Raw genomic sequence first — 56978 nt, 5'->3', positions numbered from 1 at the left:
ATAGATTAAACTAAATAGTAATAATAGGGAAATAAGAAAGTAATATAATAGAAATATAGATATAGTAATAATATGTGAAGTATTAGAATATAAAAGGAAATAACGAAAATTTTATAATATAAATATATCCTAATTCTTTATTTATTCGGAAATATTCCTATTAATTCAAAAAATAATATAAAAGAAAAGAAATAATATAGGAAATATATAAAAGATAAGATATATAAATATACTAAAGATATTAGGAAAATATAAAGTAAATATTAATAAAAAGAAAGTTAGAATAATAGAATTAAGAAATAACTTAAAATAATATATTACTTTTTCCGAAACTAATTTATATCTCTTCTAAAAGCTAATTATATTTATTTAGTACTTATTAAAATCGACTTTATATAATATAAAACTATTTAGTTAGTTAGGACTTTAAAGTAATATCTATATTTATAAAGGTAATACTAAAGGTATTAGGATATATAAAAAGAAGAACTATAAGATAATATAAATGAGATTTATAATACTATTATTGAGTTTGAAATAGTTAATATTAAAGTTAATATAGAATATAGAAAAATCAGGTATTCCGAATTAGTATTAAAAATATAGGAATTATTTAGATAATATTTAATAGTAAGAAATAGATTAATAGTAAAAATTAGTAAATTATACTAGCTTTTTAAAGAAATAACTAATTTCCGGTAATAAAATAGTATTATAATTAAAGAAAAAGTTCTATATAAGAGAAGTTCTCTATAGAAATAGGAATATATAATATATTAATTAAGCCTTAATATATACTTTTAAAGTAGCTATAATATATATTTTAAATATAGCTATAATTATATTAAAAAAAAGTAGGTTTTCTAGTATAAAATAGGCTTTAAATAAATAGATCTAGTTTATCTAATATCTAAGAAATTCCCAGAATTATATATTATTAAGTATTTTTAGAAATAACCTTTGGGTTTAATAAGGTTTTCTTTTCCTATTATAAGGCTTCTAGTTTAGCTATTTCGTTTATATATAACTTCTAATTAGGAAGTTTATTTAAATATTATAAGGAAACTTATAATAGTAGTTTAAGTTAAAGTCAAGATCTATAGATATTATAGTTAAGCTTTAGACTAGTATAAGCCGCGAGAATAGCTAGTTAAAAAGGCAAGTAAAGTTTTTAAAAGATTTCTAGTTTAATAAAATATATATAAAAGATCTTTTTTCTTCTTCTTTTTTTTCTTTAATTCCAAATATAATTATTATCTATTACTATAATTCGGAATTAAAAGTCTATAAAATAACTTCTCGATTTCCCTATTTATTTTTATACTAAAAAAAATACTTTATATTTAATTCCTAAAATCTAGTAATAGAATTTCATATATTAAAAATACTATTTAGTAATAGTAATTAGATAATAATAAGAAATAAGTAATAGTAAAGTTCATTCGATTTCTAGAATAATAATCTAATAATAATATTCTCTAAAAATTATAAATAATAATTAGAAGAAAAATTTAAAAAATATATAAAGAATTAAAAGTAATAAGCTTTATTTAAGATTAAGAAAAGCTCCTATTATTAAATACTTCCTTCTAGTTCTTTATAAAGAAAATATACTATACTTTTTCTAATTCTAGTAATTCTAGAATATATATAATAATACTAGTAACTTTCTTAATTTCCTAAGTACTATTTTACTTATAATACTTTATAACTACTTTCTTTTCTAGTTCTATATCTGTTTTAAAATATTTATTTATAAATATATACTTATTATTAACTTTATTTTTAGAGAAATACTAGAATTTATTTCTTTTAATAAACTATTTAAGTTAATTTCTAGTATATATTCTTTAAAATATAGTATTATTAAGTTCTTCTAGTATATAATATTCTTTTAGTTAATCTATATACCTTATTCTATATAGGCCAAGCTAGTAGTATAGTAGCTTTATATTTCTTAACTTATCTTAATTTATTAATTTAATATTATATATAAGAACTAGATTCTTTTTAAAAATAAACTTTAAATAAATCTAGTAAATAGTATTAAATTACTTCTTTTTCTCTCGGTATTATCTATTCTTCTTTATTCTAGCTTCTTTAATATCTTTATCTCTTATTTATATTTATTTTATATATATTTCTAGAAGTATTTCTCTATTATAGACTTTATTTTATTTAAGTATTTTCTAGGTTAGAAAGTATATTTCTATAAATAGTACTATTTCTTTATTATAAATTATATAAAAAGAAATAAATCCAGTTAGTTTATATATAGTAACTTAATTAGTAAATAGAATATATAATAGTAAATCTATTTAAGGCTTCTTTCTACTTATTATAAGTACTATAAGTACTTAAATAATTAATTAATATCTTCTTTTAATTATACTATTTCCCTTAAAATTATAGGCCAAAATAATAATTCTATTAATTCCTAACTTATTAAGTTCCTGAATTACTATTTCTTTAAATTCTAATCTATTATTTACTTTAAGCTATTTAAATAAATTATATTTATAAATAATTTCTTCTCAAATAAACTTAGTAATTTTCTTACTAGTTAGGTTCCTTAAAGGCCTAGCTTTAACTTATTCCGAGAAGTTATTTCTAGTAATAACTAATAAGTTATATCCTTTATAGTCTAGTAGTTTAACTATATTAATCCTAAGGTAATAGAAAAGAAATATAGCTTTTATTAAATATAAAACTTCTTCTTATTTTCTTTTATTCTTATATTAATAAATCTTATAAATATTAATATATTTCCGTATATAGTTATAGTAACTTTTCTAGTAATAATAACTAGTTACTAAGTAAAAAGTATTCTCTCTTTTTATATATCTAATCTTATTATATAGTTCTTTAATAATAATTTCCCTTTATTCTTAATTATTAATAATAAGCCAAGGCAGATATATTTTAGATATAACTTTCTATAATAACTAATCTCTTATATTATAATTTAAAGCTTCTCTACTTAACTTTCGAAACTTGGCTCTAGATATTTCTTCTAGTCTAGAAAGTATTATAAGATATTATATAATATTCTAGTATTATTCAAAATAGCTATTATTTAAGAGATCTAGTAAAATAATTAGATTATTAAGTAAAATATAGGAGTTAGTATTATTATTTACTATTTTACTAAAGGTTATATATAAAAGGCTATAGCCTTTATTATATAACTTCCGGATTTTATTATTTTTTAATATTACTAATTTGCTTTTATATATAATAAGGCTCTAATTATTAATTTCTAGTAACTAGATACTATTATTTAAATATCTAATAAAGGTTTTGGGAATCGGATTCCTTAAAATAATATTATATAATTAAACCGGAACTATTTCTTTTAACTAAACTTTCTATCTAATAAGTATTATTCTAATAGTATTAAGCTTTATTACTAACTATTTATTAATATCCTTATTATCCTTAGTATTGCTTTCTTACTATAAATATCTTAATAATCTATTAGTAGTAATATATTTGGTTTCTTTAATATATTTGACTTTAAAATTAAATAATTAAATTTATACTAGCTAGTAAATAACTAAAGCTTTAGGAAAATCTATAGTTACTTTATTTAGCTATATAACAAGTATATTAATATCTAGTTTAAGAATAAAGTAAACTCTATATAGCCAGAATTATATTTTCTATAAATACTTTACTAGTTCTTGGTATTCTCTCTTAATAATATTATATTTTTATTTAGTATTATTTCAGATTTCAGACTTATATTATATAACTCTCTTTTTCTCTTTATTATTATATTAACTAAGTATTCCGCCCCATTTATCTAGGCTAGTATCTATTACTAATATAATTATTCTCTAACTTTCTAATAAATTATAGTATAATTTATAAAGTATTAAAGTAATAATAAGCTTTTTTTAAAGAATTCATATAGCTTGTTTTTATTTATTATCCTAATTTTATATTATATCTTTTCTTATTAAGTAATAAATCGGTTTAGTAATAATTATAAAGCCTTTAATTTAAATATAATAATAAATAATAATTCTAATAAATACCTTGCTTTTAATTATATTATTATAATATTTCTATTTTAAGATCTTAGTAATTCCTGAACTTAAAAAGCTTCTTTTAAGTATTTTATAGACAAATCTAATAATAACTATATTATTATAATAGAACTATAATTTTTCTCTAATACTAGCTTTGGCTTATTTAACTTTATCTAAGATTATATCCAGGTTTTAAAAGTATTTAAATATAAAATACCGAATTCCAGATAAAATAAGCTATTTATTATAGTTTATATAAGATTTCTTAATTCTAATATTATTAATAAATAATATAGTAATTTTAGGAAATAGATTTTCTAGAATAGTTATAATAACCTATATAAACTATATAACGGAATTAGTAGCTTTTTAAAATAGTATAATTATTCTTAATAGCCCTAGAGGTATTATAAATATAGTTAAATCTCTATTATAAGGATCTAGTATAAGTTAATTATATTTAGAAAAGAAATTAATTAGAGAAATATAAATATATCTAGTAAATTTCTCCGAGATTTTATTAATAAATAGGAATAGGTTAATATCTTATAGAATTATTAAATTTATTTTTATAATAGTATTAATTAGTCTATAAGTTCTAGTAACCTTTTTTATAACTAAGAACTATAGATTTTAGTAAGGTCTATTATATTTCTTAAGAACTTTATAATTTAGATATTCTAATAATATTTTTACTATTACTAGTACTAGAGCTTTAGAATATAAGAAATTCTTCTCTTACTAGGCCTTATACTTAATAGTCTTAATTAGAATAAATAAGCTAATATTCTTATAAACTTTTCCTATTTCTTTCTAATTAAATATAATTATATCTTTTTAATTAATTATTAATTCTTGAAATATAATTAGTTTTTTTTCTCAAAGCTAGTTACTAATATCTAATTATTTAAAATATTCTAAAATAAGTTATAAATCTTTTAGAATAGCTAATATCCTTAGTAAAAGATAATTCTTATATTTCCTAATATATTTCTATAAGTATTCTCTAGCTTTAGATTTTTTAAACTAGTTCGGATATTTATTAGAGTCTTTTCTAGTTCTATTATTAGTATTTACTAGTTAAATTTTCTTATTCTTTATTTTATATATTCCTATAACTAGAAATAAGCTATAATTATTATCTTTTTTTTTAATAACTATAACTATTTTCTCTAGTATTTTTTTATCTAATTTCCGAAATTTATAATTAATTTACTTAGCTCCTTTCTAGTTAGGTATAAAAAGCGCCTTTTTATCCGGTATTTTAATATATCTTTTTTAAGCTCTTATATATTCCAGAATTCTTTCTAGTCTTTGGTTCTATATTTCTTAGTCTCGGAAATATATTTCTTTATTATTAGGAAATATTACTTTATTTCTTTTTTAGAAATATTTTTACTTAATATTCTTTTTACTTCTTTTTCTATTAAATCCGGAACTATTCTTAATAATACTCTAATTAGAGCCTTTTCTATTTTAGTTTCTCTAAAAATATTATTAATTTCCTAAACTTCTAAATCCAAAATAAAAAAATCTATAAGAAATTCCGGTATTTTTCTATTTCCCCTAATATTACTACTAATTACAATATTAGGCTCTATTTTTCCTCTTTACTTTTAGTTTCCTATTTTATATTATTTAATTTCTTAATTCTAGAAGCTTAGTATTCTTAAACTATTATTTTCTTTTATTTTCCAGTATTTTTTAAAAATAGAATAATTATAATAGTATAGGTATTCTAGTTATTTTTAGGATTAGTAAATCTTTTATCCTATAAACTATTACTTTTATATATAATTTTTATTTTTATTTTTACTAAGAATAGTTAACTAAATAAAATCTTTAGAATTCCTTTAATTAGGAAAAATATATTTTTATATCCTATTCTATTTATAACCTTAGTTCTAAGCTTTACTATTTCTATAAATCCAAATTCTATTCTAGTAATAATAAATATTTAATAATCTATAATATTATATACTATTTTACTAATATTTCTAGAGATCTTTTTAAAGAAAATATTAACTTTAGCTCTAGTATTAATTATTTCTTTATATTTAATACTTTCTTAAGATTCTTAAAATATAAATTAGAGATATAAAGATTATATAATATATTTATAAGCTAGTAATATCCGAATATTAATACTATTACTTTTAAATTAAATAATTCTATTAGTATTAGATATCTGAGCTAGTATTTCTATTTCCTTAAATATTCTATTTATTACTTAAGCTATAGCTACTAGTTCTATAGATCTTCTAGTATATCTAATTATACTTAATATAATAGTATTTCCTATTTATAAAATAGTAAAATAGAAAGTATTATTCTTAATTTATTAGTTCTAAAGTATAATAACTAGATCCGGTGTTTTTAAAGTATTAATAAGTATTCTCATTTCTTTCTAAGTTCTTGGAAATAGAATAATTACTTTCTTTAATAGTCTTATTAGAATATTATTAATTTCAGGAGTTCTATATTTATTATAATTAAAAGTATACTAGGTTTCTAATTTGTTTTATTTATTCCCGGAAATATTAATATCTATATTCTTAGCTAGGCTATCTCCTTATTTATTACTTTTCGGAGTAATATTTTTCTAGCCTCTTATATAAGATAGCTTTTCTTCTATTCTAGCTTGTTTTCGGAAAATCTTTTTAGCTATTTCTATCTCTTTCTTTTTTTTCTTAATAAGAAACCTATTATAATATTAATAGAAATATTATTTATAGTCAAATCTTAATATTATTTATTAATTCCAGAACCTGAAATATTAGTAATTCTAATATAATTTCCTCTAAAATAAAGTAGCTATTTAGATTCTTTAGATATAACTTACTTATTTCTATATATAGATCCCGATTAGCTAGTTCCCTTTTCTTTTTCTTGTCTAATAAACTAGATATCTTCTATTAATCTCTAGATATTTTTAGGTTAAGTATTTAAGTTATAGTTAAATTCTTTTCCTTAGATTTAGGAAATAATTTAATTAAACCCCTGGTATTTACTAGTAAGAAAAAAGGAAATACTTTCTTATTTAGGCTTAAATAGCCCTTTATATTCTCTTCTATTAAATTAGTAAGTATATTTATAATTTATAAATTCTTTTATTAGTAAGTAATAAAACCAAGAAATATAGATATATTCTGGATTAATATTATTATTCTTATTCCTACTATAATATCTATAGTAAATTCGTTCTTTTAGTTCTAGATCCATACTATAGGTTATATTAACTTAAATAATATTTTCTAATTATACTTAAAACTAGCTTTCTCTAGAATATAATTATTTAGATTCTTTACCTAGTCTAGTTTAATTATTATAGCTACTATAATATTCTTTATATTCTTTATTATAACTTCTAGTATATTTTTCCTAAAAACCCGAATTATACTTATTAGGCTATTAATACTATTATACTTACTATAATTAGCTAGGCTATATAAGTAGGCTATAAATATTTTCTCGAATTATAATAATAGCTATATTAAGTTATTTCTATAGGTTCTCTTAAGTTATAGTAATAATAAATAGTTTTTCTAGACTTTTTACTAGCTAGTTAATATTATTTCTTTTAGGTTTACTACTTTTAGTAAGTTTTATATAATTAGCTATAGGCTAGATTCTCTTTTTACTTATATTTATAGTAGTTTCAGGAAGTATAATAAAAGGAACTAGTAAAGAATAATTATTTTCTGGCTTAGGAACTATATTATAAACTATTATATCTAAGTATTCTTATCTAAGTCTAAATATATCTAGATTATTAATAATATTAAAATAGTATTTTTTCTCTTTATATTAATAGGATATTATTGCCTTTTTATATATCTTACTATATTTATAAATAGAAATATCTATAGGCTCGAAGTTTATATTCTTAAAAATATAATCTCTTATTAGAATAAATAATTCCCTTATAAATTCTTAATACTAAATAATTTCATTTATCTCTTTCTTTTTTAGTAATTCTTTTAATACTTTATTAAATATATTAATATAAAACTTGGAAGAGATTTCTTTATTCTAGGCTTATATAATAATCTAATTAAAAAAGTTATAGCTAATTTTAAGTATTTCCTAGTTATATTCTTGGAATTCTTTTAGTAAGGCCTTAAAGAACTTAGTTTCCTAGTAATTTCTTAGATTATTAATATAATACTCTAGTATAGCCTTAATCTAATTCTTATAAATAAGAAGGATATAATAGATAATTCTCTTTCTTTTAGTATTATTAGAAATATAATAGTTCTTATATATATCTATATACTATTTCAAGAATATAGAGATATTATTTCCCTAAAATTATAATACTTTAGAAGCTCTTATAAATAATAGATTTAAATCCGGTACTAGTATATACTTATTCTTAGTTATATTAATCTTAATAATTTCTTCTATAATTAATTATAGAGTTTTTATACCTGAGACTTTTACTAATAAGGTTTCTAAAAAACTAATTTCTTATTTAAATATATTTTTTGATTTAGGAACCAGAATTAGAAAGAAACTTATTAATAATAATAAATATAATTAAGATTTAAGTTTTAGTATTAGTAATAATAAGATAATAGCTTTTCTAGTCTTATTTCTATTATTTATATTTTCTTTCTTATTTCTTTAGCTTAATACTTATAGTATTTTTCCTTAATTTTACTAAACTAGATATATTTATTAATATTATTAAAAATAATAATAAAAATAATAAATATAATTTTACTAATTTTTCTGACTTTTCTAAATTCTCTTTTATTTTTTTATTTAATATTTATTTCTTTTTCTAAAAGCTTCTCTAGTTTATTTATATAATTTCTTATTTCTAATTTCTTTTTAATTCTTATTTCTAATTTCTATTTATTATTTTACTTAAAATTAAGAATATTTTTTCTTTTAAATATTTTTTCCGGATTTAAAAGTAAGCTTTTTTACTAAAACTAATATTATCTCTATTCCGGTCTTTAATATAACTAAAAATAATATATAAATTAATAATATAACTTTATTTCCGAGTACTAAAATCTAATTCTAACTAAGATCTAACTTATATTATCTTAGTATAATTTTTCTTATTTTATTTCCTTTACTTTTTTTCTTTTTATAATTAGTTTCTATTTCTATTACTCTTATATACTATACTAGTAACTATATCTTATAGCTAACTTATATTCAAGTTACTAGATATATTAGAAATTAATATAAGATACTAAAATTAATATTTATATATTCTTAATATTTTGGCCTTAGGTATAAGATATTATAATAGCTTTTTTCTCTCCTAACTTACTAAGCTAATAATTCGCTTTATAAATATTTCTTAGAACTTTATAAAAATATTACCTTAATTATAAAGTTTTTATTCTTCTTATATTACTTATTATAAAATATATAAAAGGAAAATTATAATAAGACAAAAACCTATATAAAATATACTAAAATATAAAACATAACTTAATAATAAAATAATAAATTAAAAGTATAAATAGTAAAGTATAAATAATATATAATATATAAAAGTTTAATTAATTAAATACTTATAAAGAATTATTCTCTAAGTCTATAGAAAAACTAGCTTTCTTATATAATTTCCATATATTATATATAAAAGATTATAGCCTTTACTATATAACCTAAATCTTAAAACTACTAAAATAATATGATTTTTAATAAGTATAGCCTGCTATATTATAAAAGCTCTTTTATATAGGAAATATTAAGGTTATTACTAATAGCTCTAAACCTAAATCTATTTCCGAATTCTATAATAAAACTAAAAATAATATAGGTATAATTCTTTCTATTATTCCTGCTATTTTACTAAAGTATAATAGAGGATACTTTTATAAGAACCCGGATTTTATAGTATTTCTATAAGATAATAACCTATATAAGAACTCTTATTAAGTTAAAATTATTAGCTTTCTAGAAAAGAATATATTTGAGATTATTTCTAGATCTTAGGTATTAAAAAAAAAATATCTTTAATTCCCGGTTTATTAATAAGATTAAGAATAAGAATATAAAGAGAGAGTTTAAGAAATTAAGACTAGTTATCTAGGCTTATAATAATAGTAAGAAATATATAATATTAATATAATTATTTACTATTTAATATATTAGCTAAAGAATTATTCTTAATATTACTATTATAATAATAAATATTATAGAATTATATTTATATAATATCTCGTAAGCTTATATCTAATTAATAACCTTATTTAATTATTATTTTTATATTAATTTATTTTATAAGCTTACTAGAAAACTAAATCTAAATAATAATTCGATTCTAAAGATTATAAAACTATTATATAATATACTAGAAGCTAGGAATTACTAGTTTAAGACTTATTATTCCTATTATATTAATAAGCTTTTTATAAAATAATTAACTTATAACTCTTATTTTCTTTATAATAAGTAATCTTTTAAAATTATTAGCCTTTAAACTAATAATATCCTATTTATTAGAACTAATAATTTTATAAAAGCAAAATAACTAAAGCTCTAAGAGGCTAAGTTCTTAGTTAAGAAATATAAATGCCTTATTATTAACTATAATCTCGAGTTTAATAGAAGTATTATTTATATAGATATTACTAGAATTACTTTTATATAAAAATACTAGTATAAAAACCTCTAAATTATTTCTATAAAAAATACTATTATTATAAGTAATAGAAGTATTATTTATTAGAATCTTTTTATTAAGAACTAATATATTACCTAATATACTAAAGAAATATATATTATATTAGTCTATTAACTAGAAGCTTTATATAATCTATTAATTACTATTTAAGCTATTAAACTTTCGGAAACTAATATAAAGATATTTAATAAAGATATTTAATAATAAATTAATAATATTACTAGAAAACTAAGATTTATAAAACTAGTAAAGAAATCCTTATATTTAATTGCTTTTATAAATATTTTATTTATAAATAATAGAGATCTCTTTTTCTAAATTAGATATATTTTAGTTCTAGTAAACGGAACTAGATATATTAATATTATTTACTAGTTCTTTACTAAATATAAGAGAGTTACTAGAAGTATTCTACTTTTAAAACTTTATAATATGGCTTATAGCTTTAATATAGATACTTTAGTTAAATCTATAATTAATAGAATATTAGAAATAGAACTACTACTAGTAGTTTATATAAATTTAAAGTTATTATACGAATGCCTTATTAAAATAGGAACTATTCAAAAAAAGTATTTAATAATTAATATAATATACTTTTATTAAATATATAAATAATAAGAGATTATAGAAGTTAAATAGATTAAGAGAGAATTAAATTCTATTAATTCTATAATAAAATTAAAGCTAATAAATACCCTTAAGTATCTAATTAATATAAATATTATATAATTAGATATAAAGAAATAAGTCAAATATAAATAGAATAAAAAATAAATATATAAAATAAGAGAATATTATAAGAGAAGAAGTTATATATAAAAGGCAATAGCCTTTAGTATATAACTAAAACCTTAGAAGTAATATAGATATATAGAATATTTAGGAAATCTAATACTAGGCCGAATTAGGGAATTTATATATAATTAGCAGAAAATACTATTTTTCGCGTTTTTAGAAAGTTTCTAGTATTAGTATAGCTATTTCTTTAGAAGTTATATATATAGTTATAAGATATAGGATATAATTATATAATCTTATATTCTATAGGTAACTTAACTAGTAAATTAGACTTCTTTAGGCTTAGTAAATTTAGGAATTATATATTAATATTATAATATTATAATTTTTACTTCTAAATAATAATAACTTTACTAATTAATATAACTAGTATTTCTATACCTATATAATAGTACTATATATTATTAGTAAACTAATAATTATAAACTCTAGAAATTAAATAAAAATAATATTAAAGAAAATAGCTATAGCTTTTAAAAAAATAATAATAACTATAGTTTATTTCTAGTTATAAAAGTATATAAAATAAAAAATAAAAAGATTTAACTAGTAAATACTAATAATGGAACTAGAAAAGACTTTAATAAATATCTAAACTAATTTAAAAAATTTAAGGCTAGAAAATATTTATAGAAATATATTAGAAAATATAAGAATTACTTTTACTAAAAATATTAACTATTTTAAGAAATTTATAACTTATTTCGAAATATCTTAAATAATTAGATATTAATAACTAGTTCTAAAAAAAGAAACTAGCTATATTTTAAAAATTAATAATTAATTAAGAAAATATAATTATATTTAATTAAAAAGAAATAAGAAAAATTTATAAGAATATTAGTTTATTTATTCTAATTAAGACTATTAAATATAAGGCCTAATAAGAGAAAAATTTCCTATATTTTAAAGCTCTAATATTAATAATAGTAAAAATACTATTAGAATATCTAGATTATAAAGTTTTTAAAAAATATAATAAACTTTATTAAAATTTATAATTCTTAATTATAAAAAGGTTTATTAGAACTTATAGATTAATTAATACTATTATAAAAATAAATTTAGTAATCCTATAAAATACTAACTTATTTCTATTTACTAATAAGATTTTAAAGAAATTTATTAGATATATTTATATTTTTCTAATTAATTTCTTTTCCGAATATAATTAACTTATACTAAATACTTATAATAGAGATTTAATTATTTTTATAATATTTCTGAAACTATTAAGAATAATTATATTATCTTAAGAAACTACTAATTCTATTATATAATTTATATAAATTATTATAATTATTTTAAAGAATCTATTTCCTAAAATAACTATAATATTTATTAATAATATTAGAGTTAAGAGACCTTATATAAATTATAATAAATAGCTTATTTTATTTAATAATTAGTATTTTATATTTAAATATTTTTAAAACCAAAATATAACCTTAAATAAAATTAAATAAGCTAGGGCTAGTATTAGAGAAAAATTATAGTTCTATTATAATAATATAATTATTATTAGCTTTATTTATAAAGTATTTGGAAGAAGCCCTATAAATTCAGGAATTATTAAAATCTTAAAATAGAAATATTATAATAATATAACTAAAAATAAAGTATTTATTAGAATTATTATTTATTATTATATTTAAATTAAAGACTTTATAATTATTACTAAATCTATTTACTACTTAATAAAAAAATATATAATATAGAAATAAGGTAATAAGTAAATATAAGTTATATAAATTTTTTAAAAAAAGCTTATTATTATTCTAATATTTTATAAATTATACTATAATTTATTAGAAAATTAGAGAATAATTATATTAGTAGTAGATACTAGCCTAGATAAATAGAGTAGAACTTTTAGTTAATATAATAATAAAAGAAAAAAGAAAGTTATATAATATAAATCTAAAATCTGAAATAATATTAAACGGAAATATAATATTACTAAAAGAAAATACCGAAAGCTAGTAAAATATTTATAAAAAATATAATTCTAGCTATATAGAATTTACTTTATTCTTAAACTAGATACTAATATACTCGTTATATAGCTAAATAAAGCGGCTACGGATTTTCCTAAAACTCTAGTTATTTACTAGCTAGTATAAATTTAATTATTTAATTTTAAAATCAAGTATATTAAAAAAACTAAATATATTACTACTAATAAATTATTAAAATATCTATAGTAAAAAGGTAATATTAAAAATAATAAGAATATTAATAAATAGTTAGTAATAAAACTTAATATTATTAGAATAGTATTTATTAAACGGAAAGTTTAATTAAAAAAAGCAGTTCTAGTTTAATTATATAATATTATTTTAAAGAATTAGACTTCTAAAACTTTTATTAGATATTTAAATAGTAGTATTTAATTACTAGAGATTAATAATTAAAGCCTTATTATATCTAAAAGCAAATTAATAGTATTAAAAAATAATAATATTCGGAAATTATATAATAAAGGCTATAGTCTTTTATATATAACCTCTAGTAAAATAGTAAATAATAATACTAACTTCTATACTTTATTTAATAACTTAATATTTTTATTAGATTCCCTAAATAATAGCTATTTTGAATAATATTAAAATATTATATAATATCTTATAATATTTTATAGACTAGAAGAAATATCTAGAATCAAGTTTCGAAAATTAAATAAAAAAGCTTTAAATTATAGTATAAGAAATTAATTATTATAGAGAATTATATCTAAAGTATATCTATCTTAACTTATTATTAATAACTAAAAATAAAGGGAGATTATTATTAAAGGGCTATATAATAAGATTAAATATATTAGAAAGAAAAGTATTTTTTATTTAATAGCTAGCTATTATTACTAGAAAGGTTACTATAACTATATATAGAAATATATTAATACCTATAAAATTTATTAATATAAGAATAAAAGAAGATAAGAAAAAGCTTTATATCTAATAAAAGCTATATTTCTTTTCTATTATTTTGGAATTAATATAATTAAATTACTAGATTATAAAAAATATAACTTACTAGTTATTATTAGAGATAATTTCTTAGAATAAATTAAGGCTAGATTTTTAAAGAAACCTAACTAGTAAGAAGATTACTAAGTTTATTTAAGAAGAAATTATTTATAGATATAATTTATTTAAATAGCTTAAAATAACTAGTAAATCGGAATTTAAAGAAATAGTAATTTAAGAATTTAATAAGCTAGAAATTAATAGAATTATTATTTCGGCCTATAATTCTAAAAGAGATAATATAATTAAAAGAAGATATTAACTAATTATTTAAATATTTATTATATTTATAATAAATAGAAAGAAGCCCTAAATAGATTTATTATTATATATTCTATTTATTAATTAAATTACTATATATAAACCGACTGGATTTATTTTCTTTTATATAGTCTATAATAGGAAAATTATACTATTTATAGAAATATGCTTTCTAATTTAGAGAATACTTAAATAAAATAAAGTCTATAATAAAGAAATACTTCTAAAAATATATATAAAGCAAATATAAATAAGAAATAAAGATATTAAAGAAGCTAGAATAAAGAAGAATAGATAATATTAAGAAAGAAAGAAGTAATTTAATATTATTTACTAGATTTATTTAAAGCCTATTTCCAAAAAGAATCTAGTTTTTATATATAATATTAAACTAATAGATTAAGATAAATTAAGAAATATAAAGCTATTATACTACTAGCTTAGCTTATATAAAGTAAGATATATAAATTAACTAAAAGAATACTATATTCTAAAAAAGCTTAATAATACTATATTCTAAAGAATATATATTAGAAACTAATTTAAATAGTTTATTAAAAGAAATAAATTTTGGTATTTCCCTAAAAATAAAGTTAATAATAAATATATATCTATAAATAAATATTTTAAAATAGATATAGAATTAGAAAAGAAAGTAATTATAAAATACTAAAAGCAAAATAGTATTTAGGAAATCAAGAAAGCTATTAGTATTATTATATATATTTTAGAATTACTAGAATTAGAAAAAGTAAAATATATCTCTTTTATAGAGAACTAAAAGAAAATATCTAATAATAGAAGCTTTTTTTAATTTGAAATAAAGCTTATTACTTTTAATTTCTTATATATCTTTTATTTTTTTTTCTTTTAATTATTATTTATAGCTTTTAGAAAATATTATTATTAGATTACTATTCTAGAAATCGGACGAGCTTTATTATTACTTATTTTTTACTATTATCTAATTATTATTACTAGATAGTATTATTAATATAAGATTTTATTACTAAATCTTGGGAATTAAATATAAAGTATTTCTTTTAGTATAAAAATAAATAGGGAATTAAGGAATTATTTTATGAATTTTTAATTCCGAACTATAGTATTTTCTAGAAAGTTCTTATAATATAAATAATTATTATATATATATAAAAAGAATATTAAAAAAAGAAGATCTTTTATATATTTCTAAAAAAAACAAGAAATACTAAACTAGAAATCTATTAGAAGCTTTATTTACTTTTTTAACTAGCTATTCTCGCGGCTTATACTAGTTTAAAGCTTAATTATAATACTTATAGATCTCAATTTTAACTTGAATTACTATTATAAGTTTATTTATAATATCTAAATAAATATCCTAATTAGAGGTTACATATAAACGAAATAGCTAACTAAAAGCCTTATAAAAGAAAAGAAAGATTTTATTAAATCTAATAGTTATTCTTAAAGATATTTAATAATATATAATTTTGGGAATCTCTTAAATATTAAATAAACTAGATCTATTTATTTAAAGCCTATTTTATATTAAAAAACCTACTTTTCTTTTTATATAATTATAGCTATATTTAAAACTTATATTAAGATTTAGTTAATATATTATATATTTTTACTTTTATATAAAGAGAACTTCTTTTATATAGAACCTATTTCCTAATTATAATACTAATATTTATTACTAGAAACTTACTACTTTTTTAAAAAGCTAGTATAATTTATTAATTCTTATTATTAATTTATTTCTTATTATTAAATATTATCTAAATATTTAAAAAAATACTTTTAATTCTATATTCTTAATATTAATTTAGAATACTTGATTTTTCTATATTCTATATTAATTTTAATATTAACTATTTTAAACTTAATAATAGTATTATAAATTCTATTTCTATTATTTTATAGTTCTTTTTTTTATAATTTCTGAATTATTTAATATTACTTTTTTAAATATAAATATTACTTTAAAATTCCAAATAACTAAATAGTTTTCTATTATATAAAATTAATTTTAATAAATACTAAATAAATATAATTAGCTTTTAGAAGAGATATAGATTAGTTTTAAAAGAAGTAATACTTTATTCTAAATTATTTCTTAATTCTATTATTCTAATTTCTTTTCTAATAATATTTACTTTATATTTTTCTAATATTTTTAATATATTTATATATTTTATCTTTTATATATTTCTTATATTATTTCTCTTCTTTTATATTATTCTTTAAATTAATAAAAATGTTTCTAAATAAATAAAAAATTAAAATATATTTATATTATAATTTTTTTTTTATATACTAATACTTTAAATACTATTATTATATCTATATTTCTATTATATTACTTTCTTATTTCTCTATTATTACTATTTATTTTATTTTATTTTAATTATTTCCTAAATTATATTTCCTTAAATATATATATTTATATTTTTTTCTATAATAGAAATCTAATTCTATATTTTACTTTCTATAATTATTTCTAATTTATAACTATATTACTTTAAATATATCTAATTATTATATTAATTTTTTCTATTATATATACTACTATTTTAGTTTTATTTTCTTATTAAGAAAAAAGAAAAATCTGAATATATATAATACTTTTATATAATTCAAGTCTGTTTTAATTTATTCTTTATTTTAGAAAGTATTTAAAAGAAATTCTTATAAATCTCGAAAACCTTTAATTTTATAACTTATAACTATTATACTAATAATATTTATATAATTCTATTAAGAATAATAAAATAACTAAAGAATAGATTTCTTAAGCTAATAAAGTATAATAGCTAGTTCTTATAAACTATAATATTATTAAAAGCCTATAAATTAATAGTATTAAAATTCAGAATATTAAAAAAGCTTAAATAGTTATAAAAGGCTTATTAATACTAGAAAAGATAACTATAATTACTAAATTTAATATAAATATTCTAGGTAAACTAAATAATATATATAATAAACTCTTAAAATAGAAAACCTTTATTAGAAACAGAACTAGACTAGAATTAACTAAGGAGGAACTAAAGAACTATTAAGCTAATAATAGGGAATTCGAAAATATTATTAAAGGCACTTCTAAAGGCAAATAAAAGAAACTTAATAAGATTAAAACTATAGTAAATAGTCTTAAAACCAAAGATCAGAATAGAATTATATAATATAATAAAGCCTTTAGCTAATATATTAATAATATTTATAATAACCTTAGTAAAAATATTTATAAGAAATTGTATTTCTTTTTTAAAATAAAAGCTTTAATATATAAAGCTATTTAATTAATTAATAAAGCTACTTTAGTATATATTAAAAACAAGAAGTATTAGAATACTAATATATTTACTAAATTAGATATTATTAAAGTATTTAAATATATTAAAACTATTTCGGAATCTAGAGAATTAGATTTTAAATTATTATTAGTTAATAATCTCAAAGCTAGATAATATATTTTTAATACTTCTGGAATTCTAATTAAAGGAATTTATAATAATAAGCCCTTTTCTACTTTCTAAAATAAGCCTAAAAAATAGGCCTCTATTATAATTTTAGCTTTAACTTAATTGGATTTAGCTAATAAGAATAGAACTAATTTAATATAGCCTAGTAATAATTCTACTAATAAAACTAGTAAAACTAATATAATTAGATAAAAAGAACCTAGTAAGAAAGGAAAATAAGCTAAGCCTAAAACTTCTAATAAATAGCGAAAATCCGAATACTAGTCTAAATATAAGGCTAGTAAAATAGAGAAAAACGAAAAAGAGGCAAGTAAGAAGAAATTCTTTATTTTTTAAAAAAAAGATATTATCTAGAAAAATTCCTATATTTATATCTAAAACTAAGAAATAGAAAACTAAAAATATTAAATTCAGGGAAATTAAAAATAATAAATATACTTATAAAATACTAGCTAAATAAAAGTTAATACTTATTTAATAAAACAAATATATTTTTAAAAAGATATATAATAGTATTTTAGAACCTATTTATAAATAAGAATATTATAGAATTACTAATGAATTCCTTAAAGCTTCCTATAAAATATATATTTAATAGCTTACTAATATTCTTTCTATTAATATAAGAAATATTTATATTATTAAAAATACTCTAAAGCTAATTATTAAGATCTATAAAATTATTAAAAGCAAGAAATATATTTCTATTACTTAAATAAATAAGGAAATATAGGATTTCTTTTTAGAAAATTAGGAAATTAAAAAATATAAATATAAGTATTATATTTCTAATTAATTTCATCTAAATCTATAGCTTTAATTTAATACTATAATTTCTATTCTTGAATCTAATACTATTAATCTGGATATAAATAGTTATATTTATAAGAAAGATTACCTAAAATAGATTAAAAAGCTTAATATTCGAAAGTTTTTAATATAGGAAATAAAAATACTATAACTCTATTTTTGAAAAAATAATATAATAAAATATAAAGATCTAAATAATAGCTATTTTATTTTAGCCTCTTAATTCTTAATAGCAGATCTATTAATATAGCTCGGATTTTATAAGGTATTAAATAAATATTCTATTTATCTAGTTATTTACTTTTAGCTAGCTAAATATTATATTTCTAGGAATATTAATTATAATTAATATAAAGGTAATACTAAAGATCTGACTATTATTAAAGCTCTAAATAGCGAATTTTACCTTAATAAAAAATATTAAAATATTAGCTATATTTTTTTTATAAATTATAAAAAGGCTATTACCTTTAATAGAAAGTTCTTTAAGAATATTAATTACTTTTCTATTTCCGATAATTTTAAGCCGGAAATAATAAAAGAAATAGGCAAGTATCTATTAAAAGTAATAGAAGAAAAAACTCTGAATATAGTCTATTTAACTAGATAAATAAATGCTTTTAGCTAGGTAATTTATAAGTCTGGAATTATAGGCAAGTAATAATTCTCAAATAATATAGAAACTAAAAGATAACTTAATAATAATTTACTATTTAATAGGCCTTTTATTATAATTTTAATAATTCTAATTATTATTAAAAATAGAATATATAAAAATGAAGTCTCTTATAAGTTTATTAAAGCTTCTTATCTAGAGCTTTCTCCTTTTATTAAAGATTAATTTAAAAATATTATAAATAATATGAAATTTAAAAAAGTTATTTATTTAAAATATATTAGTATAATTTGTAATATAATTCACTATAATAAGCTGCTTTAATATCTAGTAATAAAGGCAGAAATTAAGTAATAGTTAAAGGCAAATATTAATTAATATAGAGAATTATATCGGATTTAGTATAAGAATATAGCTAAGCGGGTTCGGATTACCTTTAAGAAAGTTCGGAAATACGAAATAAGACTATTTAAAAGTAATAGATCTTATTTTAGGTATATTAAAGAGAAATTAGATTAGCTAATAAAGAAGAATCCTAATTATTTTATTATTTCGGATTTTAAATAGAATTTTTCTATTAGTTCTAGTATTTAGGGAATAAGTATAAATAAATAGGGAGCCGGATATAGTATAGCAAGTTATATTCTTTAAAAATTATATTATTTTGGCAGTTTTAAGGTTTTAGTTATATAGTAAAGGCCACGGCCTTTTATATATAACTTACGGAAATTATATAAGAAAGCTGGTTTTTCTATAGTCCTAGAGAATAATCCCTCCTTAATATTTAATTAATTAAGCTTTTATATACTATATACTATTTATGCTTTACTATTTACGCTTTTAATCTTGTTATTTTGCTATCAAGTCACGTTTTGCGCTCTGGTATATTTTATATGAGTTTTTGTCTTGTTACAGTTTCCCTCCCATAATAAGCAAGGAAGTAATTACTTTTTTCCATATAGGCTCTCTTTAATCAAGTATCTAATTACGAATATGTAATCCAGGCAGGGAAAGATATATACCATCTTTAGTTTATATTACGGGACTAGTAAGGTAATAATCCAGAGGGATATTTTAGTGACCTGGGAGCTTGGACTAAGAGGAGGATAAAGGAGCTTGGTATTAATTCTGGTAATATTACGGATTGTGTATAATAACTAGTAGATACGGGATAAATGAAAGGCAAGGTATTTGTGGCTTGGAAGGCTCTAATATATTTGTTTCTTCTCCTCCCTTCCCCTCCCTTCCAGATCTTCTCGTACTTAATTAGCATTGCGGCGTCGTTATTTGCGAGTTGGTATATATATGGTATTGCGGGCGCGTTTTGGCTACATGATTCTTATTATTTGAGTAGTAAAGGCGTAAGAGCGTGGAAGCGTAGGCCGGTAAGGTGGGTGTTGAGCGTATTGACTTTTGAGGCGGGAGGCTTCATTTGTGTTGCGGGCACTTATGTGATTATTAAGTTGATTATTGCGGCTTATAATAGTGGATGTAAGTTGTTCAAACCCTCCTATTCAAAAGTTGTGCAGTACTAATGAAGTGTTCAGCGGTTCCACCTCCTTTCCAATGTTAATCTAGCGGAGTCCTGAAGCCGACGTCTTACCTCCACACATATCTCTTAGAACATAATTTGAGGCTTGCAGCTCCAATTTGCAGCCACTAATCAATCTCCTCCTAATTGAATCCACTGGGCGTCGCGCCTGAGAATATCGATTCCGCGGGACCTCAAGAAATTCCGAACTGTTAAAGCAAGAAGTTCATATAAGTAACAATCACTCGTCATTGTGCAGTTGATCCGATCATCACTAAAAGCCTTTCTTTTTTTTTGTACGTCATTGAGAGTCCTAAGGTGCCACATTTGTCAAATCTAACATTGAATATCCATAAGAGGGGGCACGAAAAAGGGGACTGAAAGGCTCTCATTTCTGGTGAAAGGCAGGAGTTGGGGCAACCGAGCTGTAAAATATTAGGGCTTGAAAAATCGGATTGCTTTTTAACGAAGCCACTCCAGCCCTCATTTCACAAAAAGGCAGACTCCCATGAAGAAAAATTCGATTAAGAAGGTAATGTTTCCAACCAACTGTCTTGGCATGAGCCACAAGATTAAAAGTCAACGCCGGTGGTAAGAAACTTCTTAAATTGAACTTATCTCCCGCGTGGTGAAAGATTGCATTCTAGTAGTACATCTTCTCGAACTCGGTCCGCGCAAAAGTCTCTCCTGGCTTTCTGGGGAATAATGGCGACAGGCAAGAACCTCAATATAGCGTCTCATCATGAGCAGTACACCTGCCCCCACCCAATGCAACTCCCGCAGACGGATGATTACGCATGCAAAATATCGCGGCTCGTGTCAGTTTCTTCCCCAATACACAGAACGGCGCAACTTCTGCCCTTTATGCTCCCAAATCTAACTTTCCCCAAATCTAGAACCCTCCTCGGAACCTCCTCACAACCAAATTTTGAAACCCGGCCCCTCCTAGACATAAAGCTCAAATTCATCCGCAAGCAAATGCTGCCCAGGTATGTTGCCTCACTCTCTTGCATTGCTCCCCTTTCCTTTCCAGCGTTGTTCCACCCAAGCAAGCAATTAATCCAGCTATGAAAGTGGTCAACTTCCGTTAGCAACCTGCTGCAACTGGAATTTCAAAAATAAAATAAAAAACTCGAGTGGTGATGCATATGCCGACTTAGAGTATACAGTGTGCAAACACGAAGCATGCCCGAACTGCTATTCCAGAACGGTTCCCGGGCCTGGGTATCTGGAGTGGGAGACTAAGCTTAAGAAGATTGGGTACGATGGGAGGCATATCAGGTGTGTACCTACGGTTGCTTGGAATTGTGTTCATGATTGTTAATGTTGAGGACCGAAGTGATCAGATCAGTCACTAGCACCTACCGCCCAGCATGACATAAGATGAGTATCAGACGTTTCGGAATATCTTCAAAGAGTAAATTCCCCTTTCCCGACCCGAATCTCTCCTAACAATGGAACAGTCAGCCAATATGGCGCCGCACCCATGCCCGTTGCTGCAAATGCCGGACATCACACCCGTGGAAGTCCTGTCCCGGATGCAATCATTTTATCTGCGCCATGTGTTTTGACGGTGTAGAGCACGCAAAGTATCCCAGTTATGAAAAATGGTTGAAGATACAAGAGAAGCAAGGCAATGGGTATAGCCGTGATGAGAATGTAGAGGATTGGTTTTGTTGTTGGGAGTGCTAAGAGAGGTGTTAATTATTAAAAGGGATAATAGAAGTCACGTCCTTCCTTTGGGAACCATGTATCGTGCAAGTGTGATGCTGATTTGTAGAGAGATTCTGTTCAAATACATCCATTTAGCACGGGAGGTCTCCATCCAATCTTTTCAAAACGAAACTCAGCCTCGCCAAAAGGTCCGATGACTTTGTCAAGCTCAACCCCAACCTCAAGCTCAACCTTAGCCCTGAATTGCTCAGTTCTCTTTGCCAGGGAACTGGCCGAGGGGCTTTCCGGTAGGCGGGCCCTAGACGAGTTTGGGAGGGGATGGGCGAAGGTTCCGAATATGAGCATTAGTCACAGCTACGGAGCGGAGAGTAATGATATCGTGACTTGGGGCTCTGACATTGACTACGAATAAGGTATATTCTGACATCGCTCCATGACTTGTAGTTTTTATTTTTCGCACAACTTTGTTGGCTTTGGCTTCTCTTCGATGGCTGTGTGACCTTAGTATAACGCGAGGGTGGTTGTGAACTCAGCACTGGTGACGGGGCACGACTTCTTATGCTCGAGTTCTTTCAAAACTTGCCTATGAAGCCTTGTCACCGGGCTTGAACCCTTGCGTGGTGGCGTGGCGTGCAGTAGTGTAAGCTCGTCTACGGACAATCCACCGCATGCGTAGCGGTTTCCTGGAATGTGGCGCCGGAGAGGAATTATCATTCGCTTTAGAGGTTGGAACTTTTGCTAAGCGAGAGGACTGCCAATCATCCGAGACCATGCAGGCGGGGAGGCTTACCCGCACAGCCTTGTATTTTTTTCTTGTGCCAGAATCAAAGTTAGTTAGGATTTTGTAATTGGTTGTAGAAGCAGAACTTTTGTTAAGCGAGAGAGTTGACTTATTGAAGCCGGGATGCAGATACGCCTCGTTGTTAGAGTTCCTTTAAGCCACGTTACAAATTGGTGACAGTGCATGGGCTCCGGAATCTGTTGTATCCAACCTGACCGTCATCTTCCAGGGAGTGAGGAAGTTCCACCAAATTCGCACCTTTCAGGAGAAAAGATAGTGAATATGACCTCTCTGGACACTACCATTTCCATAGTCTTTGGTTTCGCAGGAGTCTTTGTGGCTATACTTAGCACTTGGATAGGGTATTTGAGTTTCAAGGCAATAAAATCTAGTCTGCGTCCAGGTATGAAGTCAACTTTTACCCAAACCATTGCTTTTGCGTATTTTCTGACGACTTGAAGGGGGAAATACTTCAAGGAGAGATTTGAGAGAGGTTAGGGACTTGGAGACGTCAATGCAAATGCCCACAATACCTCCACTGGCCCATCTCTCATGGTCCGCAGATTCTGGAAGAAGAGAACAACTTGGAAATCGATCCTTCACTTGGAGCTGAGGCAACAAAAAAGAATTTCCGAACGAGGTCTAAATAGACGCAATCAAACAGTACACAGCAAACAGGCTCCACCAAATGAGACTTGGGGACAGCATACCAAATAACCAAAACGAGAGGCTAATGCAGATGTACTCTCTATTCAATTCTATGGAGTTGCTCGAATGCGGTCTGATATCGAAAGCACCCAATGGAATCACAAAGGCCTACCTATCTTCACGCGCTCTTCTCTGGCTCCGCTGGCTCCGGCACAGGCGTCTCCAACAACTCAACCAACTCCCCAAACCCCTTCAAAAGACTCTCCTTCCCCTCCTTCCCCCACGCCTCTACCGTATTCGGCCCCAACTTGCCCGTCCCGGTCGCCGCAAACACCTCATCCATGCCGGGCCCCGCATACGTCAACTGCGGCCTCGTCTCCACAACCCTGAGCTTCATACCACCCAACGTCTTCTTCAGCTACTCACTACTGCTACTGCCCCCCTGAATCCCATACGTCACCACCATTACCGGTTTCCCAATCCACTCATAATACAGATAATTAATCGCATTCTTCACTCCCCCGGGCAGTCCATAATTATATCGGGCGAGACGAAGATGTAGCCATCGTAAGCGGCGATTGCTGATAACCGTTTCTTGGAATGCTCGTACTCGAACTGCCCATATGCAGGGATCATAGCGGGCATAGTCTTCTCGTTGAAGACGGACAGGTTGAAGGACGCGATATCGAGATCGAGATTTCTGGTGCGGGGGTGGTGGGGGAGGCGAGGAGGATTTTGTGCACGAAGTTGACGACTTCGGGACCGGCGCGAATGGGGCGTATACTGCCGATAATGAGGGCGATTTTCTTGGGAACAATACTTGCTAATATTGCCATTGTGAAGTTTTGGTTAGTGGTAGGGTTTCTGTGTATTGTTGAGGAGAAATGGGCAGTTTGAAGGATGGAATACTTCGTGCAAGAGATTTGATGACGAGAGATTGGAAATGTGAATGCAATTCTTGATAGTGAATGTGAAGGGAGAGATATCGACTTTTATATCTATAGCTCGGCGTATATCAATAATCAAAAAAGGTATCTGCAAGGTCCCGTTCCTGCTTAGTAACATGCAGAAATATGGATCTATGATGAGGCTTCCTATTGTAAATTAATGGGCGTGGATATGCAAAGTATCCCACGCTGCAGTATTCGGCACGGGGGTCGTTGATATTGAGGCTGCAGTGTGCTCAGAACAGCGGGTGCCGTTCCAGATCAGTAACCAACACTAAAATCATGGCTAGTAAAAGTGCTCGTTGATTTAAGGTTATCAATTCGCTGGTGCCGTTCTTTGTCGTGGTTGGCTGTATCGGCTCCGTGTCATGCCGTATTAGATAAGTTTCTGCCATTATCACTCTGCTAACAATCACAGTCTCAGATTGATCAAGACTCGGGTACGGGATTGGACGGACCAGTACGGCCCGCTTGCCTCAACAGGATGCACAGTTCTCAAACTTACTATGGGCATGAGCTCTCCCAGCACGTCACGCGCTGCCGTGTCTTTCGCTTCCCTCTTTGGTTTGGCCACATTGGGCGGGTTATAGGAGTTCCAAGAAACCACGTCACTTGAATGAAACAAGATAAACCCAGGAGTGCAGCAAACCCTCCCCCCCTCTCTCATCTAAACAGGGACTTCATGAAATTTTGATCCCTCCATTACGAGAGACCCAAAGGCCCCTCTTGACGCGACTTGTATGCAAGAACCACGTCACGTGATTGCTCTTTCTTTATTTAATCCCAGGGGGAAACCCCCTGAAACGTCCCTCCCTTCTCTTCTTCTTATTACTAGATTTTTTATCTCTCTCTTTTACTTGAATTCCTGGGGGAGACCCCGGACCCCCTTCTCTCTTTTTTGGGGGTTCCTACTAGCCACACCAAGCCACGCCTCACTTGCCACGACAAGGGGGGACTGGACATTTATTGGCCAATAGCAGTAACAGGATTTAAAATAGCGCTCTGAGCACCCCATATTACCCATACTCGGATTAGAAAGAGGTAGCTCTTAATTAAGAAGGAAACAAGATATTCCACACATTCGTAAAACCTTCTATTGCTAAAGCAGATGGAGTTTAGTTCTGAAGCAAGACAGTATTTTCTTTTCATCATTTCAATGTGGGTAAAAACGTACCTCCGAGATCCTTGAATTCCAACTCTACCCAGTCGACATGATAATTTTCACGATGTGACAGTACTTCTGGATCGAGAGGTATGCCAGGATCTCGCTTGTCAGAGGCGAAGTTTCCGATGAAGAAGTTACCTCCCACAGCTTTGAAAGTAACGTGACAGTCCGATGTATAACCTTTAAAGGTTCTCCGTATCTGGGCGGCATTGTACAGGTTTGTCACTGTCAGGCGTAGATTAGCAACGGGGTAATTACTGACAACCGTCGAATAGCTCTCACGATTGATTGTTAACACTCGAGTATGGCTGGTGGATGTGCTTGGATGCCCCGCGCCATACAGAAAGACAACAAGTCGCCGTGTTTTCACCCCATTCGGAGTTTGAGTCTTATCCACTGGACCGGACGATCCGGAACTTATCGACATATGTCTAGAGTGCTGTGAAAAGATAGAGTCTTGAGTTGGGCTTCTCTGTCCCGAGAAGGTTGGGTTGGTTTCCAAAACCTCTGACTTTTTTCTTGGCCTTTCTGGTGGATTATACGTGAAATCTTTCTATGAGGTGATTATGTATCACTAATCCATTGACTTTCTCATTTTAGGAATTAAAACTTACCAGAAACTCCTCCTCCGTCAATTCTCTCCATATCTGAACATGCCCCTCATAATATTGCACTTTCTCACTAAATAGGGTTGCTGGTTTGACTGTACATTTCGAAATAGGCATGCTGAAGGTGTGTTAGCTGTCTCGAATGCTACAAGCAATCTAACTACATACTAGACCTGTGGGCGCAGGCTTATTTGCCTTGTCATAGCAGTAAAGAAATGATAGTACTCTATTGCACGTCAAAAGCTGAAGTATGGAGATGAGATCACGAAAAGAGTTTACCCTGTGGCCCACGTTGTGGTCCATCAAAGACAAAAGACAGATTGGGGTGGATAATTCCGAAGGAGCATTCGTGTGGTATACCAGTAGCTGGCCTATGACTCCGTTTGAACAGACTAAGTAGTCTGAACTCCTCCTCTTCTCGTCGAGCTGCTCAAATCAGTCATTTACGGTTGCGTTTACATCATGTATGCGAGAGAAACAAACCGGAATCCGAGAGAATGCAAGATATTTTGGACTGGCTCTCTCCATCCAGAATTTCCTTGTCAAATTCCGCTACGACACGAAAGCGGCTGGAATTTGTGCAGTACAAGACATACAACTTGCATCTTCTAGGAAGTTTTTCCGATGTGCGGACAAGTTGTGTGTGCCAGTGGGGAAGTTAGACAATAATCATTTCCAATTGTTGAGTATTACGTTCGATATAACGGCGACTTACATGTTTCTTAGTTGTGGATTCGTGCCAAGTCCACATATTGATACCTCGTCTTCATCCTTCAAAGGCCATTCGTCTGTGGGAATGTCTTCAGAAATAATAGCCAGACAATCCGCGATTGGAGGTCGTTGTAAAGGATTTATGCAGAACATGCTCTCTATCAGGTCGGTGACCATAATCAGGTATCTGTCCTGTGTTCTCTTAAATTTGTTCAAGGTTTCCTGAACAGTGACTTTAAGTTCGTAGTGTCCGTCGACTGACCTTCGCTTCCAAAAGGCGGCACTAGATTGATCTTCGTTGATACGTTGTTGTCTAAATGACTGGAACCCTGCCGATCCGTTGATTATATATTCAATAACCTCAGTCATGATGCATGCCATAGACCATACATCATATGCACGGCTCCACCTCAGATCAACATCTTTTGTATGGCTGGTCATTAAGCCTGTAGGATGTGGAATAGGGTTCTGTGGAAGTACCATGGGTGGTGGTTGGTAATTGGCATCCCCAATCTGTGCCGTTAACGATGAACCCCCCAGCGGGTTGAACGTTTTCATCCGAGCTTGGCCGAAATCGGTCAAGAGAAGCGTACCATTGCCAGTTACCAGAATATTTGCAGGCTTCAAGTCAAAATGTGCTGCAATCAACTGTTTTCGCAGGATCGCTTCATCCGGAAAATGGAAAACTTTCAAAGCTGCAATCACATCAACGATGCCTTGCCACATCCAATGTTGTAATACTGATCTGTATTTGCTGGGTCTTGAGGGGTTGATTTGGGAGTGGAATTGACCTTCCATGGCTTGCTGCAAGCTCCCCGGATACAAAGGGAAAACGTAATTGATCTTTTCAGCGCTGCGATACCAGAACAAAAGTTGTACGAAATTTGGTTTGCCAGATTTGGCTAGGAATTCCAAGATGCGTCTTTCTTCCAAGGTTGATTCAACATCTGGTAATTCTTTGCGAACCGCAAGTGCCTGGGACATTTAACATATGCCGAAGTACTAAGACCAAAAGTATCACTCACTGGGACGTTATATCCACTGAATTCGGGGTGGATCTCAAAGGAATATAGAGAGCCGAATGCGCCCTTGTCACCTTTCAATGGCGCTTCATTGATAAACGGAAGATTGGCGCCATCCAAGTTTGTTATGAGACTTCCAATTTGCATTGTTGGCGCATCGAAAACTTGCCATGTCTGCTTGAACACCGATGTGAAAATTCGAGTTGCCTTTTCTGGGCTTGAAAAAATATCTGTCGAGACTCGGTCCAAAGGTTCGAATAACTGGGATTGTATAGACGACTCTCGACTACTTAGATCCCATCCTCGCGGTGGAAAGGAGCAAATGTGCCGTGCTGCAAATCCTGCCCCCATAAAGACCAGAAGCGCGAATAATTTTCGCTGCTCATGTCCATCCCCAGCTGTCACGGCTTCAACTAAAACATCATCGGCTAAGCGCTCTCTGCCCTTCACTGATCGACAGACGATACAGACACATGTCACTATGCTCCTGATCTCCTTTTCGACAAGTATCCTGTCTATGACGCTCGGGGGAAAGAGCAGGTTCTCGGTAGTTTCGTCCTTCTTTTTTCCATTTTTCTTGACCGCCTCCTTGCGAAGCACGTCGTGGAGTCGGAGAGACTGGCATCTGTCCCCAGGAAGTCGGCTTAACGCTTCAAGGAAGAAGTCCATATCTGCCTCGGTGCCTAGGCCTCCTTTAATTCGCGGAGATGGTTCTGACGGACCGGGCAAGGCGCTGAATTGGGCCGCAAGATAACTCTGATAGTTCTCGTCCATTTTCCCCCGGATTCTCAGTCGCTTCTCTGCCTTGTAAGACGTACCAGAAACCTAGGTTCCAAATTCGAATTGTACGAAAGTTGATTGTTCTCTCGGCTGCCCTAAAAGTGGTGCTGGCTGAAAGAATGTTCAGGCTGCGATATCTGAGGTTACGCAAGAGCCTGGACCAATGTCGGGCGCGTCTACGCTTGCTTTTTGACGAGGATGCACACTATTTGTCAGGTTTCATATCTACATGTCTCTCGTCAGCTGCTGCCTCGCCGCTTAGAGCCTGAGTTGAGGCTCTCCCTGAAGCAGCCGCTGGACAACACCAATGGCCTTTCAACCCGTACCTCCCAGCGCCTTGTGCGGCATATTTTCAATATTTCAATTTCCACATGTGCACACCGAGCCACACATAAATTCCTTTGTGTTACACAAAACAGAACTTTTCCAAATTGACTTTCATGATGTCTCACGACGCTTATTGAAAGATGTGTGTCTCTACCCGTGCGACGAGATCCTGATCCGTACGTTTATGCTTTCCACTCTCGATTTTTTCTACTTCTACGGAATTTTCAAAATCAAATCGATTGATTTTGCTGCCGCAATGGCTAACGATCGGGCTGATGACATGGGAAGGTGGACATTCGAACCTACATTCGCTCCTCAAGGAGCAACTGTTCAGCCTGATGGCACAATCACGAGTGAAGAGATTCCCTTGGAGCATATTCACGGAAGTGAACACAACATCCAATCACCGGGGGATGTTTCGCAGGTGGCTACAGCTCCAAATCTCCCCGGGCAGGGAAATGGCCTTATTTCGGACGTTGTACCTCACATCGAACCAGTCGAACATAGACATGACCCGACTCTGCCTCTTAATTCTCGAGATGTCTGCGCATTTATCGTCAATAAAATGATTGGAACTGGAATATTTATCCAGCCACCAGCAGTCCTTCTATTTACCCAAAGCAAAGTCGAGGCATTGTTCTTATGGGTCCTTGGGTTTCTTTACACCCTTGTTAGGTACGCACCATTCAGTCGTAAAGATACCCAACGCTAGATTCTCATGAATAAATTAGCACATTGCTCTATCTTGAATTTTCTCGAAAACTGCCTCACACAGGAGGAGAGTTAATTTATGTAAGCATTATGCACTTGGCACCCACAATTCTCAACTAAGTTTGAATGAACAGCTGGATGAAACACTGCCAACACCGAGGCTTCTCGCATACACAGTATACACCTTCTACTTCGTCCTCATGTACAACACGGCGACAAATAGCATGCAGTTGGCGAACCAAGTACTTATTAGTGCAAATTTCCGGAATCCAACGTTCGAGCCAGATGGCAGATTGCTTCGATTCATAGCTATTGTGTCATTTTCCTTCTTTTGTCTATTGCATTATTTCTCCGGGCATGCTGGGCGCAAACTCAATCAAGTCCTTGCATTCTTCAAAGTGTGCTTGCTAGTGATCGTGTTTTTCGCCGGACTCGTCAGAGCAAGCCATCACTACACTGCCGATTGGACGAAACCTTCGAATCCAGATCGCTCAAGCTCCGCCACTGCTTTTCTACTTATTGTATTCAGTTATACCGGGTGGGAAAATGCAACCTTCGTAAGTGGTTACCGCTCCCCTGTGGATATCTTGAACCAGCCTAACCCCCTACAATAGGTTACTGGGGAGATTGCCAACCACCGCATACTAAGGGATGGTTTTGTCTCAGCAATTCTGATCGTCGGGATTTTATACATACTCGTGAACCTCGTATTTGTATGTTTCTCTGCTAGGGGCGATGTATTGATCTGTTCACTAATTCGGCATCTAGCTTTTGGCGGTGCCATACTCGGCCTTGATTGGGCCAAATGCAATCACAGCATATGTCCCCTTGGTAAGGAACCCAACTACGTGTAAAAGAGGGTTCTGATCATCTTCCAGTTCTTCGGGGGAGGCCTTAAAGCGAAGCTAACTTGGTCTATCCTTATCTCAATCTCGGCGAGCGGGAGCCTGTTATCAGTAATTTATACTTGTGCTCGAGGTAGGCCCTGGCTCCATCTCCTTTGGCATCCAAGCTTACCAGGAAGCAGTGAAACAAGTTATTGGCATGAGTAATATCATTCCTTGGTCAAAGTGGTGGAAGTCGACTTCACCCGTGCCACCTCCTCGCCAACGTTCGGAAGGCCGTTCAGAACGACCGACGCCAAAAGGAGGCTTGATACTTCACTGGATCTTCTCCGTGGTGTTGATTTCAGCAACTTCCGGGATGTATAATATTGATGAAGCCATCGGGTTCCCAGGTGGCCTCCAAGCGTATGCTTCAGGCTGGGTAGGAAGTACGTTTTAAATTCGACCTCTTGTCGTTCGTGAATAAAGCGGACTAACAAATCGAATAGTCTTCATTAGTATTGGTTTCCCATTTCTTTTCCCTAGTAAAGATTTTCTCTTCATGAAAGCGCGACAAATTCCCCTCCCGACGATACGGACTTGGAGCCAACCTGTAGTATCAGTCCTTGTGCGATCACCCTTTGCCAAGGGTTTCTTCAGTTTTGTTTATTTTGGCTTCAACGTATACATCGTCACTGTGCCTCTCCTCGGGCCTTACCAAGACGCGAATGGGACGAAATTAGAAGTCAAAGGGTGGTATTATATTCTTATTGTTGGTTGTATATTCACCGCTGCAATGGTCTACTATTACCTCGCTTTTGGGTATCGACAAACCTTCGATGCTACTCGCAATATCATACAACCAAAAAGATCGATAGTCCGCGCTGCTAGAGGCTGTCCTCTACTACACGAGGAACAGGTCCATGACCCACAGTATGGTGTGCGAAGATGGGTTGAAATTGAATATGTGGATCCGGTAAGAGTTTTACACTCCTAACTCGTAAAAGAGACCACGTCACTGAAAGCTTTCTAGAAACCGAGCTATATCTACTGGTTCTTCGGAGGATCTAAGAATGAGCATTATCCGAATTCCGCTATAGTAGATGTGTGGAACCATCTTATGGGACGTTAAGGCCGTTTGTCGCTAGGAGCTTTTTTAACGTCATCACCATATGGAATGAAGGACTTCGAGATTCGGATTATAGAAGAATGAACATGACTTTAGAGTCATTTCAAGGCGGCTCAAGACCTCAATACTATTCCGGGAGAGCAATCTTACGAAGAATCATATTGCTATGAGCCACTCGGCTACTTGATTTTCAACTTTTCCACATCTTCATGCCCAATATAGCCATTTCTGGTCTTCCTTCTCATTTTACATTCCCAAAACCCCCATACTAAGAACGTGACCGCCATTAATGGAATGGTTATAGCAAGATAGAAGTATATATCCTTGCTCACACTAACACGCATGACTCCAGCAAGACTCTCCACATGTACGAAACCCGTCCCCATAAAGGTCTAATCTCAATTAATACACAAACTTTTGTGGTTGAGAATTGAGAAGGAAACTCACTGCTGTGAAAGAAGCAGGTAGATATATCATGGCAATCAAGGTGATGGTCCGCATGGTTCTTGTCTCTTGGGTTGTAACTTGGTTCATCCCCATCATGATGTTGCTGTCTTGAAGTGCAATTGCATCTCTCAGCTTTGCAAGACAGGTCAATTCCGGCTCAAAGATAGATGGGAGCAAAAGAAAGTGGACTAACCTGAAGACTACGCCGATCAGCAAAAGTATGAAGAAGATCAACATGCTTCTTGAAAAATGTTTGCTCTGTGATGCACACTCGGACAGCTTCTTGGAACTGTTGGTACCGCTTCGCCGAACTTTCTCCTTCGATTGTGGACCTGCGAATCGCTTCTTCGAAAAGTAAATTGAGAATGTCGATATTCGATTGTAGAGCATGCGACATCTTGGTTGCAATATCAATTCCTTTGTTTAGAAGTTGTAAATTGTGGAAGTGTATTCTAGTTGGACTCGCAGCATCTACTTTGGTAAAGAAGTAGTCGAAATCCTGGGTATCATTCAACTTAGTCTCTTCATCAGTGCTAGTGCATTCGGGAAATTACTCACTACTTTCGAGAGTTGAGTGTCAACCCACTCAATGTATTCTCCCCAATTATGGCTCAAAGTTCCTAGATAAACTTCATGAAATGATGTCCAATGGTTTGGAAAATCGACCATGTGCCCATCCTGAACAAGCTGGAAGATTCGCTTTTGAACTTGGTCGGAGGTCTGAATGAGGAGACTCTGTGATACGTTGTTGCGCGTGTCAAAGTGCTGATAGAAAGCCATTTGTCTAATCGACCAGCAATCTCCAATTCTTCCGTTGTGCTCGACATATTTTAGCAGGTACGCTGTTTCGTATGCTACAGGAAAATTAGAAGACTTGGAGGAAAGGCGTTGGAGAGTGAGTTATTCGTTCTAAACTCACCCGCGTTATCGGCGTTGGTAAGACCATAGAAAGCACCAGAGCCTATTATAGCCGTTGTGGATTCTCGAGTTTGAAGTCTAAACGAGGAAAGGATGTTCACAAAGGATGGAAACGCTTGAAGCTGGGCGAGGATTGAAGACATGGATTCTTTTGACAGCTTCATCTCTGCCCTAGAATGCTTTTGGCGAACGAAGCTGTACGAGGATCCAAATCAGCCCGGAGCCAGAAATTAGGAAGAAGGCAGCTTACAATGTCCTAGCCATAGACTTCAAAGGATAATTACTTCTAAGCCCAATGTTCTCTATTCCATCCCTTGGAAATTGGTTAGTTTTGAAACTAACGCCCAAACTCATCGCACCATAAGTTCCAACATTACATACAAGTACATTTGCAGTTCCTTTTGGTTGCAAAGCTTCTTGGCCTTGCATCCTGCTCAGTGTTGTCAGGAAGTTGATCCCACTAGTTCGGAGAACATCAAGTATACCTGATCCATCTAAGTCGCATACTTCAAGTTCAATGAGGCCATCATTGGTGAACATAAATTTCGCGTTTTCTTCATAAATTTCCCTGTTTCCTAATACATTTTCAAAGAAGTGGTTCGCGCCGTGCCTCGATGTCGCTGGCCACACTGCAGCCGCGTCCATTGCTCAATGCCTCGAAAAACTCAGAAAACATTAGATTAGAAGGATTTCTTGGCCTCAACGCCTTCGCAATTTCATTGAAAGGTCTACGGTACTCTCCGGGAGATGTGCTTCCTAAATGGCAATGTGACGGCCGGAAGGCGTTCTCATAGGCTTCTTGAGGCTAAAGGCGGCGTTGGGTATTGTCCATGTGGAGGCGCAGTGCCCGATGTCCGACTTTTGAGTAACACAAAAGGTCATTCAATACACGAAGACGCTGTTACTGCTCGGTGCGCGCCTGCTAGCAGACAACTCCTGTAGGTATCGTATTTCCTCCTACATTTCGTTATTAGTGTACGATGAATCCATTACTGCAAGACATACGTCGGTGATTTTCCTTGGAGCTACAACTCTGTGAGTTCCTTCAATACTGGTCTTCTATTTTTAGCCAACACAGGCAGTAATCACTAGCAAGATATGAACTTACCTCGAGAGTGTACTGGAAAATCCAAGTGACGCCATCTTTCGCAAGATATGCGAATTGGCAATGACGGCTGAGAAAGACTGTCAAATCATCCCGATCGACATATTTCGGAATGTCAGAAGTGAAAGTTTTTGGTCTGGAGAGCCTACGGATCATGATGGGAGTGATCCGAATGGAGGATGGGGTACAGGTGTTTCTGAAATTTGACCTTGCGGGTTCGCCCAGGCTTTATCTTCGAGACGGGCAGCCTGGTTGCGAGATCAAGAGTGAGGCTGCAGCGTGAGGCAAGACCACCTTATCGCACCAATCACCAACCAGCCTTCTTGAACTCGAAATTTCTCTTTGGTAGCACCAAACACCAGCAGTCATGTGCATGGAAAAGGCTCAAGGGCTGGAAATGGAACGAGAGGTACCTGTCGGTCACGTGTTTTAGTCCCTCCCTGACAGTCGCCGTTGTGAGGGGGAAAATTCGCTTCAGCCTTAGGCACACGTTTCGCTTAATTATGGCGCTAAGGAGTATTTAGCCTCGCTCCCAAGCTTCTACGAGCTACACGCTTCTCTTCTAGAAATAATTACAATTCTAGAAATCTCCTCTGTTCCTATGTAACGTGAATTACACCTGGTAATTCGTCAACCTGGTACTTGGTTCACTTCTGCCTATTATACCTGAGGATCTTCACCGTCCCTAGCATTTGCCAGGCTTGGAGAGTGAGAAAGGGTTTTCCAATTCGAGAACAGACCAATAAGAGACACAAGGCAGGAGAAAATCTCACCAAACCATTGAATTGTACAAGCATGTACGAAGATGATCACGAATTTGATATTCCCTTCGAGGTACTCTGCAGACAGGACCAATCGCATCGCAGAACCAAAATACGAGTCTGGGCCCACATTCTCACACGTTTTGTCAAATGTAGCCAAAAAAGCCCCACATCATGTCAACAATCTCAGTCCGCCTTCACCACGCCCTGCTCCATACATATCCGCCAGGTCCCCCGGGTGCATGGGCCACAAATGCGAGAGATCTCCGACTGGAAGGCTGATCGTCATTCGCATCTCCGCTGCCATCATCACGACTGTAATATACCATCCTAGAATCGCGAGAATGAAGAATGTTGCGCCACCAGTCTGGATTCGTCAGCTCGAGCTCTCCGAAGCCTGGAAGGGAGATGTTGGGAGATGGGTTATTTACCTTCTGTAATTTCATCGCCATATCGTAATCCCCTGTGCTAACCTTCCAATACGCGCCTGAAAAGATAAAGCTGCTGAGAAACGCAAAGAAGAAAATTGCCGCGAAAATCATGTTCGCCTTGAGTGTGAAAATCTAAGTTGTGAAGAGCCAGAATCCCCAAACGAGGAGATAGAGCGCGACTGCGGCATTGTAGCCTTTTGAAGCCGCGCCTTGAGCCGCATCGCCGGTGGCGGAGTATGAGGCTGCGATTCCCAATCACCGGCTGAAGATACTCGGTCAGTTTCTCGGCTAGCAAAGGGGTCGAGCTGCTTCCTGTCCATCTGTGGGGGTGAGGCTACTCCGCTCTGGGCCTGAGATACGCGCAGTCTCAAGATGATCATGAATGGCCGTCGACTTTCGTCAATGATGAGCAGTGGCATGCCTCACAACCTTCTCCGAGTCCCCCTCCCGCTATAGGAATGGTACCATTTGCTGAGTATCAGGAATGGCCCTTCCAAGGCTTCTCAAATATACCAAGATCGGGGATGAGACGATATAAGATCTTACAATCTTGAATTCAAACTGCCATTAATCTCGGAATACTTTTATCTACCAATTAATTCCAAAGCATTAAATATTAACCACGATGCTGCTGCATATTCCAAGATATATTAAGCACTGTTAAAGCCAAAGAAGAACAAGGTTCTATAGACAGAAGAAGAGGATATAAAGCTGCTCCAGATATAGAACGAAAGCTATTTATAGGAATATATCTTTACTACCCTTTCTAGCCGGAGTAAAGGGACTATCCGGGTTCACTATTCAATAAAATTCAAAAAGCAATCCCGTACCGGGGCTAATTATTCTTGAACTAGAGGAGCAGCTATTGCTTTATTAATATTGGGGCTTCTATATTAGAGAAGATCAAACCATTAAGCAGTAGTAATAATAATGATTCAAGTAATAGCAATCTCTAGTCTAGTAATAATAATGGATATTCGAGTAAGGCCAAGCAGGGCCATTTGGTACAAACAAGCAGAACTGATAGTTAGACCTGGACAAGTAGCTCTTGTTGGTATATAGAGTAGAGGGCAAGTCTTAAGAGTGAATCTTTAACAAGTTCCCCGGCAGAACTTTGGCTATAGTATATATATACTAGGAGCCCTATATATCTTAGGAATTTCTAGTTCTTTAGAGAAAAGATAGTATTACAAATCCATATAACTATATATTATAAACCTTATTAGTATATAATAGCTGAGGCAAGAAAGTAAAGAGGCAGAAAGGCTATTAATGAATTAGATAAAATAACTAATATAATAAAATAATATAATTAGGAAATAGATATAATATATCTATTAATATAGTCTTATACTTTTATTATTAAATTTCAGTTTGCCTTTAATTTTCTTTTCATAACTATTTCCTTAATTATATTATACTCTAATTTCTGAATAATAATAATAAAATATTTAAGAAAGGGCCTATTCTATAGGCTTCTTATTTAACTAATATAAGAATTATTATCTCAAGCTAATTTTAAGCTTTCTATAAATCTTTTCTAGATATAAGCCGGAATATTAGTATTATCTAATAATAACTTCTATTAAAACTTAAAAATAAGCTTTATAGCTTATAAAAGTATAATTTATAATAAATATTATAATATAAAATTCTTTATATATTCTTTTAATAATAAATAAAATAATATATATTTAATTAGTTCTATTTAAGTATATATCTTATAGATTTAGTTTATAAAAAGCTAAATAGAATCTAGTAAGCTTCTAATTAATAATACCGGCTAGCTTATACTTGAATTTATTACCTAAAGATATATATAATTAAAGAATTAGATTATATAAATTAGAATTATTATAGTAAAATACTATAATATATATAGAATTATATATAACTAAAAGGCATATAATAAATCTCAGATATTATAAGTATTAATTAAAAAGATTAATAGCTCTTTACTATTATAAATATTAGATTCATAAATTACTAATTATATATATATTATTAGGGCCTTCTATTTAGAAGAGGCTTCCCTAAACTTTATAGGAGAAATAAAGATTAGTTTTATATTAAATTTAATATTATAATTTTATAATTTACTAATTTATTCTATTATCTTATTACTTACTAATAAATATCTTATAAGCTAATTTCTCTATCCTTAAAAAAGATAATTTAATAAGTAATTATATCTCGAAATCTATAAAATATATAACTCTTTACTAAAGCTATTCCTATAAAGAAAATTAATTAAATTAATTCTAATACGAATAATAGTAAAGACTTATTTAATACTTTTAATAGGGCTCTTTAGAAATCTCCGAGAGCTAGTAATAATAATAGAAATAATTCCGGTAATAATCAAGATACTAAGATTAATACTTAAATTACTATTACTTAAGCTATAGAATAGAACTTATATATTAAAATTAAAGTACTCTAATAAAAGCAAGAATTAGTAAATATAATTAATTAATATATCCTATAATTAGAATAATATAAAGATATTCTTCGAGATATTTTATAGTTTATTATATCTTATAAAAACTCTATTTATAAATTTACTTTATTTTTCTTAGTAATTTCTATTAAAGAACTCTTTAAAATAGAATTAGAACCTATTTTCTTTTCTAATATAATAAGTCTTAAGAATAATCTCGATATTATTTATTAGAAGCCATTATATAATATCCTAAAGATATATTTAAATTAAGAGAAGCTTTTAAAGTCCAGATACCTGATTTATATTATAGAAAGTTCTTTAAGAAATAAAAAATATTTGTATTTTTTTTTTAGGAAATAGTTTTTAAAACCTAATCTTAAACTTATAATAAATACTTTTCTAGAATTAACTTTATTATAAGTGCCTTTAGAAACGAATCTTATAATATTTAAAAAGCTATAATAAAGTAAAGCCTATTATTATATAAGATCTATTAGAAGTAATTTAAGGCCTACTTAACTAATATATTTCAAATATCTTAAATCCGTTAGTAAAATGCCTTTAAAGAACTCCGAGATATTTATTAAAAGAATAATAAGATAATTACCGAATTATATATTTAAATAATTAGTCTTAAAGTTAATTAGTACCTATATTCTAAAAGAGACCGGATCCGGACTTTTAATACTATTTTATCTAATATAAGACTTATTAGATATTTATATCCATTCTTTCAGGAAATAAGGTAATATTTATTTTCGAATAGCTTAAAAAAGCTCAGAAAATAGAATATATTACTTATTCTAAATTAAGGAAAATAAAGATAAGAAAGTCTATATTATGAAACCGGGTTTCTAGGCTTAAAAAGCAGGTAAAATAGCTCTTAATTCGAGGATTTTAAACTAAGGAAAGAAGCTTATAAATATAGGAGCTTTTGGTATTCTAAATACTAGCCAGCCGCATGCGTTATCGCAGTCACGTGACGCTAAAATTTACTAGTAAAGCGGCATAGTATAATAGTCTAATAAGAGTAACTCTGCTTCTAAGAACTCTAATTTAGTAAATTCTAATTTATAAGGCTATTAAAAAAGGAAAAAGAAGTTCCGAAAATTATATAAGAAATCCTTAGATAATACTTTAGTTCTTTCTAGACCCTATTAAAGTACTAGTTCTATTTTAGGTATAGTTTATTAGATTTATAATTAGAAAGAATATTTTTTAGAAAGTATAAAATATTCTAAATATTCTAAATAGGCTTAATAAAACCCTAATAAGGCCAAAACTATAAAAGAGTTAAGATATCTATAAAAATAAATTAATATTATTACTATAGAGAAATACTTTAGAAAAAACCCTTTTAAGAAATAGAAGAAAAAAGGCCAAATCTTAAATATTAATAATTTTAGCTATAATAAAAAAGATATATTATTTTATATAACTATTTAAATAAGTATTTTAAAAATATATAATAGACTTAGTAATACCGGATTAAATTATAACTTCTTTAATAATAATTAGATATAAAACCGGAACTTTATTATTTTAGCTAAATATAATTAAGAATTTATAATCTTTTATAAAAACAGATTTAAGATTTATTAAACCTATAACTTTAAAATATTTATTATAGATAATTATAATAAAATATATTCTTTTAAATTCCGGTTTTATAAATATAAGAATATTAGCTCTTATAGCCTTATTTTTAGTATGAAATTTTATAAAATAATTTTTATATAATATATAAACTATATTAAGAAATAATAGATATATATATTTATATATTCTAATAATATTAAGATCCTAATACTAAAAGAGTTTAGTAAAAAGCTTAACTAGTACTATAATATAATAGGCTATACTTATTAAAAATTATATTATTTTAGTAGTTTTAAGGTTTAGATTATATAATAAAGGCCGCGGCCTTTTATATATAACTTATAGAAATTATATAAGAAAGCTGGTTTTTCTATAGATTTAGAGAATAATTTCTTATAAATATTTAATTAATTAAGCTTTTATATACTATATATTATTTATACTTTACTATTTATACTTTTAATTTATTAATTTATTATTAAGTTATATTTTATATAGGTTTTTATCTTATTATAGTTTCCCTTTTATATATTTTATAATAAGTAATATAAGGAGAATAGAAACTTTATAGTTAAGGTAATACTTTTATAAAGTTCTAAGAAATATTTATAAGGCGAATTATTAGCTTAGTAAGTTAAGAAAGAAAAGAGCTATTATAATACCTTAAGCCTAAGGCTAAAATATTAAAAATATATAAGTATTAATTTCTAATATATCTAATAACTTAGATATAAGTTAGCTATAAGATATAGTTACTAGTATAGTATATAGGAATAATAGAAATAAAGGCTAATTATAGAAGGAAAAGAAATAGAAGAAATAAAATAAGAAAAATTATATTAAAATAATATAAGTTAGATTTTAGTTAGAAATAGACTTTAGTATTCGGAAATAAAGTTATATTATTAATTTATATATTATTTTTAGTTATAGTAAAGATTAGAATAAAGGTAATATTAGTTTTAGAAAAAAAGCTTATTTCTATATTCGGAAAAAATATCTAAAAGAGGAAATATTCTTAATTTTAAGTAGAATAATAAATAGAAATCGGAAATAAAAATTAAAAAGAAATCAGAAATAAGAAATTATATAAATAAACTAGAGAAGCTTTTAGAAAAAGAAATAGATACTAAATAAAGAAATAAAAAAGAATTTAGAAAAATTAGAAAAATTAGTAAAATTATATTTATTATTTTTATTATTATTTTTAATAATAATAATAAATATATCTAGTTTAGTGAAATTAATAGAAAATACTATAGGTATTAAACTAAAAAAAATAAGAAAGAAAGTATAAGTAATAGAAATAAAACTAGAAAAGCTATTATCTTATTATTATTAATACTAAAACTCGAATCTTAATTATATTTATTATTATTAATTAGTTTCTTTCAAATTCCGATTTCTAAACTAAAAGATATACTTAAATAAGAAGTTAGTTCTTTAGAAATTTTATTAGTAGAAGTCTTAGATATAGAAACTTTATAATTAATTATAAAAGAAATTATTAAAATTAATATAGCTAAAAATAAGTATATACTAGTACTAGATTTGAATCTACTACTTATAAGAGCTTTTAAAGTATTATAGTTTTAGGGAAATAATATCTCTATATTCTTGAAATAGTATATAGATATATATAAGAACTATTATATTTCTAATAATACTAAAAGAAAGAGAATTATCTATTATATCCTTCTTATTTATAAGAATTAGATTAAGGCTATACTAGAGTATTATACTAATAATTCAGGAAATTATTAGAAAACTAAGTTCTTTAAGGCCTTACTAAAGAAATTCCGAGAATATAACTAGGAAATATTTAAAATTAGTTATAATTTTCTTAATTAGATTATTATATAAGCCTAGAATAAAGAAATCTCTTCTAAGTTTTATATTAATATATTTAATAAAGTATTAAAGAAATTACTAAAAAGAAAAGAAATAAATGAAATTATTTAGTATCGAGAATTTATAAGAGAATTATTTATTTTAATAAGAAATTATATTCTTAAAAATATAAATTTCGAGCTTATAAATATTTCTATTTATAAATATAATAAGATATATAAGAAGATAATAATATTCTATTAATATAAAGAGAAGAAATATTATTTTAATATTATTAATAATCTAGATATATCTAGATTTAAATAAGAATATTTAAATATAATAGTTTCTAATATAGTTCCTAAACTAGAAAATAATTATTTCTTACTAGTTTCTCTTATAATACTTCCTAAAACTACTATAAATATAAGTAAGAAAAGAACCTAGCCTATAACTAATTATATAAAACTTACTAAAAGTAATAAACTTAAGGGAAATAATATTAACTAGCTAATAAAAAGTCTAGAAAAACTATTTATTATTACTATAACTTAAAAGAACCTATAGAAATAACTTAATATAGCTATTATTATAATTTGAGAAGATATTTATAGCCTATTTATATAGCCTAATTAACTATAGTAAATATAATAGTATTAATAGCCTAATAAGTATAATTTAGATTTTTAGAGAAAATATACTAGAAGTTATAATAGAGGTTATAAAGAATAATATAATAATTATAATATTTAAGCTAGATTAGATAAAGGATCTAAATAACTATATTTTAAAAGAAGTTAATTTTAAGTATAATTAGAAAATATTACTTAAATTAATATAGCCTATAATATAGATTTAGAACTAAAAGAACGAATTTATTATAGATATTATAATAGAAATAAGAATAATAATATTAATCTAGAATATATTTATATTTCTTAGTTCTATTATTTACTAATAGAAAAGCTTATAAATTATAAATATATTTACTAATTTAATAAAAAATAATATAAAGAATTATTTAAGCCTAAATAAGAAAATATTTCCTTTTTCTTTATTAGTAAATACTAGTAGTTTAACTAAATTATTTCCTAAGTCTAAAAAGAAGTATTTAATTATAATTTAAATATTTAATCTAAAAATATCTAGAGATTAATAAGAAATATCTAGTTTACTAGATAAGAAAAAGAAAAGATAACTAGCTAATCGGAATTTATATATAAAAGTAAATAAATTATATCTAGGAAATCTAAATAGCTACTTTACCTTAAAGAAAATTATATTAGAATTACTAATACTTTAGGTTCTGGAATTAATAAATAATATTAAAATTTGGCTATAAATAGTATTTTTATTAATACTATAATAGGTTTCTTATTAAGAAAAAGATAAAAAAAGATAAAAATAGCTAAAGAAATTTTCCGAAAATAAGCTAGAATAAAAGAAAAGCTATCTTATATAAGAAGCCAGAAAAATACTACTTTAAAAAATAATAAATAAGAGAATAACCTAGCTAAAAATATAAATATTAATATTTCCGGAAATAAATAAAACAAATTAGAAATCTAGTATATTCTTAATTATAATAAATATAAGACTTTTAAAATTAATATTCTAATAAGATTACTAAAAAAAGTAATTATTTTATTTCTAAAGATTTAGAAAAGAATAAAAATACTTATTAATATTTTAAAAATACTAGATTTAGCTATTATATTTTAGAATTAATAAATTAAAAATAATATTTCTTATTTTATTATTTTATAAATAGGAAATACTATTATATTAAATATAATTAGATATATTAGAAGATTTATAAAGCTAGTAGCTATAGCTTATATAATAAATAAAATATTTAAAGAATTAGAAATACTAGTTTAGGTATCTAATACTAATAGAATTATTTAATTTAAAAGTAATAATATTAATATTCGGATATTACTAGCTTATAAATATATTATATAATTTTTATATCTCTAATTTATATTTTAAGAACCTTAAGGAAATATTAAATATAAAGAAATAATTAATACTAGAGCTAGAGTTAATATTTTCTTTAAAAAGATTTCTAGAAATATTAATAAAATAATATATAATATTATAGATTATTAAATATTTATTATTATTAAAATAGAATTTGAATTTATAGAAATAGTAAAGCTTAGAATTAAGGTTATAAATAGAGTAAAATATAAAGATATATTTTTCCTAATTAAAAAAGTTCTAAAGATTCTATTTAATTAATTATTCTTAATAAAAATAAAGATAAATATTATATATAAAAGTAATAGTTTATAAGATAAAAGATTTACTAATTCTAAAAATAACTAAAATACTTATATTATTATAATTATTTTATTTTTAAAAAATACTAGGAAATAGAAGAAAGTAATAGTTTAAAAGTATTAAGTTTCTAGAATTAAAGAATTAAGTAATATAAAATAGGAAGCTAAAAAAAATTAAAAAAAATAAAGCCTAATATTATAACTAGTAATAATATTAGAGAAAACAAGAAAATACCGGGATTTCTTATAAATTCTTTTATTTTAGGTTTAGAAGTTTAGAAAATTAATAATATTTTTAGAGAAACTAAAATAAAAAAGGCTCTAATTAGAATATTGTTAAAAGTAGTTCCGGATTTAATAGAAAAAGAAATAAAAAGAATATTAAATAAAGATATTTCTAAAGAAAAGATAAAGTAGTATTTTCTAATAATAAAGAAATATATTTCCGAAATTAAGAAATATTAAATCTAAAATTAGAAAGAATTCTAGAATATATAAGAACTAAAGAAAGATATATTAAAATATTAAATAAAAAGATATTCTTTATATCTAACTAGAAAAAAGCTAAGTAAGAAAGTTATAAATTCCGGAAATTAGATAAAAAAAGTATTAGAGAAAATAGTTATAGCTCTTAAAGAAAAAGATAATAATTATAGTTTATTTCTAGTTATAGAAATATAAAAAATAAAAAATAAGAAGATTTAACTAATAAATACTAATAATAGAACTAGAAAAGGCTCTAGTAAATATCCGGACTAATTTAAAAGATCTAAAACTAGAAAATACTTATAGAAATATATTAAGAAATATAAAAACTATTTTTTACTAAAAATATTAGCTATTCTAAAAGATTTAGAACTTATTTCGGAATACCTTAAATAATTAGATATTAGTAACTAGCTTTAGGAAAAAAAACTAGCTATATTCCGAAAATTAATAATTAATTAAGAAAATATAATTATATTTAATTAAAAAGAAATAGGAAAAGTTTATAAGAATATTAGCTTATTTATTCTAATTAAGACTATTAAGTATAAGGCCTAGTAAGAAAAGAATTTCCCGTATTTTAAAGCTCTAGTATTAGTAATAATAAAAATACTATTAGAATATCTAAATTATAAAGTCTTTAAAAAATATAATAAACCTTACTAAAATTTATAGTTTTTAGTTATAAAGAAGATTACTAGAATTTATAGACTAATTAATATTATTATAAAAATGAATTTAATAATCCTATAAAATACTAATTTATTTTTATTTACTAATAAGATTTTAGAGAAATTTACTAGATATATTTATATTTCTTTATTTAATTTCTTTTCTAGATATAATTAACTTATACTAGATACTTATAATAGAGATTTAATTATATTTATAATATTTCTAGGGCTATTAAGAATAACTATACTATTTTAGAGAGTTACTAATTTCGTTATATAGTTTATATAAGTTATTATAACTATTCTAGAAAATCTATTTTCTAAAATTACTATATTATTTATTAATAATATTAGAGTTAAGAAACCTTATATAAACTATAATAAGTAGCTTATTTTATCTGAAATTTAGTATTTTATATTTAAATACCTTTAAAATCTAAATATAACCTTAGATAAAGTTAAATAAGCTAGAGCTAGTATTAGAGAAAAATTATAGTTCTATTATAATAATATTATTATTATTAGCTTTATTTATAAAATACTTAAAAGAAGCTTTTTAAGCTTAGGAATTACTAAAATCTTAAAATAGAAATATTATAATAATATAACTAAAGGCAAGGCATTTATTAGAATTATTATTTACTATTATATTTAAATTAAAGGCTTTATAATTATTACTAAATCTATTTACTACTTAATAATAAAAGATATAATATAGAACTAGGATAATAAATAAAAGCAAGCTATATAAATTCTTTAAGAAAAGCTTATTATTATTCTAATACTTTATAAGTTATATTATAATCTATTAGAAAATTAGGAAATAATTATATTAGTAATAAATACTAGCCTAAATAAATAGAATAGAACTCTTAATTAATATAATAATAAAGAAAAAAAGAAAGTTATATAATATAAGTCTGAAATCTGAAATAATATTAAATAGAAATATAATATTACTAAAAGAAAATATTAAGAGCTAATAAAGTATTTATAGAAAGTATAGTTCTAGCTATATAAAGTTTATTTTATCCTTAAACTAGATACTAATATACTTATTATATAACTAAGTAAAGTGGTTATAGATCTTTCTAAAGCTTTTATTACTTACTAGCTAATATGAATTTAACTATTTGACTTTAAAGTCAAGTATATTAAAGAAACTAAATATATTATTACTAATAAATTATTAAGATACCTATAATAAAAAAGTAATACTAAAGATAATAAGAATATTAATAAATAGTTAGTAATAAAGCTTAATATTATTAGAATAGTACTTATTAAACAAAAAGTTTAGTTAAAGAAAGTAGTTCTAATTTAGTTATATAATATTATTTTAAGAAATCTAATTCCTAAGCCCTTTATTAAATATTTAAATAATAGTATCTAGTTACTAGAGATTAATAATTAAAGCCTTATTATATCTAGAAGTGAATTAGTAATATTAAAAAATAATAAAATCTGAAAGTTATATAATAAAGGCTATAGTCTTTTATATATAACCTTTAGTAAAATAATAAATAATAATACTAACTCTTATACTTTATTTAATAATCCGACTATTTTACTAGATTTCTTAGATAATAGCTATTCTAAATAATACTAGAATATTATATAATACCTTATAATATTTTTTAGACTAGAAGAAATATCTAGAGCCGAGTTTTAAAAATTAAATAGAGAAGCTTTAAATTATAATATAAGAGATTAATTACTATAAAGAATTATATTTAAAGTATATTTATCTCGACTTATTATTAATAATTAAGAATAAAGAGAGATTATTATTAAAGAGTTATATAATAAGATTAGATATACTAAAAGAAAAAGTACTTTTTACTTAATAGCTAGCTATTATTATTAGGAAAGTTACTATAACTATATATGAAAATATATTAATATTTATAAAATCTATTAGTATAAGAGTAAAAGAAGATAAGAAAAAGCTTTATATTTAATAAAAGCTATATTTCTTTTCTATTACTTTAGAATTAATATAATTAAACTATTAGACTATAAAGAATATAACTTACTAGTTATTATTAGAGATAATTTCTTAGAATAAATTAAGGCTAGATTTTTAAAGAAACCTAACTAGTAAGAAGATTACCAAGTTTATTTAAGAAGAAATTATTTATAGATATAGTTTATTTAAATAGCTTAAAATAACTAGTAAATCGGAATTTAAAGAAATAGTAATTTAGGAACTTAATAAGCTAGAAATTAATAGAATTATTATTTTAACCTATAATTCTAAAGAAAATAATATAATTAAAAGAGGATATTAACTAATTATTTAAGTATTTATTATACTTATAATAAGTAAAAAGAAGCCTTAAATAAATTTACTATTATATATTCTATTTACTAACTAAGTTATTATATATAAACTAATTAGATTCATTTCTTTTATATAATCTATAATAAAGAAATAATATTATTTATAGAAATATACTTTTTAATCTAAAAAATACTTAAATAAGATAAAGTTTATAATAAAGAAATACTTCTAGAAATATATATAAAGCAAATCTAAATAAGAAATAAAGATATTAAAGAAGCTAGAATAAAGAATAATAAATAATATTAAGAGAAAAAGAAGTAATTTAATATTATTTACTAGATTTATTTAAAACCTATTTTTAAAAAGAATTTAGTTCTTATATATAATATTAAATTAATAAATTAAGATAAGTTAAGAAATATAAAACTATTATATTACTAGCTTAGGCTATATAAAGTAAATAAGATCATTTGAGATCTTATATATATTATTTATGATCATCGAAAAGAATTAAAGGGCTCATAAATAAAAATAAATATAATAAAGATTATTATCAAAAGAAAAAGAAATCAAGAATAAATAGAATTTTATAAATAAAATATTCAATATATGAATAATAATTAAAATAAAATCCTTTCATGAATCTTAGATAAAGAAAATTATTTAATGAATTTAATTAAGGAATTATATTATAGAAAATTTTATATCATAATAATTAAGAAGATCATATAATCATAAGAAAATCAAATTAGGCATATTTTTTTTTTTTTTTTTTTTTTTTTTTGAGAGGAGATGACGCTAGTAGAAATAGATAGATGAACATAATACCGTCGGGGGAAGATTGGGAGAGAGGAAGGTTGTACGTAGGATTGATGTAGTAGTGATTATGTTCTAGAGTTACTAGAATTTAGAAAGAGGTAAAATATATCTTTTTTATAGGAGAATTAGAAAGAAGTCCATCTAATAATATGGGCTTTTTCTTAATCTAAAATAAAGGCTTATTATTTTTAATTCTTTATTATCTTTTATTCTTTCTTTCTAACTATTATTTATAATTTTTAGAAAATATTATTATTAGATTACTATTCTAGAAATTAGATAAGCTTTACTATTACTTATTTCTTATTATTATCTTATTATTATTACTAAATAGTATTCTTAATATAAGATTCTATTACTAGATCTTGGGAATTAAATATAAAATATTTCTTTTAATATAAAAATAAATAAGGAATTAAAAAATTATTTTATAAACTCTTAATTCCGAATTATAATAATAAATAATAATTATATTTAGAAATAAAAAGAAAAAAGAAAAAAGAAAAAGGCCTTTTATATATATTTTATTAAACTAGAAATCTTTTAAAAGCTTTACTTGCCTTTTTAATTAGTTATTCTTGCGGCTTATATTAGTCTAAAGCTTAATTATAATATTTATAAATCTCGACTTTAATTTAAATTACTATTATAAGTTTCTTTATAATATCTAAATAAACTTCCTAATTAGAAGTCTTATATAAATAAAATAACCGAACTAGAAGCCTTATAAGAGAAAAGGAAACCTTATTAAATCTAATAGTTATTTCTAAAAGTATTTAATAATATATAATTCTAGGAATTTCTTAAATATTAGATAAACTAGATCTCTCTATTTAAAGCCTATTTTATACTAGAAAACTTATTTCTTCTTTAATATAATTATAGCTATATTTAAGATATATATTATAGTTATTTTAAAAGTATATATTATAATTTAGTTAGTATATTATATATTTCTGCTTTTATATAAAAAGAACTTTTTCTATATAGAACTCTTTCTCTAATTATAATACTATTTTATTACCGGAAACCAGTTATTTTTTTTTAAAAAAAGCTAGTATAATTTACTAATTCTTACTATTAATCTATTTCTTATTATTAAATATTATCTAAATAATTCCTATATCTTTAATACTAATTTGAAATAACTAATCTTTCTATATTTTATATTAATTTTAATATTAACTATTTCAAACTTAATAATAATACTATAAACCTTATTTATATTATCTTATAGTTCTTTTTTTTATAATTACTAAAGCCTTTAATATTACTTTTATAGATATAAATATTATTTTAAAGTCCTAACTAGCTAAATAGTTTTATATTATATAAAATTAACTTTACTAAATACTAAATAAATATAATTAGCTTTTAAAAGAAATACGAATTAGTTTTAAAAGAAATAATACTTTATTCTAAGTTATTTCTTAATTCTATTATTTTAATTTCTTTTCTACTAATACTTACTTTATATTTTTTTAATATTTTTAGTATATTTATATATCTTATCTTTTATATATTTCCTATATTATTTCTTTTTTTATACTATTTTTTGAATTAATAGAAATATTTCTAAATAAATAGGAAATTGAAATATATTTATATTATAAAATTTATATTATTTCCTTTTATATTTTAATACTTTAGATACTATTATTATATTATCTTCTTATTTTCCTATTATTATTATTTAGTTTAGCTTATCTTAATTATTTCCTAGATTATATTTCCTTAAATATATATATTTGTATTTTATTCTATATTTTATTTTCTATAATTATTTCTAATTTATAACTATATTATCTTAAATATATTTAATTATTATATATATTTTCTCTATTATATATATTACTATTTTAGTTTTATTTTCGTATTAGAAAAAAAGAAAAACTCAAATATATATAATACTTTTATATAATTCAAATCTATTTTAATTTATTCTTTATTTTAAAATATATTTAAAAGAAATCCTTATAATCTCAAGAACCTTTAATTCTATAACCTATAATTATTATATTAATAATACTTTTATAATTCCTTTAAAAATAATAAAATAACTAAAAAATAGATTTCTTAAGCTAGTAAAATATAATAGCTAGTTCTTATAAGCTATAATATTATTAAAAGCCTATAAATTAATAGTATTAAAGTTTAGAATATTAAAGAAACTTAGGTAATTATAAAAGGCCTACTAATACAAGAAAAGATAGCTATAATTACTAAATTTAATATAAACATCCTAGATAAGCTAAATAATATATATAATAAACTCTTAAAATAAAAAACCTTTACTAGAAACAGAATTAGACTAGAATTAACTAAGGAAGAGCTAAAGAACTATTAAACTAATAATAGAGAATTCGAGAATATTATTAAAGGCATTTCTAAAAGCAGATAAGAAAAGCTTAATAAAATTAAGACTATAATAAATAGTCTAGAAACTAAAGATTAAAATAGAATTATATTATATAATAAAGCTTTTAGCTAATATATTAATAATATTTATAATAACCTTAGTAATAATATCTATAAGAAGTTATATTTCCTCTTTAAAATAAAAGCTTTAGTATATAAAACTATTTAGTTAATTAATAAAGCTATTTTAGAATATATTAAAGATAAGAAATATTAGAATACTAGTATATTTACTAAATTAGATATTACTAAGATACTTAAGTATACTAAAGCTATTTTGGAACCTAAAGAATTAGTTTTTAAGCTATTATTAGCTAATAATCTCAAGGCTAGATAATATATCTTTAATATTTCTGGAATTCTAATTAAGGGAGTTTATAGTAATAAGCCTTTTCCTGCTTTCTGAAATAAGCCTAAAGAATAGGCCTCTATTATAATTTCAGCTTTAACTTAATCGGATTTATCTAATAAGAATAAAGCTAATTTAATATAGTCTAGTAATAAATCTATTAATAAGACTAATAGAACTAGTATAACTAAATAAGAAGAACCTAGTAAAAAAGAAAAGTAAGCTAAGCCTAAAACTTTTAATAAATAGCAAAAATCTAAATACTAGTCTAAGTATAAGGCTAGTAAAATAGAGGAAAATAAAGAGGAAAGTAAGAAGGAACTCTTTATTCTAAAGAGAAAAATACTGCCTAGAAAGGCTCTTATATTTATATCTAGAATTAGGAAATAGAAAATTAAGAATATTAAATCCGAGAAACTTAAAGATATCTAGTATACCTATAAGATACTAGCTAAATAGAAGTTAATACTTGCTTAGTAAAATTAATATATATTTAAAGAAATATATAATAGTATTTTAGGACCTATTTATAAGTAAGAATATTATAGAATTATTAATAAATTCCTTAAAGCTATTTATATATAATATATTTAGTAGCTTACTAATATTTTCTCTATTAATATAAGATATATTAATAATATTAATAATATTCTAAAGCTAGTTACTAAGATCTATAAAGTTATTAAAGGCAAGAAGTATATTTCTATTATTTAAATAAATAAGGAAATACGGGATTTCTTTTTTGAAATTCAGGAAATTAAAAAATATAAATATAAGTATTATATTTCTAATTAATTCTATTTAAATCTATAGCTCTAATTTAATACTATAGTCCCTATTCCTGAGTCTAATATTACTAATCTAGATATAAATAGTTATATTTATAAGAAAGATTATCTAAAATAGATTAAGAAGCTTAGTATTTAAAAGTTCTTAATAGAGGAAATAGAAATATTATAATTCTATCTCCGAAAAAATAATATAACGAAATATAGAACTCTAGATAATAGTTACTTTATCTTAGCCTCTTAACTTTTAATAATAGATCTATTAATATAGCTCGAATTTTATAAGGTATTAAATAAGTATCTTATTTATCTAATTATTTATTTTTAATTAGCCAGATATTATATTTCTGGAAATATTAATTATAATTAATATAAAGATAATATTAAAGATCTGGCTATTACTAAAGCTTTAAATAGTAAATTCTATCTTAGTAAAAAATATCGGAATATTAGCTATATTTTTCTTATAAATTATAAGAAGGCTACTATCTTTAATAAGAAGTTCTTTAAGAATATTAATTACTTTTCTATTTCCGATAATTTTAAGCCAGAAATAGTAAAGAAAATAGGCAAGTATTTATTAAAAATAATAAAAGAAAAAACTCTAAATATAGTTTATTTAACTAAATAAATAAATGCTTTTAGCTAGGTAATCTATAAGTCTGAAGTTATAGATAAATAATAATTCTCGGATAATATAGAAGCTAAAAAATAGCTTAATAATAATTTATTACTTAATAGGCCTTTTACTATAATTCTAATAAATCTAGTTACTATTAAGAATAAAATATATAAAAATAAAGTCTCTTATAAGATTATTAAAATCTTTTATCTAGAGCTTTTTTCTTTTATTAAAGGTTAATTTAATAATATTACAGATAATATAAAATTTAAAAGAGCTATTTATTTAGAATATATTAGTATAATTTATAATATAATTTATTATAATAAGCCTCTTTAATATCTAATAATAAAGGCAGAAATTAAGTAATAGTTAAAGGCAAATACTAATTAATATAAAGAACTATATTAGATTTAGTATAAAAATATAGCTAAATAGGTTTAAATTACTTTTAAATAAATTCGGAAATATAAAATGAAATTATTTAAAGGTAATAGATCTTATTTTAGATATATTAAAAAGAAATTAGATTAGCTAATAAAGAATAATTCTAATTATTTTATTATTTTAGACTCTAAATAGAATTTTTCTATTAGTTTTAGTACTTAGGAAATAAGTATAAATAAATAGGAAATCAGATATAAATATAATAGGCTATATTCTCTAAAAATTCTATTATTTTAGTAGTTTTAAGATTTTGGTTATATAATAAAAACTGCGGCCTTTTATATATAACTTATAGAAATTATAAAAAAAAGCTAATTTTTTTATAATTTTAAAAAATAATTCCTTTTTAGTATTTAATTAATTAAGCTTTTATATACTATATATTATTTATATTTTATTATTTATATTTTTAATCTTATTATTTTACTATTAAGTTATATTTTATATAGGTTTTTATTTTATTATAGTTTCTTTTTTATAATAAGCTAATTAGTTTTATTTATTATTTCTAAAGTTCTTAAATAATAATAAAAAGTTCCTTATTATAAATTTCGTAATAGCTTTTAATTTCTTAAAAAGCTTTAAAATAGAATATAATTAGATATTATTATTTATTTTCTAGACTTTTTTAAAAAAGTATATTTATAATAGCTAGATTTAAATAATTAGTTTTTAGACAGATTTCTCTATTATATTTAAAATAAAGAAATATTAGAATAGAGAAAAGTAAATTCTTAAGCTAATTAAAGATATCTAGCTAGATTTTATTAAATATAAACTTTAATAAAATATTCTTTTTAGTTAAATAATTCAGAAAATAAGAAATATATTTATAGGCTTAAATAAATCTATAATAGAAGTTATAAAAGCCTAAAAATAATTATGTTTTTCTTTTTATTATAAATTAGTACTAATTTTAGATAATTAAAGTTTTAGTAAAATTTATTTATATATCTTAATTCAAAATAATAAATCCTAAAAATATTATTTTAGAAACTTTAAATTTATATTTATAAATATTAATTTATAATCCGGTATTCTAAAGCTTTTATAAAACTATTCTAATATATTATTAAAAATTTTCTTTTATTCTTAGATAAAATAAATATATTATTAATATAGGCTAAATAAAAGTTATCTAAATAGTTTATTAGAATAATATTAATATATTATTAGAAAGTTACTAGATTATTATAGAATTTAAATAATAGAATTATTAATTTAAAGAATTTATATTTTATTCTAAAAACTACTTATATTATAAAAACTAGTTTTATATGAATTTAATTAAAAATATATTAAATATCTAATTTAGTAAATACTAATAATTTAGCTAATTAGTTAAGTATTTTAATAATAAATAATAGGAAATAGTAATTCTTTTTTATTCTAGTATTTAGCTATTAATAATTAAAATAAAATTATAGCTACTATTTTTCTTTTTAATAAATAAAACCGGTAATAAAAAGAAGAATTTAAATAACTTAATAAAATTCTTTTTTAGATTTTTAATAAAATACTCTTTTATTTTTTCGAGTTTACTAGAGCCTATTTTATAAAAATAGGCTATTTTTATTAAAGGATCTAGTTTATTAAAATAGAGCTTATAATTAAAGAATTAAAACTAGAGAAACTTATTTACTACTTTCTTGAAAAATACTCTAGCTATATTATATAGCTATATAAAAAGAAATATCCGGAGCTCTTAAAGTTTTTTAAAATTAAAAATAATATATTATTAAAAATATCTAATTTATTTATATTTAGAAAATATATTAGATTACTAGTTTAAATATAATATCTAATAAGCTATAATATTAGTTATCTAATTACTATAAGTAATAATAAATATTTCTTTAATTTATAATTTTATTTTTCAAGTATATAATTAATTTTATTAATAATAACTAATCTAATTAAATTACTAGAATTTCTAGTATTTAATTAGAAAGTAGCTATTATAATATAATAAGCTATACTTATTAAAAATTATATTATTTTAGTAGTTTTAAGATTTAAGTTATATAATAAAGGCTATAGTCTTTTATATATAACTTATAGAAATTATATAAGAAAGCTAGTTTTTCTATAAACTTAGAAAATAATTCTTTATAAGTATTTAATTAATTAAGCTTTTATATATTATATATTATTTATATTTTATTATTAAGTTATGTTTTATATTCTAATATACTTTATATAGGTTTTTGTCTTATTATAGTTTCCCTTTTATATATTTTATAATAAGTAATATAGAGAAAATAGAAACTTTATAATTAAGATAATACTTTTATAAAGTTCTAAGAAATATTTATAAGGCGAATTATTAGCTTAGTAAATTAGGAAAGAAAAGAGCTATTATAATATCTTAAGCCTAAGGCTAAAATATTAAGGATATATAAGTATTAATTTTAGTATCTTATATTAATTTCTAATATATCTAGTAAATTAAATATAGATTAGCTATAAGATATAATTACTAGTATAATATATAAAAGTAATAGAAATAGAAGCTAATTATAGAAAGAAAAAAGCAAAGGAAATAAAATAAGAAAAATTATACTAAAATAATATAAGTTAAATCTTAGTTAGAATTAGACTTTAGTACTCGGAAATAAAGTTATATTATTAATTTATATATTAGTTTTAGTTATAATAAAGACTAGAATAAAGGTAGTATTAGTTTTAATAAAAAAGCTTATTTCTAAATCCGGAAAAGATACTTAAAAAAAGAAATATTCTTAATTTTAAGTAAAATAGTAAATAGAAATTAAAAATTAAAAATAAAAAGAAATTAGAAATAAGAAATTATATAAATAAACTAGAGAAGCTTTTAAAGAAAGAAATAGATATTAAATAAAGAAATAAAAGAAAATTTAGAAAAGTCAGAAAAATTAGTAAAATTATATTTATTATTTTTATTATTACTTTTAATAATATTAATAAATATATCTAGTTTAGTAAAATTAAGGGAAAATACTATAGATATTAAGCTAAAGAAATAAGAAAGAAAGTATAAGTAATAGAAATAAGATTAGAAAAGCTATTATTTTATTATTACTAATACTAAAACTTAAATCTTAATTATATCTGTTCCACTCCGTTTACTAATACGAGCGATTTGGTAATCGGGGCTAAGCGAGGGGCCCGATTGCTTGATCGTCTACTTAAGCAAACTCCGGTTTATAAATCCGAGGTCGGATACAAGCGAATTTTGAAAATATTATAATATTTTCAAATTAATAAGTTTATAAAATTCTATTAGTAGGATTTATTAAAATTTATTTAGTTAGTAATACTATTTAAGTAATTTAGCTAAAGCCTTTTATTAGAACTATATATTGTTTTAATTTTAAAATGATTTTTTTAAAATATATAATTATATAAATCTTTTTATCTTTAATAGAATTTAATCTAGGTAATATTTATCTAAGTTTCTTATAAGTATTAATGTTTTTTATTTAATTGAAATCTGGCCTTTGTTCTTTATTAGAAAGTTATATATTATTTTAAAATTAGGCCTTTTTATTAGTAAATTGAGCCTCTCGCTTAGCCCCAATTACTAAATCGCTTATATTAGTAAACGGGGTGAAATATATCTATTATTATTAACTAGTTTCTTTTTAATTTCGGTTCTTAAATTAAAAGATATATTTAAATAGGAAATTAGTTCTTTAGGAACCTTATTAATAGAAGTCTCAGATATAAAAACTTTATAATTAATTATAAAAG

General features: G+C 25.4%; 5 protein-coding genes across 5 annotated transcripts; 2 read left to right on the top strand and 3 right to left on the bottom strand.

Moving 5' to 3' along the window:
• Nucleotides 1–21915: 21915 nt before the first annotated feature.
• Nucleotides 21916–22902, top strand: K444DRAFT_632529 (uncharacterized protein; the record flags this gene model as incomplete). The annotated part of the gene is made up of 4 exons (XM_024883484.1): nt 21916–22028; nt 22107–22199; nt 22417–22491; nt 22674–22902. The coding sequence occupies 4 exons, from the start codon at nt 21916–21918 to the stop codon at nt 22900–22902; spliced, it is 510 nt and encodes a 169-aa protein (XP_024734338.1).
• A 4762-nt stretch (nt 22903–27664) lies between these two features.
• K444DRAFT_53941 (kinase-like protein) lies at nt 27665–29648 on the bottom strand. Its single transcript, XM_024875625.1, has 4 exons — nt 28770–29648; nt 28007–28719; nt 27751–27902; nt 27665–27682 (listed from the first exon to the last, which is right to left on the bottom strand). The coding sequence occupies exons 1-3, from the start codon at nt 29538–29540 to the stop codon at nt 27836–27838; spliced, it is 1551 nt and encodes a 516-aa protein (XP_024734337.1). The 5' UTR covers nt 29541–29648; the 3' UTR covers nt 27665–27682; nt 27751–27835.
• Nucleotides 29649–30129: 481 nt separating this feature from the next.
• K444DRAFT_665778 (uncharacterized protein) lies at nt 30130–32710 on the top strand (the record flags this gene model as incomplete). Its single annotated transcript, XM_024887115.1, has 8 exons — nt 30130–30548; nt 30649–31141; nt 31199–31297; nt 31353–31415; nt 31463–31562; nt 31612–31857; nt 31918–32384; nt 32442–32710. The coding sequence occupies 8 exons, from the start codon at nt 30130–30132 to the stop codon at nt 32538–32540; spliced, it is 1986 nt and encodes a 661-aa protein (XP_024734336.1). The 3' UTR covers nt 32541–32710.
• On the bottom strand, nt 32645–34745 carry K444DRAFT_615883 (uncharacterized protein). Its single transcript, XM_024880816.1, has 6 exons — nt 34153–34745; nt 33904–34097; nt 33543–33838; nt 33178–33483; nt 32985–33116; nt 32645–32929 (listed from the first exon to the last, which is right to left on the bottom strand). Exons 1-6 carry the CDS (start codon nt 34545–34547, stop codon nt 32717–32719), a joined length of 1536 nt encoding a protein of 511 aa, XP_024734335.1. The 5' UTR covers nt 34548–34745; the 3' UTR covers nt 32645–32716.
• Nucleotides 34746–35830: 1085 nt separating this feature from the next.
• K444DRAFT_615882 (uncharacterized protein) lies at nt 35831–36346 on the bottom strand. Its single transcript, XM_024880815.1, has 2 exons — nt 36200–36346; nt 35831–36135 (listed from the first exon to the last, which is right to left on the bottom strand). Exons 1-2 carry the CDS (start codon nt 36308–36310, stop codon nt 35941–35943), a joined length of 306 nt encoding a protein of 101 aa, XP_024734334.1. The 5' UTR covers nt 36311–36346; the 3' UTR covers nt 35831–35940.
• Nucleotides 36347–56978: the final 20632 nt, after the last annotated feature.

This window comes from Hyaloscypha bicolor (assembly GCF_002865645.1).
Source record: "Hyaloscypha bicolor E unplaced genomic scaffold K444scaffold_117, whole genome shotgun sequence".
Lineage (NCBI taxonomy): Eukaryota > Fungi > Ascomycota > Leotiomycetes > Helotiales > Hyaloscyphaceae > Hyaloscypha > Hyaloscypha bicolor.
The sequence above is the reverse complement of the archived record's forward strand: the minus strand, read 5'-3'. Positions and strand labels throughout refer to the sequence as shown.

Excerpts from the sequence above, each read along its gene's own strand:
- K444DRAFT_53941 (XM_024875625.1), bottom strand. The coding sequence starts at position 29,540 with ATGGACGAGAACTATCAGAGTTATCTTGCGGCCCAATTCAGCGCCTTG. Across the intron at positions 28,720-28,769 it reads TCAGTGGATATAACGTCCCA|GCACTTGCGGTTCGCAAAGA; the intron begins GTGAGTGATACT and ends TAAATGTCCCAG. Across the intron at positions 27,903-28,006 it reads GCCGCCTTTTGGAAGCGAAG|AGAGCATGTTCTGCATAAAT; the intron begins GTCAGTCGACGG and ends CCGACCTGATAG.
- K444DRAFT_615883 (XM_024880816.1), bottom strand. The coding sequence starts at position 34,547 with ATGGACGCGGCTGCAGTGTGGCCAGCGACATCGAGGCACGGCGCGAAC. Across the intron at positions 34,098-34,152 it reads AAGTCTATGGCTAGGACATT|CTTCGTTCGCCAAAAGCATT; the intron begins GTAAGCTGCCTT and ends ATCCTCGTACAG. Across the intron at positions 33,839-33,903 it reads TACCAACGCCGATAACGCGG|CATACGAAACAGCGTACCTG; the intron begins GTGAGTTTAGAA and ends ATTTTCCTGTAG.
- K444DRAFT_615882 (XM_024880815.1), bottom strand. The coding sequence starts at position 36,310 with ATGATTTTCGCGGCAATTTTCTTCTTTGCGTTTCTCAGCAGCTTTATC. Across the intron at positions 36,136-36,199 it reads TGGCGATGAAATTACAGAAG|ACTGGTGGCGCAACATTCTT; the intron begins GTAAATAACCCA and ends TGACGAATCCAG.